The 72089-nt window shown below is 39.1% G+C and overlaps 4 protein-coding genes and 2 pseudogenes across 4 annotated transcripts; 4 read left to right on the forward strand and 2 right to left on the reverse strand.

Moving 5' to 3' along the window:
• The first annotated feature begins 6103 nt into the window (after positions 1-6103).
• LOC149099419 (RING finger protein 151-like) lies at positions 6104-8140 on the forward strand. Its single transcript, XM_089276832.1, has 3 exons — positions 6104-6357; positions 7118-7186; positions 7657-8140. Exons 1-3 carry the CDS (start codon positions 6104-6106, stop codon positions 8138-8140), a joined length of 807 nt encoding a protein of 268 aa, XP_089132958.1.
• Positions 8141-24400: 16260 nt separating this feature from the next.
• Positions 24401-29631, reverse strand: LOC149099420 (uncharacterized). Its single transcript, XM_089277712.1, has 2 exons — positions 29073-29631; positions 24401-28421 (listed from the first exon to the last, which is right to left on the reverse strand). Exons 1-2 carry the CDS (start codon positions 29413-29415, stop codon positions 28330-28332), a joined length of 435 nt encoding a protein of 144 aa, XP_089133838.1. The 5' UTR covers positions 29416-29631; the 3' UTR covers positions 24401-28329.
• LOC149099421 (uncharacterized) lies at positions 26818-40715 on the reverse strand (annotated as a pseudogene).
• On the forward strand, positions 40543-41472 carry LOC149099422 (uncharacterized). Its single transcript, XM_089277711.1, has one exon. It carries the CDS (start codon positions 40600-40602, stop codon positions 41470-41472), a length of 873 nt encoding a protein of 290 aa, XP_089133837.1. The 5' UTR covers positions 40543-40599.
• A 1085-nt stretch (positions 41473-42557) lies between these two features.
• LOC149099423 (uncharacterized) lies at positions 42558-43415 on the forward strand. The gene is made up of 3 exons (XM_089276833.1): positions 42558-42782; positions 43027-43066; positions 43222-43415. The coding sequence occupies exons 1-3, from the start codon at positions 42565-42567 to the stop codon at positions 43405-43407; spliced, it is 444 nt and encodes a 147-aa protein (XP_089132959.1). The 5' UTR covers positions 42558-42564; the 3' UTR covers positions 43408-43415.
• A 28176-nt stretch (positions 43416-71591) lies between these two features.
• Positions 71592-72089, forward strand: part of LOC110047782 (uncharacterized) — a 1703-nt pseudogene continuing 1205 nt past the window's right edge.

The raw sequence follows: 72089 nt of genomic DNA on the forward strand, positions 1-72089 counted from the left end.
AGCAGCAGCATCGGCTGCGGAGGACAGAACAGCCTGGAGGCAGAGAGCTTACGGCCCAATTCTCCACTTGGAGAACGGATAAATGATGATGATGATGAATATTGTTTTGAAGTCACCGTTGTCCTAATGTTTCTTTCTTTTTTCCAAAGACAAAGCGCAAACCAGCTAAAAAAAAATGTACAGGGCTATGCTCTTCTACTCAATTGAAGACGACATGCAAGAATTCGGGCGCTTTTGAACAAAAAAATCATTTTTCACCCGAAAAAGCCACTTGCGTCAGTCTTGCACCAAGCCATTCAATTATTTAATTTCGCGGCAAAGGTCGAAAATTTGATTTTGCTCATATTCCTATGGTACATAGGCTAGGGCATGACAAAAACTACTGGATAGTTTTTTAGACAAAATATCCTTTTATTTTAAAGAAATATGCAAATTACCAAACTCCCGTTAAAATCGTCATTTGAAGCACCATTTTATTAGACAAGTTTGAGAGCCTCGCATGCAAAACCACATCATTCTTCCATTTTTAAAATACTCAAATATTTTTGTGCAATGTTTAAATGTGTACTGGGATGATTTTAGGGAATGCTGCATTGTCTTTTTGGGTGCAAAATAATTAGATTTCGAACACATGTATTTCATTTACTTGAAAGTACTTTGTAAAATAATTGATTTTCACCATGTGCGAAACCTTCAAATGGATTAAGCTTCTGGTCGTTGAATCGCAGAAGGATGGTCTACAGATTCCTGTAAAAATTTCTTAGGGCAAGTAATTGTGAGCGACGTGAGAGCTTTTCAAAGTATGTTAAAAATGCAGATATTTGACCATCCGTCATCAAATTTTAATTGACGGGTAAGACATATATTTTAGCACACGCCACAAGTCTTGAGCTATATTAAGTTGAAATAGACACAGGCCTGATTATTTCGAAATGTTCTAACCTTATTTGCTGTAAAAGATAGGTCCAAAAGCCAATTTGACTTGTTTCTGTCACCATTCGTCACACGTAAAGCAGAAGTTTGTTTTTGTTTACACAACGTCCGATTACCATCGCCAACTGTCAACTTATTTAATGGTTTAATACCATGAATCTATGACCCTCTGTCGACATATGATCACCACTGCATGTAAGTCAAAAATGGCTGAGTAATTTGTAGATACTTGCTTGCTTTGCACTACACCAAAATGTTAGGTTTGATCATCGTTTGATCTATTGCTGCTTGAATCCTTGCTTGCAGCGGTTCCTTGTTTGTTGGTCATGCAATGCTGTCATCCCATTTAAGAGGGTAGGGGTAGGACAATTTCTATCCTAATACATAAGGCTTCGTAAGGCTTGGAACCATAAGAAGCACACAATCTTGTTCAGTGGGAAGAGATTAAATTAAGAAATGAGAAGAATGAATAGTTAACCATTGCCGTGTTGTCATCTTTTACTAGACCACTGCTACCTACATGCCCTGCATAATACTGTAACATGAAACTCATACCAAGGTCTTTTCATGCTGTGCAATTATTTTTGGTTTACATATAATACAGTGGGCTAGCCTCAGGGAAATGGGAGGTGGTCAAGTTATAAATTTCTTAGTGAACATGGAGTCAATTCGTTGACTCCATGTTCACTAAGAAATTTATAACCCGATAGTGAAAAAATATTTGAGGTACACCAACCTCTATTAAGCTGCCAAACCCTATTAAGCAGCCACCTCCCATTTCCCGCTTGAAAGCACACCGCCTTTGTAAACACAAGGTTGTATTTACCATCAAAACCATCTTTAATTTCCGTGTCAGAGCCTTCTGGCCCAAAAACTACAGCTTTGACTCCTTTCCTGTTCAGGCTGGACACCTCGTCTCTCATCAAGGAAATCAAAGGAAAAATAACAAGACAAACTGTCTCAACAACTTCTCTTTCACCATGTTCAAAAAAGTCCAACACAAACGGCCTAATGTGGAATGTTAAACTCTCTCCAGATCCAGTCAGTGATCACGACAACTAATGTATCCTTCAACTACTACGTTGATTCACTCTGATTTCTTCAAAACCAAGCTTCTTGAACAGAACACCTTGTTTCAGCTTATCTGTGTTGTGTGTAGCTTGTGAAGAGCCCAGGTGCAAAACAAGTCATGAAGATCTTCCCTCAAAACAAACATTGCGACTCTATTTGCCAACCAATGAGCATGTGACCTCTAAAGTTTTAAAAAAGGCAGTCGAGCATCAGAAAAATCCACAAATACCAAACATACTCACTGACAGTTGTTTGGTGAAGGACAAATTACCTAGCAACAATCCTCATACAAACTCGAGCCTGCTGAGTTATCAGTGGTTTAATTAATTGTAATAATGCTTGTTTTGTAATCCACATAATGTCACTTAGTACAGTGGGTAGTGGACAAGTCAACATTTAAAAGAGACTGTGATTGACTCCAGTTGGATGTTGATTTTTGTTTTTACCTTTTTTTTCGTTGTTTTTAGTGATACAATAAATGCTCTGTTTTTATATCATTTTGCTCACTATATGCGGATTTACCATACCATAACCGTACTTCAACACTTCCGTGTCTAAGATCCATACAAAGTCTGCATCCAGAGCAAACTTGTGCTGCTCATCGATTTTACGATTTTTGATGTTCTCATTTTTGGTGGCTGAGTCTTCTTAAACGTACATCTTTTAATTTAGATCTTTAAAACAGCTTATTTTAATTAAAGATGGACACCAATTTAAAAGTAAGCCGCAAGCATACCTCATTTGCATAATGTTTACAGCCCGGTGATCGAGCAAAACATTTTCCATAACTCATGTTAACTCGTGTTGCACATGCACAATTCACGAGTTAAAAATGACAGACAGGGAACAGATAAAAAAGAGCAGGGAAAGGTTTATCCGGCTGGGGAACGCATCTAAAACAAAGAGAAAAGATTCAAACGAGAACTTTATGAAAACCAGTCTCACTAGCATGAAACACAAGGCACATCTACCCTAAGCTCTGGGAAGCTACCTGAGAAGAAGTAGAATGGATGTAGGATGTAGATCACCTAATGTGTGAAGGACAACCTTTTGTTGGTGGAATGATATACAGCCAAATCACGGAGATATGGAAGAAATAAGGTGTGAGGATGGATTTCCATGTGACAGCAACAAACATCCAGAAGTGGATTGTCATGGTGTACCACCAGAAAAAGATCAAGGGGGCAAAGATCAATGAAAATGCACTTCATCTGGATATGTGCCACTCCAACGAAATGGCAGAAACATTTTATTTAAGCGAGGACATGACAGAGATGGCTGCCCATGCAACAATGATCATTGCCCAGTGTACTCAGGAAGCAACACAACCAACACTACCTCTAGGTTAAACAGTAACACCTTCTGAGACAAGCACCCAATCTCAAGCTGATCTGCAGCCTGTGACCACTCCTGGAGCAACACAACCAACACCACCTCTGGGTGAAACCCCAACATCTTTCGAGACAAGCACCCAATCTCAAGCCGATCTACAATCAGTGACCCAGCTGGAGGACAGAACTCCGTCTGATACATCAGAGACGTAGTCGACTAGGTCGCTATCTGAGAAGGAGAAAACCGTGATTTACAATGTCTTGGCTGATATAATTTCTTCTAACACCAAGGTCATGCTACCGGAGACCCGAGCAGGAATGACAGATTCCGTGTCATCAACAAAGCTTCTGTTGGTTCTGGGGATGGATTGGAAGGTGGCCCACTGTGTCCGTCATTGTCAGTCCATCATACCCAGAAGCCTCCCGGAAGCCATGCAGGAAAAAGAACTGATTCAGGCTTGGCAAGAGACAAATTTGATTGTCTCATCGGACACCGTCTCCTCCCATCAAAGATGGAGTAAAGATGACAATGCCATCCTAGCAGCGTGTTTTAAGGACGTTAATAAATATCCAATGAAGGGTCAACTGAAATCTAAAATGGAAGAGTCCCAACAACTTAAAGAAGTGGTTCAAAGAAACGAGTTTGAAAAGGTTTACCAATAGGTAAAAAACACTTTTAAAGGAGGTCACTCCAAAAACATGTATTTTTTCCATCACCAATAAAAAGTTCACATTGAGTTGAGTTACTCACCGTTGCTTTAGTTTCTGAAGTGGATGCGATCCTAATGAAAAAAAATGAAAAGTTTAACACCGGGGGCCACCATTTTGAAAGGATCTTCAAGGCCAGACCACATATCCGTGACGTCATTCCGTCCGACAATGTGTTTGTTCCTTTGAGCTTTAGTATGGCTGCGCTTGAAGCTAGAACATGCTAGTGATTCTGGGGATGACAATAATAAAGTTGAATGGAACAATTGGTTGGAAAATGTTCTGTGGTGTACTTGTGAGAGATGTGCAACCCTGCCGATGCAAAGAGAATGTGTTTTTTGCCGAGAACAGCTGGAGTAGGTTGTAAATTTCATTTCATATTTGCTACATGTAGTCACTACCGCTGACCAATATATAGGTATTTTTATTTTCTCGAGCGTACGGATTTCTAGGTTCGTACTGCGATTGTAGGAATGTAAGCACAATAACTTGTAAGTATGGCTTTTGCTTGGTTCTTTTACTTGTATTTCTATATTGTACACAACGTTGTAAGCTAGCATATCGTTTTCTTGTTGCAGCGAATCTTTCACACCTTTCAAATGTTCAGATGTTTCAGTTGCATAAATCAAATGTGTGTTAACCTGAATGAATACGAGTTATTGACCTGGCCCAGCGTAGTTGGCCGCTACATCATTCGAAGTTATTGGTTTCAAGTTGAAAACCGTATGGAAGAGTCATTTATGAAAGAAACCCAGCTTGTCTGATCGCATATTGGAAATGCCTGCCAAAAAGAAATCGGCAAGCAAAATTACTCTGAAAAGCGTTGATTGTGGAGGATCGCACATGGTGTTAAATACTGCTGAGCAAGCGAAATCGTCAAATGCTCAAATGTTTCAAAGCAATGAGAGTGGTGGAATTGGGTATTTATGGCCATCATTAGCTGAAGGGAATGTGGATTGTGGTTTTGTTGACAAAAATCCTCAAGCTTCTAGTGGGATATCCAGGCCGACTAGGACGAAGGTGCTGAACTAGACGTTGAACGAAGAAGTGAATGCCAAGAAAGCCGTCCATGTGAAACATCAGAGAGCTGGACATATAGGAGAACTGTGGAAATGGCGAAATTATTTGCAAGTCCTGATGCGCAGGTGAACAAGGTAGAAGACGGCATTGCCAGGTATGAAGAAGCATTTCATAATTTTGTTAGCAGTCATGATAACTATCTTCTATATGAAGAAGACGAAGAGAGGAGTATTGATGATTGACAGTTATGACAATCAAAGAGACATGAAATTGCACTTAGATATTTTGGTAAATAATTGGAGAGCCAAAAGGAAAGGGGTGGGGAGTCCCCCATCTGAATCTGGACTTAGTGTGAGATCTGCTAAGAGTGAGAAGAGTTATGTCAGCAGTAGAAATAGTGTTAGAGATGAAGAGTGATCGAAGAAGCCAAGTTAGAAATGGAAACCCTGAAAAAAAGACAAGATCTCCAATGAGAATTAGAACAAGTCGAAAAAGGAAAAGCAGAGTTGACCAGGAAGATGGAGTTATTAAATGCCAAACCTAGAGTGAGACGGGCAGAAGTAGACTTACTCATAGAGCAAAGTGTAGAAGATGAAGGTGGGGATGGGATGAATCATTATCTTAAGGAACATTATGCCCAAAATGCTCTTAGTAAAGATCATTTGTTGCAACCAGATGTAAATAGTGTCACGCCCATCTCAGAATCGCAGCCTGTCAGTGGTCAAGAAGCAATCTCAACATCATTGACAGCACTTAGTTCTGCTCAGCCTCAACTTCCTTAGTTGTCAGTACCAAAACCTGCAACAACGCAGCCAGTAGTCACCTCTCCTCAACGCCTTGTGTAGTCTCAGTAGCTAGTACTAAGACAGGTTCAGAGGATTTGACTGCCGCGACATTGCCCCATACTGTTACATGCACCATGCCCATCAGCTGTGCCTCTCTTTTCACTTCGGAGGACCACACCTGAATATACTGCGATCTCTGAGCCATTGTACACTCTTGCTGGTCTGTCAGCAATAAGGAACCAGTCGACGCCAGGAATGTATACACAGCCTCGTAGTCCACAAACTACAGGTCTAAATGGAAAGACAGCTGAGTTTTGCTCAGTGACCACTCCACAGCAGGCCACATACCCTCTGGCAAGATACCCTTGTCCGTCACCTGTAGAGCACGGTAGTCTCCAATCACAGCAGTCCGATGCTTGGATAACCATCGCACAGGCCATTAAACAAGGCCCATCCTTACCGAAGGTGGAATTAATGAAATTTAGTGGGGATCCTTTGGAGTATGCAGAGTTTGTCACGAACTTTAGAGATAACATTGAAAGCCAAGTATATGATGAATCACAGAGACTTACGCACCTGCTTGCACAATCTACAGGAAAGGCTAGGGAGGCGATTAGAAGCTGTGTGAATTTGCCAGTGGGCTATAGGCATATAGCACGCCATCTGTAGCAAAATTACCTTTCCACATATTACGACATATTATGACATATTACTACTCATCATGTGTCGAAAAGATATGAAACAGGTCGAAATAGGTCGAAATAAGTAATGTGATATCATCATGTCATGTAATTCTATCTCGAAATAAGATGGTTGTCATGGCTATACCATGTAATGCGAAGCTCGTAATGAAGTATACCATGTAATGTGAAGCCAGTAGTGACATTCAAACCCCTGGTTACCGCCTGTCAAGGACACAAACTGTTCTCCTACACGAAGTCTATTTACCCCAGTTTCTCTCAGCTCAATATAGTTCCGCCATATTTTGATCGTTTCGCTCTTTGCCCAATCATCTTCTCATGGAAGTTGCCATTCAAGCTCACAATTCGCTCGATAGGATTATTGCCGCTATACATTTACAGTTGGTTCTTTAGATTCATTGCATTGTTTATTTAGTGTTATCTTGTTGTTGTCTGCAGCTCATCGATCTGTTCCTCTCTGACGTGCTTGATCGTTGCTGCCCTCAATCATACTCTGTTCGATCCATCTTTCTTGTCTATCTTTTTGCTCATTTTTGTTCGTAATTTTTAAGTCTTAATTGTCCGATAGAATCATGTCTGGATATTCTCCTGAATTGTTTGTGGAAAATGTGGACCAGGAGTTTCTTTGCAGTATCTGGTGAGTGAATTTATTTGTGCATATTTTGCAGCAATTTAAGAGTTCCAACCCTGGAACGGTTTCAAGGACGTTACCATCCTTTGACAGTCCCAGTCTTACTTGTAGAGACCTTTTTCGCTTGGGTGGATTGTTGTCCTATTACCGACCACGTGATATTCCCTAGAGATTTGTTCTTTTATCCATCTAAAAATTATTTGTTCATATACACACAGCTATTTGAAAAATTTGAAGGAAAAATTGTCAAGAGTATCATCACATGCTCTGAAATGGGGCAACAAACTGCCCAGTCCAAAAAGGTCTATTCCTATATATAAGTAATGCCATCAACTTTTCCATCAAAAATTGTGGAATTTTTTAGATGTATTTGTAGAATCAATTTTTAAGGCTGTGACAGCATCAATTTTTGTGGCTACTGCCAAATTTTTTGGAATAAATTGTGAAATTTGTTGTTGTTGTTGTTGTTGTTGTAGTTATAGTGTGTTCAACAAGCCAGTCTCTTGTCAAGATGGGCATTCCTTCTGCCACCACTGCATCACCCAGTGGCAGTCAAATAATAATCATTGTCCAGTCGACAGGAGAGTTTTAAGTGACACTTCGGTTAGAAATCTTGCAGTTGAAGGTGCTATTAGCAGGAGAGTAATAAAGTGTCCGTCAACAATCTCTCTTCCTGGTGGCTGCAGCTGGACTGGGCCAACAGCTGGTCTGGAGAATCACCTATATTGCGATATGAAGATCATGGAATGCAATTTTAAAGGTAGAGGATGCATTCTTCGTTCTTACCAACGTGAACTTGCCCAGCATCTGCTAATTTGCCCTGACAGGACAGAGAAGTGCCCTTCCTGTGGTGTGGATGTTCCACATAGTAATCAATCAGTTCATGATGAGCTTTGTGTTGGCAAATTGGTGCCATGTCCGAACAATTGTGGGATTTTCAGGTTGAAAGGTAGATTTTAGTTAATTATGTATTGTTATTGATGGGAGCTACTTGTGGTAGATACTCTTCATTTGCTCTTTATCTAATATATTTCCTGCTGCTAAATCATTTTTCTTTAGATGCAAGATGCTGTCCCACTTGGCTTTTGTGTGTTCAAAGTGCGACCCTGCCCCCTCTATGCTGTAGGATGTACTGAGGTGCACTCATTAGCAGATCCAGATTCCTCAAGTCACTTCAAGCTTCTCCTCGAAGCTCGTGTTTCTGGGGCATGTGGAGTAAGTCTTTGTAGCAATGATTTAGTAAATATCCATCAATAAACATACCATTTAACAAATATTTGTCATTACACGTCTTGTAAACCTGCTATATTCAAAGCCCTAGTAAGCTGTCACTCTCGGTGAAATGGAAGGTGGGTTTGTAAGAGTGGTTGTTCACTATTTTTCATCATCGGGCTAACTGTTTAGAACTGAATCATCATCAATGTGTGTTTGAGTGATTTTATTAGGCGTCCCTTTCTGTTAAGGACTCTTATTTATATATGTCTTTTCCAAAACAAACCTACGATAGACGTGCATTAAACTTTGGATGGCCATTTCATAGGGGTTTTGTTTGTAGTAGTTAGCGAAAATTATTTCTCGATAAATGGCAAGTTAATAAGGGGTTGCTGTTAAACAAGGGGTTACAACTCAACGGGTGGCCGCTTAACAGAGGTCCCCCCCAGGAAAAACTTTAAACAAACAGCTGTGACTAAGGACTGGTACATTGGTAGTTAACATTAAATTCTGTATATTGCTTTTATGTTTTAAATGGCAGTATTCTTTGTTCATGTAACTTATAAGAAGCAAGGAGAATATTCTTCTTTGGAATTCCTCCCCTTCCTCAGTCTTGCACCTTGTTTAAATGGCAATCATTTCTGGTTGTTTTGAAGACATTTGAAAATCATGGCTTAAGTGTACAAAAAAAAACCCTTTTCATAGCCTATGTGAATGCTTGGTCTGTAGACTAGTAGTCATAAGGCTTTTTGATGGATTTAACTTCCGCATTTGGTCCCTTAGATTCCTAGTCCAGGTCTAGATGGCATGTCTTTAGCTGGGTTTAGCCTGCAGAAAAAAGCTACCACTGTTACAAAGTTGAGTATAACGCTGTAAAAGCGCTTGGTTATACGTACTAAAAACACATTTCAAAGACATGCCTGAAACATGTAGATAAAGGAAATAGCGTTGTGAACCTAGACTTACAGACTTTGAATTTTTTATTCTGAACTCATGTTTGCGTATCCTTACTCTTTACTATTGTAGATTTCATACAGCCATGTCAAACAGACGCGAGTCAAATGTGAGGAGCAGGAGTGTGAGCGATGATGGTAATTGCCAGTCTATTTTACAAAATTTGCTTCCTTTTTGGCACTGATCACAATTCATGTATACCAACTACGATGCCTTTTCATCCATAATTATTTGATTAGTTAACTAATCGTTTCTTCTGTGGTCGTTTAGATGCATGAGAGAGGGAACATTTGTTGCGGCGACGCGAACGCGAGAATAGGACAGAAGATCGACGAGAGCACTTTCAAGTTCAAAGAGGTATTACACTGTAGAAAAATTAGTGTCGTTCTTGTTTATGACTTTCAAAGTTCAAAAATTGCTGTAATTGCCGAACATCTGAACTGATTGCGGATCATTATCTTCGTAGATCGCGAGGCAGAAACAGACGATAGAAGAGAAGAAGAAGAAGGACGAAGAGAGATCAGGATTTATGAAGGACAACTGGAAGGAGAATATAAGAAACCACCTGCGGTTGAGAAGAAGCGAGAGTTCCTAGCTCTTGGTGGCTGTCTTTCCTGACATTGTTGCGTCAAGAGAACAAAAGTTTCTTTACCATGCATGGAACAGAAAACACAGTTAAATAGTTAATGAGATGATGCTAAAAATATACTGATAGCACGGTAATTACTATTTGAAGCTTCTCACTTAGATTCATTTCTTTAGAGGACCCTCAAATTTGCAAGTTTTCTCAATAAAGTTTATGTCATGCCTCGTAAAAATACTCAGAAAATGAGGAAATGCAACTTCAGTTTTTTCTTTCGTAGTCAGTTTGAGAGCCAAAGTCTCCATTTAACAAATTCTGAAGTCAGTTTTCCATGCGTCTTTTCCATGCGTCTGATCATTAGTTAAGGCATAACACATGGATCCACTATTCGGCTCAGTGGATCTGTGTAAATCTCCCGCCAGTATTTTTTACCCATCAAATGTCAATTGAAACAAAATCAATTGTGACTATCTCGCGTGGACACGTCTTCCCGTGGTTCGCACGTGTCATTAGTCTCTGGTATAAATCATTTTTACAACTTTCTCGCATGGTATACCATGGAATATACCACTTATTCTTGGAATACACACTAACCTAAAGGTTCACGTGTATACCGAGAAAATACAACTGACTTGTAGGCTATTCCATGGTATACCATGCGAGAGCGTTGTATAACTAGTAAGATCAGAAAAATGGGATAGAAAGTCCTCATCTACGTGCCCCTGTGTATGATTCTCTGTGTACCTTTCAAAATTTTCAAAATTTTCCTTCAAATATATTTATTATCTTATTTCCCGTAATGCGCTGCTTTAGCTGCCGAGGAATGGGCCACAAGGCAAGGGCCTGTCCCTCGGCCAGGGTAAGACGAAGAAGAAGATCACCCGCAGATCACCACCCAGCACCAGCACCACCAGCACTGACCATTGTCCATCACCACCACCACCATTATACAAACAACACCTGCATTAATTTCTCCCAATTTCTTCTTTTACTGTTATTTTTAATCCTTATTTTGTTTTTAAATTTCATTTTATCTACTGATGCATAATAATTTTTCTGCATTTCTTTCATCTCGTCTTTCCAATCGAAATAACTTTGGAATTTTGTTTTATTATTTAACATAAAATAATTTTCGCCTATTTTTCACTGACTACCAGTATAATCTATTTCTCATTTTTTTTTGTACTTTTCAATATAAAATAACTTTCAATGATCCCCTATTTTCACAATTTTTTTTTATATTTCAACTTAACAATTTTTCGTGTTTCTTTTCGGTAAAAAATAAACTAGAAAAAATCAATTTCAATTTCCATTTTCTCTCTTTTTCAATAAATAACATTTCCCATTTTCTCTGTCTCAACAAATATTTTTCCTTTTTTTTCACGAAATTTGTTGTATTTCCCAATATAGAATGATTAGAGTAATAAATAATTGAATATTTTCAAATGCCATCTTTTTTCCAATATACAATGATTTTACATTTTTACTTTTTTCTTATTTACCGATGTGAAACAGTTCCTTTTTCAAGTTCCATTTCCATTAATAAATTATTTTCCAAAAACACTGTTGTGATTATTTTTTTTAAAGGGTGTAGTTTCCCTACTGTAAATTACGGTAATTTTAAAACATTTTTTCCAAATTTTGTTGGGTCACGCTTTCTTAACTTCCTTGGAAAAGTTAATATTATTTTATTTCTTTTTCACTGGCCTCTCTTTCTAAAAAGTACTCGGAAGTATAATTTTCCTATTGGCGATTTGTGACTAGTTCCGGCTTGTCCAGAAAGCATAACTATCACTGCAAAATTTCATGTTCTGTGCCTGTTACGTAAATTTGATATACCTTTCAGTCTAGTATATAAATATTGCCTATAAAGTTCAAACAAGATCTATATTCGATAGCATGGCTTTTCCTAGCGGGTCAACCAACGTAAGCGAGTGGAGCGCGATGGGTGATTAGCTAATGAGGGGCCTAATGAGAAGGATAGTAAAAAACGTCTGGAGACGTTTTTGAACAACTTGTCGATCAATCTCCTACCCAGGGTTTCTCTTTTTCACACCCCCTGGAGCAAGAGAGGGGCAGGAAGAAGAAAGACCCTAAGAACGAGGCTGCTTTTAGGAGATTTGTGTGTCTACTTATGTTATTATTATTTTTTAACCGGGATCAAAAAACAGTAAGACTCTCCGCTCCTCTTGACAGCTAAATCCATGGAACTTCCTCATTGAGAAGGTAGACTGCCTGCGAGAAGTTTAAGTTTCAAGTGAATGAGATGGAGCAGGGAAGCGAGGTTGCAGGCACGGAGAAAATAGTCTGCAGATTTGCCACCTTTGAAACCTGATCGATTGATGGTTCCGCCCAATTTGCAAATCGATAACATTTCGTGGCAAAGTTATTGTTGTGATATTGATCTGGTAACTGAACAATTCAAGTTTAGTTGAGTTCGTTGTTCGTTTTCAGTGAACATTTTAACTGTAAACCCTTGGAATGATGGAATGAGCCATGAGAAACACCAAAAAAGTGTCCCTAAAAAATAGACGATATCGACTTTTTGTGATCTCTTCGCTTCGTTCTCTAATTTACATAATATTAAATGAGGTACAACCGACTACCCGTATCTTCTAGAGACCTCTGGGGTGAAGGGGAAAACTTAAAATGGAGGGTCTCTGAGCAACTCTGCATCTGAACGGAATGTAGGCTGAAATTATTCAACATGTGGGCTGTAAACTCTACCAGTCCCTGCTCATCACCCACCTGCTTTAATCTTCGATCGACCCCACTGACCGTGCCTCTAAACAGGCTAATGAGAACACAAATTTATGAGCAACGATTAACGAGATTAGGCTCGATTACAAGCCGCTGTTCGGTAAAGAAGCACGTGATCCACGTATACCAGACACGAGAAAGCGGCAGAAATTGAGCCTACAACAAGATGGGGGATCCTGTAAAAAGAGCCAACAAATTTACAAAGCTCTTTGTAACCATGAAACAAGCAACACTGTTAAATCTGTCAACTGGTGTGGGCGGACACCCGTAATTGAATGACGAATCGGAGAGGTCCAAAAGATCTTTTCTATTTCCGCCAGATCAATTCGAATAGAGAACTATTTGTTTTGCTGATATTCCCCAGGCCCTGGATCTTGACAGATCATTTGGAATGACAGGTATTGCAGTTATAAACGTGTGCGTGTGCCACGAGGCAATTTGTCCTTTAGCATCACTTTACCGATACATCGAGGACCACTTAGGACCACTAAAAGAAAACGCTTTTTCACACTACTTGTTAGTTTGCCTGAAAGCTAATTAGAAATGAGTTCCCCAGCAAGTCCACAACTTAGCATCAGCAATGCAGAGGTATGTCTGAAATTTCCCCTTCCTGAGCCATGCGTTATTGCACTAGCAACTTTTGCAGACTTGTCTGGCCGGCTGGTAAATAATTGTAAATGACAAAGGCATTCTTTTGCTGTCTGTGCCTTTTACATCAGTCATAATTTCAAGACGTGATTCAGCAATCACAAACTCATTTCACAGTTTAACGCACCACACTGGAGTTGCACAAGTTTCTATTTCTAATTTGGTGTCCAAGCTTCTATTGACTAAAAGGGCAAAACGTCGGATTGACAAGAATGTTTGATGCAAGGGGAACTTGATCCTTTTGTAAGATTATGCAGAAATTGGGTTTGGCTGGTGACACTAGCCTCTCCAAGCTAAAAGATTGTTTTGAGACTAAAGTAATGGTTGTTGATTTGACTTCATGTCAACTCGTGCTATCAAAATCAAAGCTAACGAGAATTTGTGAATTGATCTGAACTTCCGCATGTTTTCGTGCATTTGACCTTCAATTCACGTATCATTGCTGTGAAGTTTAGCTGCGTTGACCAAATACGTTTAATTCTTATACAATTTTTAAACCTACATTCCTCACATTGCGAAATAAAGTTGCCTGTCGTTTTATCGCTCCGGTAGGAAGTTCAAAGTGTTAGTGATTAATTAAAGCAAACTCTTTGCACGCGAGAGATCACGATGACAGGGACTCTGTCTACAGCTGGGAAGAGTTCAGTGATTAGGATGGCCATCGGGAGGAATTGATCCCCCCATCACTCAATGAGGTTGGTATCGATTGATTAACTTCTCTTCTATCGGTCAGTGAACTAAAGATGTTGTTGTTTGGTCCAACTACTACCCAATCTTGAACCCCATATTTTGTTAGCTGAGCAATAGTCTAGTCAGATAAGAACGCTTAACTTGACCGAACCAATCAGCAAAAATAATAGCACTTTTTCCCTAACTAACCTCGCCTTGCACATAATTTTGGATATAATTTCATATGATCGGAATTGTAATCAGTTTTATTTGCATAGCTTAAGGTGGCTCAAAACAGTTTCTAGCACTTAGATTGCGATGGGTCATTTACAACTACTCTTTATCACTTGAAGTTACAATCATGTTATTAAAAAATGCATGATCATTGGTGAACACATTGTTATCATTTTCGGGACACAACAGGTTACCATAGCAACAGTATGACCTGCTAAAAATGCCATTAACTACAGCTTTAGAGGCTTATAATTCAAAAACATCATGGTGAATTTTTGTTTTCTATTAAATTTTAAGAAGTTAAATTAAATTAAATTTTTAATGATGCAACTTTTGGCAAAGTTTCAAAAAAGTTTTGTACATAAGGTTCCGAGTGACCTTAAATTTTGAGTTATTTATTTAAAATTTAAGCTTATTTAATCCCAATTTAATACGTATTGCTAATTGCTAGAGGGTTCACAATATCGTCAAGCCATGTTTGCATGTTTCAAAATGTTTTATGGTTTGATATAAAATTGAAGTAGTCTCAGTCAACGTACATATATTTGCTTTTAAGAGCTGACAATATATACGTGCTGCATGCATACCTGTTAGTCTTAAATTGTGTGAAAAATAATTTCTTGCCATGCAGGGATCTGGGGGAGTTTGGGAAGTCTTTGAGAGCCTACACGGCTACCTTACTGAAACACCCAGTCCAGGAATCCCCGTAAGTATACAAAAATATGTTGATCATTCAGCTAATTTTACATATGCATGAGAAAGGAATTTGTTTGGTCAAACAATGTCTATTTTTATTTTAGCAGCAGCATTCAGAACTATGTTGTTGTTAACAATTTGGAATATAAAGTTTTATTGTTCTCTGTTCAATCAGATATTGACTGTCATGGATGTGCAGGTTTATTGGAAAGGTTCACAACTCAATTGAGTCAGATCTTGAATCCCATCAGCATGTATATAAAATGTACAATGTAATTTAACAAGGTTTGTCTTACCAACCGTGATTGCCTAATTAGAAGAACCATCCACAAGGATACTGCATGATTTGACAAAATAAATGGCAGTCAGTTTACAGGGAACAAACAGTGAACTTCTTCACAAGACAATAAGACAATTGATATGAAGTGAAATGTAGTTCATTTAGTAGTAGTTCCATTAAATGAAGTTCAGCCAATTATTGTTTGATTCACAGGAAGATTCTAATGATGATGAAGAGAGACAGGAAGAGGAGGAAAGTGACCGGGTTGTTGACATGTAATTTAATTAATTGTCAATAAGCATTTAATTTAAAGTGAAGTGGTGTCAATGACCGTTTCCTAAATGTAATTTGCAACTGCAACGCACTTGTTTATGGCTAACACGATCAGGGTGGCAAAGTAGGGGTCTAGTTATCCATCCATCCCAACCCATACTGTTGGGTTGTCTAATCCTAACCCTAACTCCAATCTGCAAGGTGCTCTTTTGCATGTACAATTAACTCTTGAAATTGATCACATGATAAGTTGTTGTGCCAGTTTGCAAAGCGGATGTTTTGGCAACTCAGGTAGTTTAGTTAATTGTACCATCCACTGTCTCCAAAATCATTTTCAACCTTAGTAGTACCAAAAATTATTATTCATGCTCACTTTCTTGATAGAAATCTTGACCTCATTATCTAATTGTTTAATAGAAATATGTATTAGCATGAGGTGTTGAAGTAATGATGGCCCAAGCAAAGAGAATTTTCATTTTGAACATCAAAGTAAGCAACAGAGTTATCAATAAGGGCTGTACCCCGTAGCACCGGTTACGGCTGAACATGTTGGATGGGTCCTTGATGTTATGGTTGAACTTTGCTGTTGTAGGTTCGATTCATCCATAAAGTAACAAATTTGTGACAGGTGTGGAGATCAAGGCTACAGTTGAATGAAAACTTAATGACAGCCATGAGCAAGTTGTTTTCTTTTTTTAAGTCTTGGTACTTTCTAAATGAAATAGAAAACATGTTCTCCATGATTCCATTGATTTATAGAACCACTCGTGAAAATTTTGAAGAACTTGAAAAATGTTAGAAACACTCGGCTAATGGCTCCTGTTCCAACATTTCTAGTTCTCCCAAACGTTCACTCATGCTTCCATAACTTGATAGAAAAATTGTACTGCTTAATTTGTATTGCTTAATTGTATAGTGGTGATAAAATAGTGTATGACTTAGCAATTTTAATGTTTTTAAATTGAGTCATTGTTTAATTAATTATCATTTCTTTGTTAATTTCATTCATTTTAAGAACAAAGTCAATACTTAATGTGGTTTTATAGAGATCTCTTGTCATGAGTTGATTTTGTTTTGGACAGGTTCTTTCCTTTACCAGAAATTTGGCTGGTTTGGTAAGGCAAAATTTTCAGGGTATTCCAATTTCAGCTCAGGGACAATCAAATGAATCAGCTGTCCTAGCTTTAAGCACTGGGAGCAACCCAAAGGGGCAGGTTTACAATTTCAATGTGGTGCTACTGGATCCCAGTGATGATTCAATTCCCAGGGGTACTGTCAGGCAAGATCTTCTTAACACTGGCAGGATTGTCCAGATATCTTTGGGTAGGAGAACACAAGAAGCAGGAGCACTGAGAGCCCTGAATGGTGCCCTCCCTTTCCTACACTGTACAAAACAGGTTTTATTAATTCTGAACCTATTAATGTTTTCTAACAACAGTTTCATATAACAGAAAAATGCATCAGCCACATTGATAACATTTGATGATAACTGTGGTAACCTGGCAGTATGTATATTGGTTTTAAAAATAAGATTAGTCCAGCCAAGACAAGAAGATCAGAATCCAATTAAAGACGGGCTCCAATGGACAAATTCTATGGAAACTATTTAAAACAATCACCTTGTTTTCAGCAATTTTTTTTCAGCTCTGTAGTATTGGTCTGCAGTACAAAATAAATTGAAATGCTTTTAATCATGGGTAATATCACTGTGCCTTTTGCCTGGAGAGTACTGCTTTGTAATTCTCGCGACTGATAAAAGCTCGAGAAATGTGTTGATCCCTGCTGTCCAGCCATCTTCAGGGTTTTCTGCCAGGGAATGGAAGAAAGTGTGTGGCCAGGGTACACTGTACCTGCGCTTAATAGAGAGCAGCCCTAGTGATCATGAGGTACTCTTTCATATTCACATTTAAATATATTTTTTATAACTTTACCAAATAACCTCACAGGTGTCTTGCTGAAAAATGTCCTTACATAGTGTTCAACACAGACCTAATACATCTTGCTTGAATGCTTGAATGTTTAAGAAACAAATAAGTGCAAATGAAGAGATGTTTCTATAAAAAAAATATAGGCACAAGTAATCATGACACCTTTGTGTGGAATTAACCTAACTGTAGACAGTAAACTTGAACAAATAAACTAAATCCCTTACTGCTCTTATTCCTCTGATTTCTTTATTTATATACAATAATTTTTTTTAGAAAACAAAGTTTTGTTTTTTCTCTACAGGATCGGCCACCTAGACCATCGGCATCACGAGGAGGTGGGTGTGAATTTGTTATATCAATTGAATAATGTATGTAAATCAGTATTAAAATTCTGATGCTGCAATGTCAAGTAAAATAACTATGGCTACTCAGATGGCAGGGTTTAAATGGTTCAATTGCACTTACTTCACAAAATCTTTTGTATTAAATTTATGATATCTTCTTTTTTAAAGGACGGAAATCAAGCCGAGGCTTATTGTTTAGGCAAGGCTATCTTCCTCGAGGTAATTGAATTTTCTGTTGCATTCAAGCCAACATTTAAACCAATGCAATATTAAATATCACACCCATACTTTTCTGGAAGTTTACTTGAAAATTCCCTGAAGGTTGACCCATGACATTTTCTCTCTTGGCACTCAAGTTAGGGGAGCACCTGCAGGGGCCTAATAGTCTCACCACTTTATGTTGTCTGAGGGATCCAGTTCTTCCTCATCAGTATCTGCATAGTCGGAGATCTCATCGAGGTCTGCCTCTATGTCTAAATGCCCAGGATCAACTTGCTGTTGTTCTTCGTCGGAGTCATCGCTCACTTTGAAACTACTCTCTGAAGATCACTGGACTCTTACTGGAAGACTCTTCTAACTTCAGTCTCTTCTCTTTTGTTGGTTGGCGAATGATTCTCTTCTTGAACTTAGCGGGCGAGCGAATGGGGGGTTGCAGCTTGATGGTTTTTTAGGAAGTACTCTTGTCTTCTTGAATTTAGGTTGGCCACACACCACTTTAGATGGTGCAGGTCGCTTGGTATTGGTGGAAGCCAACTTGCTAAAAGTTTTGGCAGCCTCTTTTGCAGCTTGTTTATCTACAATCTTGTGGTGTTGACGAATATGCTGTCTCTTCCTGGTTACCACCATGTTGCAGCTGTCGATGCCAATGTGGCATTGACAGCTGCAACATGGTGGTAACCAGGAAGAGTTCGGATTGAAGGTTTTACCATCTTTGCCAGTCAGCGTGAGCAACGATCAAAGCAATATCTTTTTGAGATAGATCTTCACCATGCTTCACCTCTATGTGGCATGCCAAATGTGTACCTAAATATGGACAATGAGGACACTGGCATTCTTGGTTATGGCTTTTTTCAGAAGCATATGCACTTTGTACCAAGTTGGATTCTTCTGATATCTCCACTTCATGAGCCACTTAACGCTAATATTCATAGCTCAGTGATAAGTGTATACTATTCAGATCACAATGCCATAAGAATAACTTTCCTTTATTAAATCCATTTTGAAATCACTGGCTATCCTTGCAATCTGATTGGCTCTCAGTGGCACAATTTATTCACTAATCGCACTATTTTTTCCTCTAAATCGCATCTTTTTCTCAGCCAATGAGAATGGGACAGTAAAACAAAACAACCAATCAGATTTCAAGATCAGTTTGAAGTAATCAATAAAATTTCAGGAAAATGAAAGACGAAAAGCCATTGTGTGGAGAATTTTGCAACTACTATTCCCAAAACTGTCGTTATAGTAGTTTTTTCCAAAAAAATTGACAAATTTAATTAATTAGAGTTTCTGAATGACGATTATGAGCTCCTTCAGGCTTATGACCTACTTTAATGGAAGTTTCTAGCTTTCAGGTCCATTTTTACGAATATTTTGACGATTTTTCTTCAACATCTGCTCAAGATCCATGATACCGAGTCCAGTAAAACATAAACAAACAAAAACCACACAACAACAAATTCAGAGCCATCTCAAGAAGGTAGAGGTTTCCAGGTTTCTGGTAGTTTCAAACGAAGCAACAAAAGAGTTCAACTCTGTCATTGTGAAGAAACATAGTCAAAATACGCCACTCTACAAAATAGTGAATGAACGAATGTCTTACAAAACTGGTGCCAGTCCCACCATCTTGGAAATATCTTAAAAGTTAAGACAAAAGGCACCTCAAGAACTTGACAAGTTCTTGAGTATTGAGTCCTGCACCAAGGTCACAAAAAGAAATGGAAATGATAACGAGCTGGAATCCCTTAAAATCATGCCATTGAACGGTATTTAAAAGAAAAAATGTACCATCCACTGGGCATTGTGCACTCGAGGGAGTTTCACAACTCAAAACAAATCGATCACAGAATTACACAGGATATGCACCTTCAAATTCCTTCTCCAAAGACAATGAAAAGTCTGTCTCAACCACAGAAGAAAGGAAGGCCTTCCATAATTGATTCAGGCGACGAGAACTGAACTTTTGCACCTGAAGTAGACTATTTTCATTCTGACTTCAGAACTGCTTGTTTCTTTGTCATGCTCGAATGAGTTTTTGTCACATGACATTGTTTTGTATACTAAATGAGATGCAAAGGCATTTCCGGTTCCGCTTTTTTAACAAACCGGCCACTGGAACAATACAACAAACATCTAGAATTTAAGGCGATAAAATTGTCCGATTTCAAAATGGATGTAATAAAGTGGCAATTGAACTTCGTGTCGTGCAACTTTGTTCTGTTCACGCGTATGATTTCAGACCAAATTGCACTCCACTCAGTTCAACTACCATTAATTAAACCTTTCTGTGTTCTATTTCGTAAACATAACAAAAGAACACCAGAAAGAAACACTGTACTTCATTTCTTACCTATCCAAACTTACTGTCAATTGCAATGCATTGCAAACACAAATGTACAGTAACTGCATAGCCAACTCAACCAGGAACAGAAACAAAACAACTCTAAAATACAGAAGACTCCTTTAAAATGTTCCCCATACTATAACAACTCTAGACTACCAGCAGTTCCTCTTTTTTGGCAAAATTTATAGTGCCAATAAAAGTAAAAGACAAAAAAATTAAATGCCGTGCAGAACTCCACAAGTGAGGCACACAGCTTAATCATTTTCTCTTTGCTGATTTACATTATATTTTCACCCACATGATGGACCGAAAAACAAACTTCTCATAGTCTAACACAAGTTTCCCTGAAATTGAAAATACTACCCACCACCAGGCATAGCTAAGAGTTTACTCAGTTAGACATACATTGTATGTCTTTCCTTAAAGGTACTAACTAAACTACAGTACATGTTAATAGTCACTGTGCCTTTCAATAACATGCGGACTCTACAATTCAAAGCTCAACCGACAAATGCGTTTTTCACTACTATCAATGAAATGTTCGGTGGTGCCTCCCAGCTTCCAATCACTGCCGAGCTTACAGCAATCAAATCCCTGAGCACAGTTCAGACAACGGAACAGTGCTTGGCAGTAGTCAGAAGCCGGGAGGCGCCACCAAACATTTGATTGGTGGTAGCAAAAAACGCATTTTTTGGTTGAGCTCTGAATGTTAGAGTCCGCATGCTATTGAAAGACGCAGTAATAAGTTAGGTTCTTGTATATTCAAACCCCAATTTTGTATTAACTGTCACTTCTGAAGATGTATGCAGAACCATACGAAATGTCAAGTAAAAGATAACTTCAAGCGTTGTGTTTATATCTGATGTTTGTCACTACTGTTTGAGTGTTAATTTTGATCTCATTTCTATATTTGGGAAACAATGCATACACACATAAGTAAACTTTATTTTAATTCCAATTTAAATAGTTGATAAACTAGCAGATCCAAGAAAATTATGTAAAAGTAACCTTCATAGAGGATCGAGCAGAGTAATTTACATCAAGTTATGAGGTTATGCAATAATGAATAAATAGACTGTGAGGCAGTGGGTGTGTAGGATCACAGGAAGTGAGGCCCTTTGCACGATCCGGTCACAGGGTAGAGAATTAATTACACAAGTTACACAGTGGAATTTCCAAGATAAAGGAACTTGCACCAGTCTACCCGAATTTCCTTTGTTTTGAAAGTCCCACTGAGTAACTTGCATCCCAGCGTAATTAATTCTGTACCATGTGACCGGATCGTACAAAGGGCCTATTTTATACCTGTGAAAATTCTCGTAGCTCGCAAAGCATCGTTCTTGCACCATTCAATCATTTTTTCCACATCATCGAGGACACCAACAGACCAACTGCTGGGGTAGTTTTTTTTCATTGTAATCACCTTTTCTGCAATGGAACACCAAATACCTTGCTCTCTATTGCTCCAGATAACTCGCCAGTACATGTAACTGAAATTGAGGACAATTGCCCGCTATCACCTGTCCCGCTCAAGCAGGAAACCCTGGTAGAAGCACTCATTGACAATGACACTTCAAAGGAACAAGAAACGACCAATGTGAGCTTAACCTGATCCGAAAATGAAGATGACATCTCTTAGGTAAAAGTCATGCAGAATCTACCCTGAATTTAGCGCAGAGAGGGGCCGAAAATGACAACGTCACTGAGGGTGAAATTCACACGGAATCTACCCTGAATTTAGCACAGATAGGGAACAAGCACAAAACCCCGTATTCAATCAAATTCAGTGAGCTACCTGAGGCAGTCAGAAAGTTTTTGGCCTCCGTGAAGAGATTCTTTACCCAGAAAGTCAACTTTGAAAGAGAGAAAGCACCGGTGACCCTTTCCACTTACGAGAAGGCCCAAGAGAGAATGCTTTGTAACTATCTTTGTTTCTTTTTTAATTTTGGCCTTAATTTTCATGTTTGTGTCTAAGTGATGATAACTGATATTTGGTTGAGGCTAGATATCTATTTAACATACAACCCCTCCTTTTTTATCTTCTTTGCAGGCTTTCTGGGTTACCTTAGAACTACTTTAGCCTGTGATGTAGAGCTTTTACCACATTGCTTTTGAAAATTCACTTGATTGAAGGTTACGTTGAATTTTTGAGGGTGAGAGAAATTCTTTACAGGCTTTCGTATTAAGTTTTGACACCTTTCTGGAAACGCCTAAGTGAACTCTGGCCGCGGACTGAAAACCACATCAATTAGTTTGGTAGAAAAACCTGAGCCTGTAATAGTCGTGTGTAAAGAAACTGCTGGAAATGGCAAATATTGGAGGATTTTCGCTATGCATGTAAACATCACAGATAAATTACGCTACAATTGTGAACCATATCTTTTGCATCTGAGGTATTGTTTTAAAGTAACTTCTCACCATAAATTAATGGACTTTTAACATTATGATGAGTGCCAACTTGTGTTGATTACTCACAGATAGCTAGTGTATACATTGCTGGACTCACCCTCGGTGTAAAAACCTGTGAAACTCACAAAGAATGGAACACAAAGGAAAACAAAAGAGCAGAAAACATCAAACAACAACCTAATCCTACCACAAGATAACAAAACCAAACAAAAGCTTCACAGGTTTTTTCACAGGGGTAAACCCCATTGCTGACAGTGATGGTTAAAATATTGTTGTGGCCATTTACAAGCAAATCTGGTCCAAAACTTATCAAAGAAAGAATAATAGTATGGTCAGCAATGTGTTATCTTTTTACCAATCTGCTGTTGAAACTTGCTTCATGCTAATAACCTTAATTCTGTTTTGAACGATGTCTTTATCGAATTAAAGAGTAATTATAAATGGCTAGCTGCTCATAAGTTGACTCTATATGTTAAGAAGTCAATAACAGTTGTTTTTATTATTAGTAGTATTACTCCATACTTTCTCTGAAAAAAAGAAATCCCAACAAATTGGAAAATTCTAATATCACTGATTTATTGCTTGGTTGGTGAAAGGTTTTCTTTCAAGCTTGAAAATTTTAACCAAGACTCTTGCCTCCGATGAATTTCTGCTACATGTCCATTCCTTTCCTTTACATCTATTTATTTACTTATTGATTTTTGGCTGTTCCAATCCTCAATTAACCTGTTCTGTTTCCTCGCAGGAAGAATGAAATTGTAGCTCTGCCACAGTTTCAAATCACATTAGCTCACTTCTCTACCAAATCAAATTTGTGCACAGAGAGCATGCTCCTGATTTCAAAGGGGTCTCCATTATCCATCAGTTAAGAATTCAAGCCCGAATTCTCCAGAAAGAAGGTGGCTTTCAAAGGCCGTCCACAATGGAGGATCTTTCTGCTGTCTCTACAGGTTCCAGTAAACTCAGTAAATAAATAAATAAATAAATAAATAAACAACTTTATATACTGAGGGTGACACATTACAGTTGACAACTGGTAAACTTCTGGCCCTCCCCTAAAATAGATAAAACTAATTTACAAAACAATATCAAAAAGGGTAAAGACAGTAAATGTAATATTGAAAGGGCAAAACATTTATGAAATGGGAAAGCTATCTAAGGCAGCATAACCTTCCTTATAATAAGTTTGTTTGAAGGCATTAATACTGGTGCTAGATCTTAAACTAATAGGTAGAGAGTTCTAAAGTTTTGCAGCCGTAACAAGAAGAGTTTTTCCACCTTCTGTGTCACATTTATATCTAGAACAACGTATAGTTTTATCACCATAGCGTGAGATTCTGGTTGACATGTTGCTGACATCCACTAATTTATTTCCTAAGTACTCTGGGCATTGTCCATTTAAACATTTGTAGCATAAGCATAATTTATTTACCTTGATCTCACCACAAAAGGGCAGCCAGTTTTGTGTTCCTGCCCCACTAATGGTGGTCTGAGATATTTACCTGAAATTTCTACTGATTGACATGGATGAAAAACTCCATCCATAAACATTTGTTTACATCCGGCACTGTTGATTCCATTTTCAAGCTGGTTAGTTTGGCAATTTATTCCAATCTTTAATTGTTAGAAATTTGTACAGAGGATGTTCAGCACCCAAAAGTATTGACTTATTGTTTAGTTTGATGATTGACCAGACATTCAGGTCAAAGCCACTGATCTTTTTCAGCCAGAGGAAGAGCTCTATCGACTTTTGTTGTCCTACATCAAGGATTATCGGCTGCATTTGGTTAGAGTCAAGCCAAAGCAATCTACCGCTGCTAAGGTTTAACCTGGTGTGACCAAGTTACCAAATGATACCCTCACAACTTTTGTAAGTTAGATTTCAAACTCTGGACTTTTGGGTGAGGAAATTGAGTTAAATACTCTACTTTGGCCTAGCCAAGGATCCTCCCTAACCATAACCCTAATAAGGTTCCGGCAGTGTAGATTTCTCCCCTCCTAACCCAACTTTTTCAAATGCCTGCCAAAGTGTCCCATGTGATGTCAGTGACGTCATACTTGGTATGACGTCGCAATGGACCTTGTAGATGATGCTGTGAAAATTTTAAGTCATTTGAGTAAATCTTGAAGAATTTATTTGTTTGGAAATTTGGAGGGGGCAATGTCACAAGAGTGGGAGAATCGACGAAACAAATCGAAAAAATGCCCAAAATTTGGGCATTAGGCCTTAGATATGGATAGAAGACACTCCATGGATTGACCCGCTGAAAACCCTCCATGAACATCTAAGATTTTTCGACTTTAGAAAAATATGCAGTAAGGGAGCATATTTTGCACTAGGGTTGCGATTAAGACAAAAATTGAGGTGACTTTGAAACTTCACTTTTATTTTCTCATGAGTGCAGAGGCATTAACTCTATGAAACTTAGCACTCTAGTAGACTATTAACAGATAACTATTTCTGGAAAGTACGAGCTTCATTGCTTTAATAATAAATTAATTATGAATTTTTTTCTAGCCCTCGGCCCATTACCTCAAACAAGGGGGCAGATGGAGGTGACCTTTATCAAATGATTTGAGCTCAGAAATTTAATTTTTAAATTTCTTTTGATCATCATGTACTCTCTTTGGCCTTTCTTTTGGTGTTTTTAGATTTTCTTTACTCTCAATAACCTAGGAGATACTGGCATTTAAAGTTAGGATTTGGGGGACAATGTAATTAAAATGTTGACGTTATATTAGAGAACAAAAATGCCACATAGATGAATGAATGTTGCTACTTTATATGGCTATATTTTTTATTATTATCATTATTAATACAACCTGAACTACAATAGGACAATTAAAGGAGATACAAAAGATAATACAGAAGGTAATGATGTGTGTTACAAAAAAATACAAAAAAAGAATTAAACTATTACAAAGTGCAACATTTTGACTAGGTATGTTGCAAAAAAAGAAACAATTACTAAATTAGGAATTAAATTAATCATTAACTTAACTAAGTAAGTAAAATGAAAAAACTCAAATAAAGTCTTTCCACTTTTTCTTGAAATTGTCAGAGGTTTTATTTTTAACTGCTATTTGTTGTGAAGTATTTAATTTGTTCTTAAGTAAAGAAGGAAAGCCATCAAAGGGGACATCATCGCTGTCTTGGATAGTGCAAAAGATATAATACTTGGCCACCAAGGTGACATAGTTTAAAATGTCTTTTGATTCTGTGTTGTTATCATGCTCCTCTCACAAGAGGTCTTCAACCGCTCACACCTCATAGAAGCCTATCTGGACTTTCTCAAGGTAGGTTTTGTGCACCACCAATTCTCCTTTCATTACTTTTTATCCTTTTAAAAGCACATGCACCGCAAAATTTCCAGCAACAATGGACTTCCAGTGAACAATGAACAAGGTAGAAAACGTGCTTAACTTACCAATTCCTTTGATGATGTCACATTCGGTGGGTCACGCTACAACCACATTTAGCCTGTAAAATGGTGAAACTTCGTCCACCAAAAACTCCAGGACACTTTAGACAGTCCAAACTAGGCTTGGAACAAACTTGTCTTTCTAATGTAACCAAGAATACCTTGTCACAATTACTTGCAATGACGTCAAATTGAAACAGCATGAATTGTCAAAAGGGACGTGACTCGATAGGGCCGATAGCTATGTAAATCAGCAGTGTTGCAGTCGAAAATTAGTTTCCATAGCACATCTGAACAGAGGAGAACAGAAGATCCTCATGAGCATGCCAGCAAAACGAGATCTCACAGCATATTTACACCCTCAAAGCTTTACTGGCACTGGGTGAGTTGCTGAATTGCTTTTGAATGCGTAGGCCTGTGCAAAATAGTGAACAGATAAATTGCCCAATCCCTGATCCAGTCTGGAAAAGGCCCAGTTGCAAAGTTCAACTGTCCCACGGGTCATGCAAAGGGTAAGCAGTCAAAATCAAATACATGTAATTCAATTAGTAGGAAATCGCTCAAGCCTAGCCTGGCCATTTTAATAGCTCGGATTTAAGCAGGGGATAACAGAGGGCAATCCCGTTTGTTCCGTTATTTTTTCCGTCCTCTTTATTTCATGATTTATTTCATACCTTGCGTGTAATTAGTTTTTTCTTCCTTCTTTCATAGTTTGCAAAATGAAAATTCAGATCAGCCTGCAGGCCCGCAGCTCAACACGGAAGAAGGGAATGGAGTAAATGCTGGCCAGACCAGGTGAATTGCTAGTAATCAAGGACACTTTTCTCTCCTTTTTTTTGTTTTGCTATATCTGCATGTGTAATTAATTATTTTATCATTTCTTTGACAGTTCGAAAAATGTGTCGGTCCAGCAGCCTGCGCATGTTAGCGCCCAATGAAATGTTGGCCAATTGCTAGTTGCGATTTCAGGCCCATAACAAATTTCTCTTCTATTATTTTCTTATGTAAGTGTGTGTAATTAATCAACTCGCCATTTCTTCAACAGTCCACAGAGTGACCCTGTCTATGCAAGCAAGTACATTTGTAGGGTAGTGATATGTCTGTGATAAAACGAAAGCTTCCAAGAGCTGAAAGCCCGGCTGAGTGTATGTCATAAGACAAATGAAGAAGCCCAAGCCGAGAAAGGTAGAAAAAACCTTTCCCTCGTGTTCCTGAATGCCCATCACGTTTTATTGCAGTGTAATACATGGCTTAGGCTTCTTTATTTGTTCAATATATACCTTTTTTTAAAATTTGTTTAATATATATCGTTTTTTCAAGCTTCCCTTTTAAATTGTTTCACTATTTGATTTCACCACGTTTTCATTGCAGCAACAATGCTGGGTCAGGCAGCCACCAAGAAAAATCGCTGCACAGGCGAAAGAGTGCCACGCCCCAAAGAATGTGCTGAAAGGATTTCATCTTGAAGGAAGCAGAGCAAGAAAAAGGCAGGTTAGTCAATAACCAGAAAAGAACAGACAAAAACAAAACAACCAATCGTTTTACATTTCTATTGTCAAAGCATCTACTGAATTTTCTTTGGTTCAAAATCAGCAAATGTGATCACGCCAAAACAACGAAAGATCTCTGGAGTTTAAGACAGATTCTGCTGAAAGTTTGAGCAATAACTGCAAAAATTATTGACCAAAAATCAACTCACAGCACAGCAACGTTTTCAATACTGTTTAAGAAGTGTCACTGCAATTAAAAAAGTGGTCTTCCCGGGGTCGTATGAAAAATTACACTACCTAAGTATGTCTGAATTTTACCATTTACCTTATTGTGACTGATCTCACCTAATCGACTAAGATGCGAAAATCATACATCATGTTAGCCTAATGCAATAGTAGTAATAGTGGCAATTTCTGCGAAGATCTAGGAACTAATTGCAAAAATGAGGTATTAAAATGCTAGCAAAAATTTAATAGATGAGGACTCAAGATGACTCGGACAAAAATGACTCGGACAATGGTGAACACAAGGATGATGGGACACCAGTGGAAGACAGTCCCGAATTTCATTGCCACATCGATGGCATGCATCAGGGTTCAGGGACAGATTTTGTCGCTCCCTACTTCCCGACGGCTTTGGCTGTCTCCAAGGAATTTTCCCTGGCTTTCAACTTCAACCTGCACTTATTGGACCATCTGCATTTTCCCTGCGAACTGGTGGCTAGGACAGAAATGGCCATGATCCCCTCTGGAGAAACCGCCAGCCAGGCAGTGACCTTCAAAAGCAGCGAGAAAGCCATCATTTACTGCAAGAACGTTTGAGGCAGGGCTGGCTGGTTGGCTCTGAAAGCCGACGTCCGAGCAAGAGACCTTGACTGTCCCACCCAGAGCTACAGAAAGAGTAGTTGTTCAAACAGGAAGGCAAGAGCTTGGAAAAAGTGCTAGCCAGTGGCATACCCGAGCTAGATTTGGCCTTAGACCAAATGCGCCTTGACAGGTAAGACACACTAACTAAATGAACCAACAATAATGAGAAAAAAGCAAAAACCGACGCTCTGTTTTTGGCCTATTTTCAGAGTTTTTCCTCACACTCTTTGGGTCCTTGATTTTCGCACCTTTATTAACTCGCACACAAAATTTGTTCCATTAACTGGTCAAATTAATCAATTGGTATAATTCATCTGCTAGTGAGGTACAAAGACGGAACTTATTTCATACTGAACTGAACATTGATGAAAGTGTGGTAGGATAAAGGCTTTATACAGCTTAACCACAGTGGTTTTGGAGATCAGTTTTCTAATTCTTATCATGACATTTAACTGATTATTGACCTTTTTGCAAAACCAAGATATGTGTTTAAAGTACTCTCATTTGAAAAAACATCGCTTTTTTTGTCGTCAGTTTTTGCTTGGTCGTGCAAAACTAACCCCAAGTTTTCCCCCTCCCCTGTATTGACAGGTTTGAGAACGTCATGGTATGGCACCCCCCTGAGTGGTCGCCGGCCAGTATGCAATTCACACATGCCTTTCCAAGACGCCTGATTGAGGCAGACCACGGCGTTTTCTTGCCAGGCAACATCATCTTGACAGCCAAAGCCACCAATTTGTCCATCTGCGGCATGTCAGCCATGGATGTGGCCTCTCTACTAAGCTGACAGTCTATCACTGGTGTAGGTCTGAGCCTAGCTCGACTCTTAAATCTCCGGTGAGCTAAAGGTGACCTGACGTTAATCTTATCTTCTGTGACGTTCATCAGGACACTGATCTTCATGCGTCTCTTGTTGGTTTTTTGTTCCCCAGGTATGCCGCGGTCAGTTTCCACAGCTCTGATAGCTATCTCCCGGACTACCTGGTCCGTGGGATGCTGGATTTTGACATAAATTTCCTGACCATCCAAGCGGCGGAGAGCAATATGCCAGATACGCTGTCCCGCTGCCTGAAGAAGCCTTGGGCTTGTCTGTCTGAAGGGCAAGGAGAAAAGGAGAAGACGATTTCACAGCCAGTGCTGTGACCCTGTCGGCGGACCTGCTTAGAAGCATCGGACACCAAGCAATGCTGAAGGAGCAGACAGAGGTGACTGCCGTCACAGAACAGCGCGACAGGGCACTGACCAGGATATTGTTGAGTTTGGAGCCAGAGACGTGCACTGAGGTGGAAGTCATGTCAGGAACAAAGGAATCGCCTGCCACCGCCAGCACAGCGGTCTCTAGCTACGCCACGCTCAAACGCAAGCAGAAGGGTTCCTCGTCGGCCGAAAGTCGTATCGTGAAGAAGAGCACAACCAAGATGCCAGAGACAGTGGCCTCTGATGAGGGTGAATGGCTCAGCTGCTTTTAAACAAACAAACAAATACTTCATTTATCACTCTCAAGGCAAAGTGAATAAATAATGCGAAGATTTGATTTCTGTAGTCAGTCTCAGTCAGTCTCAAGAAAACTTAAACCATCCCTAAACGTGCAAACGGACTTGATCCGCGCAAAGGTATTATTAAAATGTCATTAACGCCGAAGTAGGCACCCAACATAGTATACGGATCAATGTGACTCTTTCTCATCAAATCCAATATCTTATCACTCTGCTAGCCTGAATATATTTATCACTCCGCTTAGCCTAAATATCACTCCGCTTAGCCTAAATAATAAATAAATTGTTTACCTCAGCTCAACTGTTCAGCAAATGCCAACATCTCAAGTCACCGCTGGCTGACTTCAAAAAGGGCGGGCTCACTTCCAAGCACCCCCAACTTCCACACCTTCAGACCCCAATTGCAAACCTTGCCATTTTATGGACAAACTCCAGACTGACTCCAGTGTGAACTTGTTTTCTCCAAAAGGAATCGCAGTTTGTTACTCTCATCCATTCAAACCTACTCTCTACAAGGCTTCAAAGTTGGGCTTTTGCGCCACTTCCCAGCCCGTCTCAGATGTGCAACACGTGGAGAGGGCATTTATCAGCATTTGACAGATGTCCACCCAAAGAAACAATAGCAGCTACCTTGTCCAAAAGTGATGCCCTGCAAGAGATCAGGGACAGGAACACTTAAGGAATGTATGAAAAAGTGAAAACCATCTTCAAGAAATATACCAAGTAGTGTGCAAATGGTGTCGCAAACTTATACTGCTGTTGTGTTTTTTTAAAAAAGAAAAAACACAAAAAAAGTTGAAATAATAATATAGTTCAGCAAAGCTAAACTTGTGTAAAAAGCAATGTACATAGAATTGTATCAAAAAATCCAAAGTAGTTTTATTTATTGTACATAACATTGTATATAGAATTGTAAATATTTTATTTGTACATAGAATTGTAAATATTGTAAATAGTTCCTCGCGACAATGAGTCGGGCTGGTGACCCGATGATACCCTCTGGGGACTGGGCAGTTTGTCAGGGATCAAACATGAGCTGGGGTAGCCAACCCCTGGGGAGCGCCCTACAAACACCCTCAGTCTCCAGGTAGCACTCTTGTCGTTTGATACAGCAAGGGGGGACCGGGAAACCATCCTTAAATTTTTTCCTCTCTCAGTAGTGTTACCCTGTCCCGGTTGAGAGGCTGCAGTTTTTATCTAGGGGATATAAAACAGGATGTTTTTATGAATTTTCAAGCACATGCGTAAGTAACACACCTGTAATATATGTCCCTCAAGGATACAAAAGTTTCCTTCTTTAAGGATGTTGGCAGAATTATCTAAGGCAAATGAGCGGAGTACCCATCACTTTGGAAAATACATAATTAAATATCTCTTGTGACCTTATGGCGGTCTCCAATTTTTGAAAACCTGCAACCTGCCTGGTGTGGTTGCGGACTAAAGAACAAAATGAAATAAGACTTCATTTAACCATCGTTCAATTTTTTATTTTTCAAAGTTCTATATGTACCTTGAAGATTGTGCCTTTGAAAATTGCACTTGACTGACAGCTGCCCATCACACTCAAAATTGTTGTTTAGCTAACCAAAAGAAAGATCAACCATTGGACTATAATGTGTTTAATTTCCAAGTTGTTTTATTAAAAACAAAACTTTTTTACAATTTTTCAAAGTTGTCTATGTACATTGAGAGCATGCCTTGCAGACCAATCCAACTCTCCAGTACCTTAATTTTTACATACAATTCTTGGTTGGCGCTGGTTGTCTTGTGGTGTGGTCATCTGGCAACTGAGTTAGTCTATCAAAAAGTTCACCACCTTCTTCAGGTGCAGTGGGTGCAATTTGGTTCTTTTCCCAGCCTCAGCCAAGGTTTCTTTTGTTTTTTGCTGTTGTAGTTGTTGCTGTTGCTGTTGTATTCATAAGTCAGTGGAAACCGATGGCAGGGAGTTCGAGGCCTGCTCGGAACATGTTTTTTAAGATTTTTTTTCTTTTTCTTTTTTTTTCTTTTTAAGAGTTTCTATTCTTTACCACTTGCTAAATTTCGGAAAAAAAGCAATTGTGTTGGAAAATATTTTTTGTTGCCATTTTTAAAGATTTCATTTGCACTAAAGGTATAAATGGAAGTAATTTCGGACCTACGTCAGAGGTAAAATTACACATCACTTAAGACACTGTAACTTAGTTAATCTTGAGGGTTTAGATATGAAACTTTGCACAACTGTAGACTAATAATGAGGATATAATGAAGATATATAGTTTGGTTTTTATTGATTGAAAGATAATTTTTTTTATGATTATTTTTCTGCAGATAAAAATTTTTTTGGCTTGAGGGGGGCAAATCCCGCCAACAACTGTTACCTTTTCAACCTCTGGTTTTAATATTTTCATAAGCTTTATACAGCATTAGAAGTCTCAATGCGACGATTTTAATGCTGTATTTACTTTCCCCTAACCCATCAACAGTTTAGCAAAAACTCATAAAAAGGGGTGGAGACCAAATTTTATTCATCTTTAAAAATTCAGATTTTAATATTAAAAAGTGAAGATTGGGGAAAAGGCATAATATTCTATTTGCCATTGATTAGTTATTCAAAAAAATCCAAAAAAGTATTTTCTGCACAAGGTGTCTGTTTTTACTAAGCTATATCATTAAAAATGGTCTTGATTTCCTTAAAGTTTATGCTGACTCAGCATCAAATTTTTCAGACTTTGGGACTAAAGTTACAATGTCCTTAATCTAGACGTTTTTATCTTTCTTATCGTGAGAACTGTGTTTAAATTAGCCTTAATCTGAATAATTTACGAGGTTTTAAAGTTGGGTTATATTTCAGTGCACACAACATGAAGTTCATATTATACAAGTCTTCAGTGGGTGAATACTTGCTTTTTTGAGCTCTGTTATTTTTACTATTTTGCACCCTTGAATCACTGCAGAGAGGCAATACAGCTGTCAAAAGAGTTACAAAAGGTACTTGGACAACTTTATGTAACATCTTTTTACCACAATAAACAGTTGCTTCTACGCAGGCTTCCGTCAAAGTTTAAGGGTGCACTTTCTGACCACTATGTTGTTGAAGGACCTCATTCTTAGAACTTGAGGACCTTTATTGATGTATTTATGTTACATTATGATTCTTAATGCTGTAAGGAACCACTCAGTGTTAGTTTTGTTGAAATTGGTCCTTTGTTAATTAATTATGATGTCATTTGTGTTAAAAATTCAATTGCGTATAATTCTGCAAGGTTATAATTATATGACAAACAATTGATATATATATCAGAAGGCCATCACATAGAGCACATTGTGTGCGAATTGGAGCCAAATCGATTAAAACTTGCAAAATTATAAACGGTTAAAGTTTTATACAAAATGGCAGACACAAGTTTCTCAGTAACATGCCCTCAGCGGTTTTTAAAACAAAAATGAGGAAAAACTTTAACTTCCTCTAACTCTTAGAGGATATTGTGCCAGTGTTTCAAATTAACAGGCATTATAGAATGGACCAAGGCTTTCTGCTCAGGGTGTTCCTTTCACTCTGCACTAAAATGTCTGAGGGTATCATTTGTTCAAAAACTGGTCATACAAGTGTAAATAACTTTGGGTGAAAATTATGAATTGGCTTGAAATTTAAAGGTCTAGTTGATGTACCTAAGGGCTTTGTTTAGGTTGAACCTCTGAAAACGGTTACATTTTCTCTTAGATAGTGCAAGGTAAAGTTTTGCCTTCTTTTCGCGTAAAAGTTTTTCTGTTCAAGTAGTATGTTTGCTGTTTTGGTTTAGCGTGGGGTTAACTTTACAATCTTTCTGCAATGGAGAGAGAACTATTATCTGTTATTAGACTTCTCAAGCGTTCAGCAGAGGGACAGGAAGAAGCATTAGATGGGTCTCAATGATGGGTTTAACTACAACGTTCCAAAACCATTCAACCCCAATAAATGCTCCAAAAAGAACCTGAAAGATCACCTGATACAAACGTCATTCTTTGCTGCCATGGCCAGCAGGCTTGGCCTGGAAGGGTGTGAGGAAGTAGCTTGCATGGCCATGAGACACATGCTGTTTACATACTCCTACCTATACGAAAAACTTCCCAACCTGGAAGAGCCACTTAATGGCAGAGATCTTTCCGAAGAGATGCTGCACTTTGTGAGAGATTTATGCAGAACCACAGACATGCTGAAACTCGAAGGCAGGAGAAGAAGGCACCTGCAGTGAGACAACAGAAAGTCACAGGCCAGAAAGTAAAGACACGAAGAGAGCGACGAAGAGACTGACAACAACATGGAAGAAGCCTACAACCCGGCCAAGGACTCAGACGCTGGAGAAACTTTATCCAAAGATAGGGGCTCTGCAGCTTAACACCCCGGTACTTCGAAGTAGCTGCCTCCCGCCATAAAGAGTAAGCCCACTACCTCTCCCTTAACATCGACATCATCACCAGCCACCGAGACTACCTTACCATGTGCATCGCCATAGCTCTCTGGAAAATGCTCTCACCATCAAAAGAAACAGAGCCCAATACCCAAGTAAAACTTTCCGCAGTAATGACCTACGGCAGCACCTCAATGTACACGTCAAAAGAGGTGGCATGTGAGCAGATTCAGTTGAAAGGATAATGAAAATAGTGCGAGCTGGTAAACAATTAGTACTAAATGTTATGCGCCACCTATGCAACCCAACAATGCACGGGATGTAGAGGGACTCAAGAGAGTATCAGTGGTTGATAAGGATGGCTAAGCGATACACCAGGTTGGGTGAGTTGCAAGAGTCTCGTCCCACCCCCTCCCCCAATCCTAGAGCTTGAATTGCCCAGAGAGGAGCTAGAAATCTACCACAAACCAAATGTGATCAGCAGCTAATCACCACCCCAGTTTTTTGAATTCCTTTCCAGGCCAACAGCAGGGGACAAGAAAGAAACCATTTGTCACCAGCATGCGGCCCTGATGCGAAATCTATTGGTAGCTATACATCCAGAAGGCAATGACATCTTATGCCTGCTTGATCAAGAGGGTGATGCAGTCTGGAAGCTGTGGGTAAAGCCCAACCTCGTGGAAAAGATGAAACCGGGGACAATAATTTCATATCTAGCATCTTATTAAAAGTTCCTCACCTTCGTCAGAAACAAGCGCTTCAGCAATTCATCCAAAATATATCAAGGATTTTGAAACAGTCAAGGCTGACCTTAAGGGGTGGAGATCAACTGTAGACAGCCAATCTTATGCTGTGAAAACAAAGGGTTCGTAGATAAAAGTGGTGGACTTCTCGCCCTTCAGGACCTGGCGCAGATCAAGTCCAACAAGATGCACAATGACTCCATGAGACTTATTATCCAAGCAGGTCAGGGAAAGAAATTGAACGTGAAGGAATTCGTACTGGCACAAGACTCCCTGTTGACCAAGTTCTCCTTGGACACAGGCACTCGTCCTGGCCCACTCAACAACTCAACCATGCGAAAAGTCATAACACAATAGCCTTTCAATGTCTCAAGCAAGAGTCAAACCAGCTATTCGAACAAAGTTTCTGATTGGCTCAATGACTTTGATGAGCTCTCCGCCAGGTCTTTGTCAACCTGGAGGACCGAGTGGGACGACAAGGACACTCAGAGGTTGGAGAAAGCATTCTCGAAGTATAACAAACTGCCTTCCACAGCAACCCCCTCAATTATAGACAATGACCTGCAGCTTAGCACGATCAGGCAGCGAGAGGGGTTGATGCCAGTGTACAACAAAGTAAAAAATCTCTTCAAAAAGAAGGAGTACATCTTTATCTCCTGTTTAAGTCTGCCTCTACAGAGGCATTCATTGTGTTTCTAAAAGAAAAGTTGAAATTACCAATACCAGTAGCTATGGTGATTCGAGCATCTTCAGTTAACTTGTCGATAAGCTATATTCAGAATGCAGGGTAGGTGCCAATTGACAGCAAAGCAGACAACAAGCAACTGTGGGCAAAATGCAAATAAAGGGGGTATCCATGGCAACCTCCTACGGGTCACCTCCAAAGATAAGGGAACTCAGATGTAAGACAGATGTAAGTGCTTGGAGAAAAAAGGACCTGATGAGAGGACGCAGCCATGGGGGCCGACCTTCCAAACCAAGAATCTCCCAAGTACATAACTGCAGGGAGGCACCCCCTCCAAGCAAGGCAAATGCTAACAGCGGGAGAGCAATGGGCAACAGCAAGCAATTAATGCTCCCTGTTGAAAAAGAAAGCAGGCACAAAAACAACAAACCACCACCTGAAAAAAGCAGGGTACCAAGCAACAAGCAAATATGCTAATGGGAGCAAGAGGCAAAAATTCTCAGATGCAACTAATTTAAACGATACACACCAAAATTATTCCACTAGCAATTTGGCTGCGTGAGTTATAAGATGTGGTGGGGTTCTAATATATTGTTTGTAAGCATCACTTTTCCACTGGCCTAAGACCTGGACAAGGTGATCTGGAACACCGGCCCTTGCTGCAGAAGTGGCTGTCCCATTTTGAAAACTGTGGCTGGAAAAATCATCAGGGAGACCAGCAGAAAGGAGAATGGCTCTTAACCTGTCTGTGACCAGTGAGCGAGTTAGTGGAAGACCATTTTCTAAAAACTTGAAGGCAAGATGGATCGAGAGGACCGTCCACAGAAACATCGCACACAGACAAATGGACACTCGGGTTGAAGGCTGATAAGCTGGGGACTGAACTTGGCAGACCACAAAAACCAAAATAAGCCAAAAGACAGGCAGCCCAAAACATAACATTGCCAAAAGAATTGAGATCGAGGGTAGAGTAAATTATGCAAAGAATGTTACTGGAAAATGGTAGGCAAGGCCTGGAAGGTAGGGTACCCTGAGAACCCTTGATTCCCCTAAGAACTTGTTGAAGCCGAAGGCAGTTCTCTAAGGGGTCAATGAACCCTTGATCGACATGAAGAGACCACACCGCAGATAGGTACACTTTAATAGAAGAGTGTCACAGGGAATTACCTAGGTACATAGCAGAAAGGCAGAGCGTCCATTCCGAGGCTGGGCATGGAGAACAATAGGGGCTGAGATGTCCAATCATGATGTAGAAACTTACAAAGTTTTCCTGGGCACAAGAATAGGTGCAGCGCATCAAAGAAGCAAGACCTTGGCACATGAACGAAAGGCAGCAAGCTTCTAAATGACTATTGAAAGCTGGGCTAAGAGCTGAGGACGGATGAGGATTGGAAACTTCTTGGCATGTGGCGTTTGAGAATAAAAGGCCTGAAAATTGAAATTGGAAATCGGCATCTCTCAAAATAGCAGTCCACTGTCTAAACCCGCACTTAGTCATCCCTTTCTTTAGGAAATCTTCCTCTTCTGTTGTGTATTTCAAAACATGATGAATGTTCTTCAGAGAGTGCAAGATTCTCTTAGGCAGGACATCTTTTTTGGGGGAGGAGCTGATATTTTGTACTGTTTCAACAGAAGGCCCAGCGTTGCAAGTTGAATCTTCGAGTGTTGCGTGGATGTCCGCGTCCACTTCTGTACCTTGAAGTTTTTGTAGGCACTCTTAACCTTTCAAAGCAACTTCTCAGGATCGTTGCGTTTGATAGTGAACTTTAGCAACAGCAGAGCTGTTTTTGGCCTTTGGACAAAATCCTCTTTTCCTTGCTAGTGAGCTCATTGAGGCTTTGCATTTCAGCCATTTGGCGATAACACTTGGGAAGGATGTACTTTCCAAGTGCATCAAACACCAGTTTGCTCATGATCTCACCTAATTTACCATGTTGGCCCCTATTTCTGTTGACAAGAATGAAATCACACAGGGGTTTAAGCAAAGGTCTAACATACGAGATGTAGCCATCAAGCACTTGCATGTTTGCATTGGACACAATCAAAGAATCAAATCCATACTTTCCAGCAGTCTTGAACATTTTCTGATCAATGAATCCACCCTTTTCCTTAGCTGTAGCAATCAAGTCCACCGTCACTATTGATAAGTCATGGGACGCAACCCCTTTGCTTTGATGAACAGATACATGGCTACAAATTTCGTGGCAAATGTCAAGTCCGAGGGTTAACTTGAGTGGGACTTGATTTGCAAATCTTCATGGTATCATGGTATGGAAACAAAACAGTCCTAAATTTGGTAATAAATGACCAATTTGGCAACAAACTGTTCCATTCACAGATGGGAATTTGGAACAACGCAGTCCTAAACTATCAATTTGGGAACAATTATTTCCATTCCCAGACGAAAATTTGGAACAGAACAGCGCTAACTTATTGAATTGGGAACAAATTGTTCCATATACAGAAAGAAACTCAGAACAAAACTGCTAATTTACCAATTTGGGACCAATGTGTTCCATTTACAGATAGGAACAAATAGGAACTTGGACCAAAACAGTCCTGAATGACCAATTTGCAAACAATGTGATCCATTTCTGGAAAGGAACTTCGAACAAAACAGTCCTAATTTACCAAATTGAGAACAATGTGTTCCATTTACAGTTGGGAACTTGGAACGAAATGTTCCTCTTTTACACTAGAGTGAATGTTTTCTTCCTACCTTGTAAAAAAAGCTGGTCCTCTTATACTCCCTAGGAACTTGAGAACGAGGAACAGTTGATACTAGAGGAACGTTCCCTTTAAAATGTAGGAACAGCCAACAAAACTTAAAATCAGTGAAAGAAACTAGGCAAAGACTAAAGAAAAACTCAAAAAATCGTAAATCAAGCACTTAGGTGAAATGGAAACAATCTTTAACATCTGGTGAAGTTTGTTGCACTCAAAGACAGCAAAACACGCCATGATAATTTTTAGGAAATTTTGAGGGAAGAAATGAAGGCAACAGGAGCCACGCAGGCACTATTCCCATCAGCAGTCTGAAAACAATCGTATGCCCTGGACCAGAAAGACTTGCTGAGAGAAATGCAGAACTTTCTCTGGGAAGTGAAACGTTTTTTCACCTGTCAGGTCAACCTGGAGAGACAAGCGAAACCATTGACAATGTCCACATACCAGAAAGCCCAGGAAAGGATATTGTGGGAGTTATTTTTCAAGTTCAGAGAGAATTCTTTTAACGACTTGATTATTATTGTCTATTTATGTTCAAACTTGTCCCTTTTCATGCCCTCAGGTTTCCTAGGATTTTAACAACTCGCCTCCACGTGGAATTGCAACCAAACGTTTTCCTGCATGTGGCTCTGTTGGAATCGTATCTGGACTTTCTGAAGGTGACGTAATGGATTTTTTTGACGTTTGCACGTGTACTGGGTTGAATTGAGTGGCCATGTTGGACGTTGTGGACATTTCAAATCTTTTTGGCTTGCTTATCCACGTTCCTAGTTCTAAAACAATTTTGTAAACTACCATAATTTCATCTATCATCTATTGCAAATATTTGTGGAATCAGTCCATACCATAAAATCCAACAACCATTACAGCCTAAAATTTGCAGGGCAGTAGTTGTGTTTCAGGGTATATCAAGTTATGTTATGTATGAATTCATCTCCTTGACTGCAGAATTTGTTTTCATGAAACTGGTTCAGAATGTCAATTCTAAAAAGTGATTTACGACGTGTGTTATTATTGTTATTCACTGTTTAGTATGGAAAGCCATAACTTTCTTATGTGGTTGTTTATCATTATTTGGTGTGGTTTCTTCATTATGTGTTGTAGTTACTTCATTATGTTGTGTGGTTCCTTCATTACGTGTTGTAGTTGCTTCATTATGTTTTGTGGTTTCTTCATTATGTCTTGTAATGTGGTCCTGATGTGATGTGTTTTTATCATGTGGTGTAATAACTTCATTACGTGGTGTGGTTTTATCATGATGTATTGAGGTTCTTAAGTTATGTTTTGTGCACTTGTCATGATGTAATGTGGTTACGCTTTTATGTTGTCTGGTATCTTCGCTATGTGGTTTGATCATTACGTGATGTGGTTTCATCTTTGTCTTCTTGACCTCACTTCTGATACCAAGCTCTAGTAACCAGGCCTTACTCGCTATCATGAACTGGTTAAACCGGTTTTTAGATGGGTCCCAGTTCTTTCTCTTCCCCGGTGTTAAAGACAACAAAATAGCGGGAACAGAAAATTCCGATTAGCTCGTGGAAGAAAAAAACATTATGGAGTATTCTGAAGGACCTTAAACTCGAGTCTCTTATTCCGAAATTTGCTTCCGAAAAAATTGAGCCTGAAAATGTGGCAGAGTTGTCCAATGAGGTGCTTTCACGTCTTGGCCTTACTACAATCGGCAATCGCCATCGTCTCCGTGCGCTTTGTGCTAACGCTGAAAAACAACATCAGTCTGCGGCTGCAGCTGCTCTTAGTGAACGCATGGCTCTTTTCAGCAGACGAAGTGGCAGTAGTAGAAGGGGTGGCCGTGGTGGGAAAAGAAAACTTCTTCAAGAAGGACTTCGACAGTAAGTTTCGTTTGTTTAGCCAGCCGCCATCAATCTAGGATTCCGTCGTCGGCAGAAAAGCAAGTGCTATTCCATGCTGGAATCTGCATGAAGAAAATCAAACTAGACTTAGAAGATAACGAGCAAGATGTGTTAGAAAAGGTAACGTGTGGTGACAAGGGTGAGGATGGCGAGGTCACAGGTTTCCCACAATTGAAGGAGTCGGGAGGATTCGAAATAATGTACTGTGTCTTGGGTGTCAAAGAACTGAAGCCTTTGAACTGTTCTTGGGCTGCCAAAGATCTAAAGGCAAATGTGGGGTCACAATCCAAGTTGTACTTGCGGCCGATACAGAAGAATTTGTCGACAGTCAGCATCCTTCCACAGAACAAATCCCAAGTCAAAGAAAAGTGCATTATCTGTAGTAAGGAGGTATTAATGAAAGACCTTAGGTTTCACGTTATGATGTGCAAGACCAGAGAAGGTCTCCTAAGCTCTGAATCTGAGGATGATGACACCCTGAGTATTTCTGTGTTTGCATCAGAGCCACAAAAAATCCAAGAAAGCAGCACCTTTGTGGCCTCTGTGGAAGAAAAGCAGGCAGACATTGACCCAGACATCATTGATCCTAGCCTCACCCCAAGCATCCCAGAGCCTTCAACCTTGGGGCAGCCCGAGAATGCAGATTTCAGCTCAAGGACTTCAACAGTTCCACTGGCCGAGCCAGTACTTACAGTTGATGAAATTGTGGACAAAGTGGTAGCATACTGTTTGCAACAAAACCTAAGCAACCCAGTTGAAATTTTGAGATGTCTCCAGAAAGAGATTGTTACTGGGCAACCCCTTGAATTGACAGATGTCACACAGTGTAGCAGTGGGGAGACTAATTTCATATTAGTCAACAGAGACAAGTTACTTGATACAGCTTTTGATGAGTTGAAGTTCCATAAGAATTACCGTGTAACACTGGAAGTTCAGTTTTATGATGAGGTTAGTTTTATCTGTTGTTCAATGGATATTCAATTTGTCCTTAATCTCAAAGAGAGCTGTTGTGGTATCATAACAAAAACTTTAATCAATGCTATATTCACTATCCTTTCTTCAAAGTTTTAGTTGATAGTTACATATGATATAGGTTAAAAGTTTGCCCCCAAGTCTCTGAAAAAATTATAAACAACAAGATATTTTTGTATTATATTCTAGTCAGCTACAGATTTTGGGGGTCCCAGAAAAGAGCTTTTTAGAATGGCCCTATCCGAAATAAAGAAGAAGTACTTTGATCAAGGAATCCATGAGCATTTAGCAGAAGACTACTTCATGGTTGGGCTAATCATGGGTAAGGAACCTTATCTTGATAAACTTTTTTTTGCAATGCAAGTTGATAATTTCCCTATGAAATGTTGCTACACAAATAGTTTGCTCCTTCATGGCATCTTATGGCATCTTATGCAATCAGAATTTTATTTTATTTTATTTTTGTTCCAACTTGGAAATGACTCCTTAAATAAAAATGTTTTTATGACAAAGAGGCTACAGCAATCTCAGTAACCACATGTAGGCAGCTTTTTTGTTAACAACAAACAAACATCAAGTCAGGTTTAAGCAAAGTTCTTACATAATTAAGGAATGATGTAGAGCCATAGTCTCTAAAGTTTTCACAGTCAATTAGGATGTAACTTAAAACGCCAAACATGATTATTTCTAACCTCCTCTTTATCACGGCTTTTAATTTTTGCTGGTCCAGGTTTGAGTGGTCCAAAATGGAAAAATACCACAGTTCTTAGATGAAGAGATGCTTAACAACATTTTTCAGAAACCTGGCAGTAGTTTGTGTCCAGCAATTCTCAACATCCAGAGAGGGCTTAAAGAAACAGGCATATACCAGGTAAGAGACAGTTTTCCTAATATAAAATGTTTTTATTATGATAATTTGGAATACATGTTAGGTGGTCTTCACAGCATATTGGGACAATGTTACTGTTATTGGAAACCAAAATGATCATTGTTTCTTACAGACCAGTTTAATTAGGTTAAAAAAGCTGTTATTGTCACTGCTGATTAGCTGGTCAGTTGGTGGTTAAGCCAGGAGATTTTATATTACCAGCAGGAAGATGGCATGTAAACCTAGGTTAAAATAAAACCACAAGTGCACTTGCTCAACTCTTGCATGCATTGCTTCCTCTTTTCTGTTAGGTGTGTGAGGCCATGCCAATATGTCTTCATCTGTTTAGGCCAAGTGAAGCCAGAGTGTTAAGTATGAAAATGCTCACAACCTTATTGAAGCCCTGTTTCAGTGAAACTGGTTCCAATAAAAGGCAGTTTGAGAATGAGGTGTATGCAGCATTCACCAAGTACTTGAGAGAAGCAGCCAGTAAGTTGTCTCTGTTCTGTATTTTGTACTTTGAAATCATATTTTATCAACAGCACTAAATGAATGAAATAAAAGTTACCAGTTCATAAGTGATTGTGTTCAACCCTGGCTGAGTAAAAGAGCTTTGACATGACTGTCAAAAAATTCTTGGTGGGTAAAGAACCTCCAGCCTCTACTTTAGCATTAAATGACCAAAACAAATTGTTTGGCATTGCAAAGAAAATTGGCTCTTAATATAATTTTAGGGCCATAAAATGAACATTTATATCAAAATTTACATATTATTTTCTTGATAGACTGCTAGATTTCATTTTTTCGGATAATTTATTGTACTATGTTAGATTGACTGCTGTTTATATGTACACCATTTGAATAGCAATACCATTAGTGGGCAGGTCATCACTCTTCAGAGAGTTCCAGAGTTCTATATTTGTGATGATTCAATTCCTGTTTTGGTTTTCATACTTTCGCTGAATAGTAGTGCAGGCTAGGTGTTTGAGCTGCATCCTTCACTTAACTTCACAGAAGTGTCAAACTCATTTGTTCCCACAGCCCACACATGCAGTAATACCTTATATCTACCCCATGCGAGTATAGACATGCCTCTTCCGGAAACTGATACTTTGTTTGGGCTGTATGACTATGCATTTGTTAATGCATTCTTTGGTCATGTGTAAGTCGTTTACACATGTAGAGATGCCTGTAAGTTTGGAAGTTATCGTTTGATGTTACCTGTAGTTTCTTGACTTCTCATCAGAAAATATGTAAAATTGCAGTAGATTTTACATAGTTTGTTTTAAAGAACACTTGAATTTTTAAAAAGGTGTCAAAGAGTCTTACTTTAGGAGTAAAGCCTGGTTGTTATATACCACCAACCTACCAGCAACATAGTTGCCAGTACTGCCAGGGATACAATTCCAGTATGATGAGCTGATTCCATTGTATATTGCCAGAAATTCTTGCAAAGATGATGAGGTTCTACTTCGCAGGTAGACTAGCAGTTAAGACTTGAAGAGTTTCCAGCAGCTATGTTGCAGTTGGGTTAGTGGGTTATGTTTTGGCAAGCAGTCATTAGAACATTGCAGTTGAGTTCAGTAATTTTTGAAATTGTTATTGCTAACATAACCAATTTGGTATATTCATGCTCAATGATTTCACTCATTGAAAAACTCATTTTGTTCAAGTTAATGTGAAAGGTATGAATTTTGACAAGCATAAATGTTATCATAGTGCCACTGTTAAGTTAAATACACTGTTAGTAAAGTACCCGTCATTGTTGTTGTTCTGTTTGACTTCCTGGAACTGCCACTGTATAATACTTGATTATTTCAACTGATTTCAAGTAATGCTCAACTCCATAATTTTCGGTCAGGGGGGTTGAAGGCAGATGACCAGCCAAAATACTTTTACATTCATCAGAAAGTAGCAATGACAGAGAAGAAAGAATGGGCCTGCCTTCAGACTCATCCCCAATGTCAGCGTCTATAATACCATCTACCCCATAATTATCTATGGCTGATCCCACCAGTTCAATGCCCAATGGATTTTGTAACTGGCCTGATACCCACATACAGATTGGTGAGGATCTTGTAGTGCGCATCCTGTGGCGTGACCATGCCCGACTCCAGACTTTTAACTTCTCAATGATTAATGGCAAATAAATTTCGTGAAGAGCAGCCAGGTGAATCTCAAGAATTCCTTCGTCTTCCATGAAGTAAAATAGTCTGTAATATAGTCCTAAAACACTTTCAAAAACATCCCACCATAGGCGATCAATTCTCTGATTGTGTGTACTTTTTCCAACTATAGCACTCCCTCTATTGACTCCTCTTCTGGAAATCATGTACTTGGCAATATCAACATTTTCCATGCCCTTGTCAGTTCTTATCCTGCTCGGCAGGCCAAATTCATCTACTGCATCCAAACAACACTTCAGGATTGTTTCAGCTTGGTTGTTATCCATGCATGAAAGCATGACCGGTAAGCGGCTAAAACCATCAATGCCCCCTATTACTACCAGATGCCAACGTACGAGCTTATGATTTGTATCTACATGCCATAAGTGATTGGGACCCTGAACATTATAGGTCCTTTGACGTAGACGGCCTCTCTTCCTGTTTTCGACTCGCTCATGATCGACTCTATGAATGCTGTCACGGAGCCTCATTCTCTGAACCTTTACTCCCCGATCTGCCAATATTTGCTTTAGCAGTCCCTCTCCACAAGAAGGGTATTCCTAGTTATTTCTTCTACAACTTCATCAAGCTCACCTTCTGTTATTTCTATGAATTGCAACTGACTGAGGCCGTAACGACCCATCCTACGATAAACGGTACTTTCTGAAACAGAAAGTAACGACACAATGTCCTTGATATTAAAGCCATCCTCCAGGTACCCCTCTAAAACTGACTTAGAAATTAAGTACTCAGGAGTGCCACACACTTATGTTCCTGGTTTCCTTGGTGGTGGATTGCTACTGTAGTTTAAACACTCTAACCTTAAATTCATCATTGCGTTGCGATCGTTCACACCTAAAAGTTCCATTTCTTCAGAAGATAGCTTACATATTTGATCCACAGTTACCTTTTCACGCTGGAAGTTCTCAATAAGATGCGCAAGGTGCATATTATCAAGTATAGTTGACAAAGTGTCGTTGCTTGTTTCCGCCATTTTGTTGTCTTTAACACCGGGGAAGAGAAAGAACTGGGACCCATCTAAAAACCGGTTTAACCAGTTCATGATAGCAAGTAAGGCCTGGTTACTAGAGCTTGGATCGGAAATGAGGTCAAGAAGACATAAAGACGAAACCACATCACGTAATGATCAAACCACATAGCGAAGATACCAGACAACATAACAGCGTAACCACATTACATCATGACAAGTGCACAAAACATAACTTAAGAACCTCAATACATCACGATAAAACCACACCACGTAATGAAGTTATTACACCACGTCATGATAAAAACACATCACATCAGGACCACATTACAAGACATAATGAAGAAACCACAAAACATAATGAAGCAACTACAACACATAATGAAGGAACCACACAACATAATGAAGAAACCACACCAAATAATGATAAACAACCACATAAGAAAGTTATGGCTTTCCATAGTTTAGTTTTATTTTGTGAATCTTGTGTCTGAAAGCAACATGATAAATAGTGTAATGTTTTTTTTCATTTTTGCAGGACCACAGGGAATTGTCACCAGCAACCATATCAAATCACTGCTGTTCGCTATTGTATGCGGTCAAATTCCTTCACTGGAAGAGCACTCCAGAGTAACTGGATATTACGGTGATCAAACAGCTGAGAACTCAGGCCACTTTTTTCCAGCATCAAAGGCAATTTAGAATGTCCCCAGACGAAAGAAGAGCTGATGGTTCTTAACCGTTGACTTGACTGGTAAGCACAAGTAATATTATTTTACTGCTTTGCAATGGGTAACAATCCATCTTCTTATGAAAAATAAAGTTTCAACATGTCATCTCTTGCACAAAGTACACCCAAAACAAATGGCTAGTGAATGTAGTATTTATATCCATATAAACCAATGAAACTAAGACAATGCTGTGACCAAATTTCTAAATTGTAAGCCACAAACATCTAAACCATTGTTGTAGACATATTTGGAGAGGGTTTCTCTTTGCGGAGAACAGGTCATGCAGTTGGCTCAAACAGATACCCATTAGCGTACATTTTGGCATGAGAGGTTAATATTAGAGATAACCCTGCTAGGCAGTCAATGTGGCATTTTTAAGCCTGCCATCTTTGTCACCCCTTGGCAAGTTAACATGGCAGACAGTTGATGAATGAAAGTTTTCATTTACATTTCCAATGACATCATTCCAACTTCAGGATATTTGAAAGCGTGTTTGTACTACGTGCACATTTTGATTGGGGTAATATTCTCAGTTAACTTTTAAACATCAGTTATCCTTCTTTATGTTTAAAAAGCCTTCGAAGCTTCATCACTAGGTGAATCAGAGAAAAAGCGAATGTTGTCTAAAAACATTGTTTTGGTCTAATAAAAATGAACTTCAATCTGTTCCTTGAATAGAGTTACCTTACATGTGACCAAAATCTACCCAGGCGGAAACCCTGTGCAGTGCGAAAGTTCTTTTAAATATCAGTTACTACTTATACAGACACGCAACGATCTGTCAACCCGACTTAATTCAGTCATAAAAATCCAAATGTATTTTCTCAAATCTAGCATACTGGTAGTTGACTGTATTATAATTTAAGCCGGGTGTAAACATTGTGGATTTTCATCAGAAGGTTACACACGAATCTAGTGAACTGAAAATTAACCAACGCTTAGATTTTGTTTAAAAAAGTTTTAATTCCTCGCCATTTAAGGTTAATTTTCATTGGAATCCCTATTTCATTGTTACTCAGGGAACAGGAGTTGAAATGATATTTTGTGCGTGGGTAAACACTACGTTCCAACGTACGTCCTACATGTTTCAACATAAACAAAAGCTCAGAGACCTTTAAGAATTTAGAAAGAGTTTGTTTTATAGCTGCTCAAGCTAGTCCACTGATTTAGCAATGCTTGTCGGCTTTTCAATTTACCTTTTTTCCATGAACATTGAGTCATGTGTTTCAAATACAAGTTTGTACTGGCTTGTTGTTTTGCAAAATACACACAAATGCGTGTATGAATGACAAAGGTTCCTCCTCCAATTAAAATACACACTTAGGGGTGAAATTACTCACAAATGTGTGTAACTACCAGATCAGTAAATTTTACACGTGTAATTACTCCTACCTTACACACACTGTCCACAAATACTGCACGCAGACTACACACATTTCACATGCATGTAGGTGCTGCAATCCCTTCGACCAGTACTGTACATCTGTGAGTGACAAATTTGCATTTTTCAACACCTAATGATAGTCCTTTCAATGCTTTGTGCATCTACAACTAAAAACTATGGATATGTGCAGGCTAATGGATACAACATTTTGCAGTAAGCAGATTGTCAACGCTTGCAGTGTGCACAGAGATTATTTTGAGCTGGCTCTCAATAAGAGGGATAAAGCACATGAGTGCTGTGACCTGGTGATTTTGGCCATGTGTTGTCATCCCTCAAGGCTGGGGTGTTGAGGTTCATACCCTGAAGATTCAAAGAAACTGGCAGGAATTTCATCCCAATCAGGTCAAAGACAGAAATGTCCTCTTGATGAAGGTTTCACCAGAGGTGACACTTTACCTCCACAACTATAAAACTGCAAAGTTCTTTGGCCATCAGAGCTGACTTTGAATGTAAAACAAAGCAGCAGAATGACTTAATTAACACTTTTGAATATTTTGATTGGTCTTCTATCTTCTTATTGATCATGGGGACAGACCAGCTCTAGTTGTATTGTTTTGGTGGGATTACACAATAGTTGTTGGGCAATCTGATATCGTCACTTCTCCATGTCGAGGGTGTGAGGATTTTTCTTCTTGGTGCCTATTTTTGTTACCGAGTGAAGGCCAACGCTTGAAATTTGCCAAGAGCTGTGATTATGATACTATGATATTATGATACTTCCTGAGATGTTGTACTAAAAAGAAACTAATCCACGTCACACCATTTCTTCTGACCACAGGCAGATCATGAACTGTGCAAAATACTGCTGGACTTAATGAACAATCACCATCCACAATTGGTTGGCAAGCAAAGTGGTGACATCTTGCTTCTGTCAAGGACATTATCTTCAAGCTGTAATGCAGTAACTTATTGTCTTTCCATTTGGGGTGATTAGCAGGACAAATTCACCCCAGATTCTAGTATCACAATCAAACCCTAACCATAACCCTAACTAGATTCCTGCAGAGTAGATATGCCCTCCTAATCCAACTTTTTCAAATGGTCACCAAACTGTTCCATGTTACGTCAGCAACGTCATACTAGATATGACGTCACAGTGGGCCTTATAGATCACGCTGTGTAAATTTGAAGTCATTTGATTAAATCCTGTAGAATTTATGTGTTTGAAAATTTGGAGGGGGCAATGACACACAAAAGTAGTTAAGGGGGTTGGTATGGGGTACAAAGAGATGCTGCCTAATTAGCATATGTCAATCAAAAGACCATCTAATTAGCATAGGTGATGGGTTACCTAGCTTGTAGAGAAACTGTTCTTTAGCTGCCTTTTTCATCTGTCTCTTCTCCTCTAATTCCATCATTATCTGGAGATTTTCATCTGCTAACTCTTCGTCTCTCCACTGAAAAAACGTGAAGGTGACTTTCTGTCCACAGGAGAAGGGTCTTTGTTGATTGTCCCAAGAATTGGACACTCTTAGATTGCTTGGCTTGTCGCATTTGCACGGCAGTGTGTAACACTTGTAAATAGGTGATAATTTGATTGCAATGGCATTGCAGTAATCAACTAGCTTATCTTCGATGCAAAACACAGGGCAATTCTTTACACTGCACTTGAAACAAGCTTTTCCTGTTTTCTTGGAAGACGTCTTAACCCATCAGTGATGTGAATAGGACAATTAGCCAGTTTGCACACATGTTGTCGCAGTTCTTGGACAGAAGTAGGATTCATAGGTATCATTTGATTATTCATATTTTTGCTCTTTGCTCCTTTCATGGTTGCATGCTGCTTCTTCGAATCCATATTACCAGTTGTTGCATGACAATCGTGAATAACTCCTGTAGAACTCTTATACTTTGAATATCACAACAGCATTTGGTATGATTGGTCTCCCCGCTATACTAACAACAGACAACATACCTACCTATGGCTTGACATTCAGCCAAATTGACATACGATTGTGTCCTGCTCAAGAAGGTGAAGTCCCTATTACAATTCCGTGCAAGGTGTTGTGTGAAAATGCTGATCGGTACATTGAACATGCAAGGCAAGGAGGAATCCCAGAGGTGCCAGACGGAAAAGGCAAGGCTCTTGATAAACTTTGCGAGGCCCTATCAAAGTTTCCTACTCACTAGATTCTTGGCAAAGAAGTGGCAAGACTGAGTGAATTAGATTCCAAGTCGAAAGTAAACTTACACATTGTGGGTAAGTTTCTCAAGGCACTCACTGATGATGATGGCCAGTGTGTGGTTAACGCAAGTCATGAAAAGGACTTAAAAATGATTGCAGTGAACTGATCAGTCATAACAACCATTAAGGTTGGTTGAAAAGGACTTGGCATCAGTAAGTGGCACCTCTACAGTTTAATGTGGGTCCATCATTATATCTCTTAATATAGGCGCATTGAGCTATGGCGAACTTTTTGCCATAACTTTTTCGGTTTTAACGCCATGGCTAAGAAACTTTGGCATGAGCTACAGCTGATGGGAACTAATTGGATTTTACTAATGGAAAATATAGTTTACGAAATTAGGTCCCAGTTGGACCCCAAGTTTCAAAGAAAATCGCATGTAGTGAAAAATTTTGCTGTTAATTTTTGGTGCCAAAATTGCAAGGTAAGTACCCGAAATTCTGAAAATTTTTGTGGCATCTAGAATTTTGCTGATATTTTTGACAGAAATTTCTGGCATGTGTTAAAACCCAGAAGATGCATTCTGGACAAATTTCTGAGAGGACTTCTCAAGATGATTATCTGCCTTGCATTCACTGTCTGGGCTTTATAAAGAGAAAGGATCTTTGGAGGCAACATACAGGCAAAGTGATGCAAATGAAATTAGTCCCTTGTTCATCGAATTTTCGAAAGATGTTTCTTGGGGTTCTAAGCGAAAAAAATCACAATCTTTCTCGAAAATTTCAGATGGTGAAATCTGAGGTAGCAAATTTTCAAGGTAACCAAATTAAAATTTGAGATAGCGAAATTCGAAGCAGCAAATTTTTGTGACATGAACCGCAATGAATGACATTGCCATACAAGGGTGTGTAAATGACTAAACTCATATCGAAAATAGATTCAATGATCCGGCAGTTTAATTGGCTATTTCCGATGAAAAAAAGCAATTGCATCACACAACGAAAAAAGCGATTACCTCACAATAAAATTCCTCAAACACAGACTAATAAACCTTGTTTTAGCACCTTTAATTTTCAAGCCTGCATATCGATCGGTAAGACTGGGCGCCAATTTCACAAGTAGGTCAAGTCTGTTGAAGTTACAATGTTTACAGAAGCCTACTTTCCCAAAACAGTGTAGAAATGAGACAGAACTTTTACAGACAAAATTTTTATTTTATGAAACATTACATTTTGTTTTGGAACCAAAACTCAAAAGCTCTCAAATGTCCTTTGTGTGTTTTTAGCCCAAGCAGTGCATCTCTTGATCAGCTTGAGTTGAATCATACAAAATAGTCTCTGGATGTCTTCCCTTGTAAACTGAATCCTTGCTGGGTTTAAAGGCAATAAGCTTATTTCAAGCATTTTCTGCTTCCATATTGACCGTAAGCATCGACCTAGTGGTTCGTATTTATGTAGAGCCACGTGCCATATCACTTGAACACCATGTTGACAGATGTTGACAGACTTGGAAAACTTACAAACCCACAGTGGTTTGGCTTGCGGCACAGATGTTGCCTCCATAGCTATGTCATGTAAAGGGAAAGTGTGGCGTTCGCAAGAAAAGAGTACTTATAACATGCGCTGAAGCCAAAGTAAGTTGTTTGTTTTGCTGTCTGCCTGGGAAAAGGTAGACTTGCCACAAGGCAACCTTGTGAGTTTTAGGGTAGAATAGCTCAGCAAGCGAAGGAACTGCGAGGTTTTAGGCTGCATAGTGGCCGTGCAAGGGTCGCTAAGCGGCCAAGTGAGTAACAATTGTCCTTGGTCTGGCGGGTTATTAATAAACAAGATGATGGACTTTCCTTAGAGTCTAGGCAAAAAGCTGAGAAAAATGTAGGAAGATTGAGACACACAGTTTGGGGAGAAAGGGGTTGGGGTTGTAACAATTTCGAAATAGTCAAACAATGTAATAGGGTTTCCTCAATTAAAACAAGAGTAAATAAAATGGTTTTCAATTGAGCATCGAAATTAATTCTCCTTTCAGCAATTTAAATATCTCAGCTGGGTGGAGATCTTGCTTGTAAAGAAGTTCAATTTGGGTTTGCGTATAATTGGAAACTTTTGGCATAATTACCACAACCGAGTCTCAACGGGAATGATTGTGTAATGCATGTTAGCACTATTGAACACTAGCAGTTGCTATGGTAATACAAAAACAAGTTCACGTGGAGTCTGGGTCACAAAAACATGGCGTGGGTCGGCGAGTGGCCTTTGTGGCCTACAAATGTAAGCCAAGAAACAATAGAAGAATAATTGTGCAAGAGTTACGATGCTTTTAACATAAAGTAAACAGTAAAGGAAACCTTTGAAGCATATCATTTATCGAACAGAGCGATTTTTCACCCGAAAATTCGAGGTCAATTCTTGTTCCAAGTGAATTGTCATTTGAAAATTTGCATAGTTGGAAACAATAGGCATTGCGAGTTATCGTGACTTTTCGTCCTCACAAGTTTGACGTCATTGTGCAATGTGTCATGGACATTTCCAAGTTTCATGTAAAAGATGGGTGAAATTCGGGTCAGTACACCATCTTTAGCATCCCATATTGGCTACTCATTGAAGAAATGCATCGGAATTGTTTGTGGAAAAGCACTCCAGGAGAAAGACAGGTCTCCTTGAAGATGTTGAGCATTTTGAGAAGCTAATGGAAGCTGAGTGGAATTACCATATCAGCCATCACTCCATGACAACACTGAATGACGGGAGGTATAATCAACCAGACCTTGTCCTTGTTATAAGTGACTTTCAAACGTTAAAGGAGTACATTACCTTAAAGATCATTTTGCTCAGTTCAGAGTTGCAATCTGCAAGTAGACCAGATGTATGCACCTGGCGAGAACTGAGTGAAATGGTGCTGAACGGACTGATACTCTTCAACAAACGAAGAGGGGGAGAAGCCGCAAAACTTCAAGTTGAAACCTACACCAATCGCCCTGATTGGCAGAAAAGCACAAGTCAAGGTGTTGTTGCATCCTTAAGTGGCATAGAACAGCAGCTATTTAAGAGGTAAAAAATAAAAATACTCAAGACACAACAAGTTGATGATAACTAACAACAATGAGTAATCAAGGGTAATCACTGAGTAATCAACTCATCAGTCGTTGAGGACCATTGAGTATAGCTGAAATATACGTAAGTATACCCATGACTAGTTGAAAATGGAAAAAAATTGTGGCTTACTGGTTACTCATCCATGCCATGGATTACTCGGCTATTCAGTTATCAAAAGGTTCATACTCATGCTATCACTTAGTTGCATGTACAATAGAATCTCAATTTCACAATGACAGGGAGTCTGGATCAGAAGAAGATAGTGAAAATGATAGTGACGCTGACCTACCAAGTCGGAGTCCGAGTGTCCCAGTGTTAGGCTTTGTCATTTGCTGAAAGACTGGAGTTATGCTGAGAAACTCTTTACAACAAATTTTATATACCTACTGATATTTAGTGTTGTTGCTTCTTTTACAGCATTTTTTGCTCTTCGAACAGGAAGGAACAAGTAGCTCAAAGGGATCACCATCAGGATTAACTGGTATGATTATTTTCATTTCTCATTAGATTTATTGTCACACGCTGACATTTGGGGTTCATGGTATTTTCCCCTGTTCTTCCAACTTTGATGCAAATTAGTCCTCAGAATTTAAGAGTAAGGGTTGTGTTTAATGGCTGTAAGCGTCATGACCTTTATTACATAGTTTAAGTTAGTATTAACAGGCCAGATAACACTGGGGAATATGTCCCCTGTTACGTAATTAGGTGGGCCCTCTACTAATTTAAATGTCATCGCCCAATGACGTAATTCTCTGAGCTGAAACAAGGTCAGCATGACCTTGAAATTTTATTTTTAGAACCCAGTTGGTAGTTCTCAAGTGATTTGAATGTGCCACCTTCCCCTTTGGTTGTTTGGCACTCTACCAACTGAATTTATTATCTTATATCTTTTAATAGCTAAGACAAAAAAGACTGCACGAGATAAAGAAGCTGTACCAAAGGAGAACAGTGGTATGTAGCTAAAACTAATGTGTTGTTCTCAATACACATATCAGCCTTTTGTTGTTTCGCAAAGAAATTCTCATTTCCTATGACCATACAAGTACTTCCAACTGAATTTAATATCTTATAATCTTTTTTACCACTAAGACCACAAAGACCACACAAGATAAAGAAGCCGTAACAAAAGAGAACAGTGGTACGTAGCTAAAACTGCTGTTTTGCTTTAAATATACACATAAACATTTTGTTCTTTGGCCAAGAATTCTCAGTTCCCACAACCATCCTCGCTGTATAGTTTCTACAGCTCCGTCCTTTTTGCCCTAGGACCACAACAACCAGTTAGCAATTATAATTCTTTTTATTTTCTAAGTGTCTTAACTGTAAACACGGAAATTGTTAAAAAGGATTTTCTTCTGAAATCTGCAAGTTAACTGTCATTACTGTATTGTTAAGATGCAGGTAATGTGAAAAGAAATCATCCTCTTTTTGTTGCAGTACTAGTGTAAGCACAAGTGTGAAACTGAATCTATTCTTACACTGAGGTCCTACTGCTGCCTCAGCAAAGAGAAAGGGTTATAATGCCTGGACAAAGGAAAAAAGATGCAGTTTTCAAGTACATTGGAGCCTTCATCACAAACAAGAAACTACCAGGAAAACGTGACCGTGAGAACTGTATGAAAGTGAGGGAGTTCTGGTCAATAGAGATTAGACAGCTGAGAAAAACTGTGTGAAGAATATTATCTCACAAGCAAAAGCATTCAAAGAAAAAAAACACCTAGATTTAATCGGAACTACTGTTTCCAGTAATTTACATTTGGCTGGGTTGGGCCACATTTTGATATTCTTAATGATTTAGGTCTGGATCTGTAAGTGTACAATAAGAGGCATTGCTTCTTTGTCATCACTGGTTACCTTTAGTTTTGACACAAGTTATATTTGTTCATGTTTGATTGGACTGAGTTCCTTTTATAGTTACTCTCCGAGTTTTTCATTAAACCTAGATTTCCGTATTACTTGAGAAGCCAGAAGCATCTATACCACTATTCGTACGCTAGTACCCCGAAAAGTAAGACAGATGCTTGTGTGAGTTGCGATTGGCCATTTGATGAAAGTAAGATAGCCCCTGAGTTGTGAAAAGAAAATTCCAGTGTTGACACGCCTGACTCTCGCCATGGAGAGGGAGAGAGTCATCGAACGAACTGTACAAATGTAGAACCAGTTGATATTAGCACTGACAGAGGTACTAGTGGAATTCCGTCAACACCACCCCAGAATATTGACAAAGAGACAATTGAACCAACAGTGGAAGAATATTCCAATCAGGAGTCAATTTATAATGAAACTTTCGAAATGGAAAAGAACGATCCAAAAAGTATTCAGAAGAAACTGTTTTTGCAACAGGTGGTCTACGGGAACCAGTAATTAACTCACCAGCAGATATTTATAAACACTTTCCACAAAGAGTAATCTTTGAGGACGAACTTCAGGAAAGACTTATTGATACAAAAAGTTCAAGTTCAGAAGAAATTGGCAGTAGAGAAAACACTATCGACTCTGACGACCAATTTAGTGAAGACAACGCTGCCCATTCGTTCTACAAAAACCAGAAAGCAGGTACCAGTAATCCTAGTAAAACTGCTAAGAGAATGTTTAGTCAAGAAACACCAGAAGAAGAAGCAGCTGAGTTATCACATTCATACCAACAAACACTAAACAACTTGGCACAAAAGATGCTCACCAAATATGTACGCATTGACAACTTCCATGGCCGAGATAATGAAGATATAGAGTGTTGGTTTGAAAAGCTGGAACTGTTATTAACAACCAAGGGAATCGAAATGACAGCTCCATTGGCTATAGCCCAAATTATTACTAACTTGAGCGAGCCAGCAGAAACCTTCCTTTTTGAGTTGACAACTGAGGAAAGAGAGAGCTTTGAAAAGTTTAAGTGTGCGCTTATGAAACGTTATGCCACCAAGGACCCTACATGGGCTAAGCGCCGATGCTTTACTTTATGACATCAAGGACCCAGTGAACTGCTGTCTAATTATGTAAATGACATTCATGAACTCTTTGGTGGACTGCACGTAGCGGAAGTGGAAAAAGTGACAAACTTCGTAGAAGGATTATTACGATTAGTGAGAGTTGAAGTTCTCAAGAAAAACCCTGCTAGAGGCAGAAGAATATGCCAGAACTTTGGATTCAATTAACAAGTGCATAAGGCAAACCAGTGAAAATGGTCAAATGGAGAGATTGATAAACGTGCTAATGATTAATGGACAGGTAACAGCTGTGGCAATAGGTACCAGATCTCAACCAGTGGATCAACAGATACAATCAATAAACACAAAGTTGGATGTGTTGGCTAGCAAATTAGAAAGGTGTTGCCCCCAAGGAAGCTAACTTGGAAAAGTTGGCCACTTATGTCGAGCCAGAAAGAGAAAATCAGCAAGGGGTCACAAGGTTGATAAGAGAATCAACAGACAATTCACACCAGAAAATTCAACAACAGGTCCAGGACTTAGATACTTGAATCAATGGCCTTGCCCAACATGGACCACCCAACAGGTATGAATCTCAACAGCCAAGACAGCGAACCCGTGACCGAAAACCTATTTGTTTTGAAACAAACAAAGCTGTCCATATAGGCGCATTCGCCCAATACAAAATGCACTTCCAGCCCCTGGGCCCTAATGCCAAATGGAACAACAGAAAAATTCATACAATCCTGGATACCAGTCAGGGCAAAGAGAGTTACCATCTCATCAACAGGAACACTTGGCTGCCTTTGAAGGTGTTGCATATGAGGAGGAAACTATGTACACTACCTGGAAGACTACGATGTGGGAGAACTGTATTATTACAATATGAATTCCTGACTACTAGAGGAATCTGAAAAATTGGAAGGCACTTTTTAGAATTCCACGTCAAGGAGGAACCTGATCTACCTGGAGTGACTCGTACTACTGACCATCAAGATGTTTTGTGTCTGACTTATGATGACTCCCATGGTAGAGATGAGGAGGGTAACCCACCTTCAGACTTAAAACATCGCGCAGTTAAAAATGCCACCACTGCCACAGTTCCAAGACAAAGGACACAAGGATGAGTTTGACTGGCCATCACCTCTACCAATCACTGACATTGCCCTAACTAAGGGTGAATTGAACAGTGTGCCTCCGCCAACACCAAGCTTTGACCTTGCAGTAATTGAAAGTGATTTGGATATTGTGCCATCTCCGTCAACCACTGACATGGCAGTAATTTACAGTGAATTTGCCACTGTTCTGCCTCTGCAGCCAATAGATGATTGTATACCAAATACAGGCTATTTAGATTTGATAATACCACCAGCTCTAGAGTTCCAGGATGATTACAAGCCACCTTTTCTGGTAAAGAAGGAGCCACAGTCAAACAGCGCAACCCGAGATGTCATCAGCACAACAAAGAAGGTTGCTTTGGAAGTACTGTTACTGCCACCTCCTGAGTTTTGGGATGACTACGACCTGCCTTCCCTGGAGGAGGATAGGTCGCAGTAAGCCAGCCAAGTAATTGCCACAGGTACAGGAGATGGTCTGCCACAAGCAACTGCTGACTGTCAAGTCGACTTACACATAGTAGAAGTCTCGCTAGTACCAGATATGGTTGACGCCTTAGAGGCCGACATTAAAGAGGCAAAAGCACAGCAACATCCACAAGTGATGCCTACCCAAGCTGACAAAGTTCACACTACAGCCCAGTTAGGAGAAACTCTACCCACAAGCTTTGCAGCCCAGCGCGTGAAAAGTCCTAGAGGAGATGAGCCCAACATAGCTACGGCCACTGAGTCGCCTCGCAAGCCACATGAACTTACAGTGCCTATACAAGATTGCTTGTGGACACTGGAGCTAGTATGTTTGTAATTGACTACAATCACCTACAGGAGTTATACAACGGTATACCGCCTATAAAGCACACTAGTTCTTCCAGAGCTATTCAGACAGTAAGCGGTAAACAGTCACCAATCATCTGCACAATCACAGTAACTCTGAGTGTTGCTGGTGGAGCTTACCCATGCGAACTGAGGGTTATTAAGGGCCTCAATTATAAAGCAGTGCTGGGACGAAGTTTCCTTCGTGCCCATGGAGTTGTCATAAACCTACAAACTGGTATGTTGGGATTGGAGGACCATCCTCCCAACACGTGTATGGAGGAATAGCAGTCCATTCATGCATTTTCGACTTATGTGATCCTGCCCAGAGGTGAAGCAGTGATACCTGCCCAAGTTCATGGAACTGTCCCTCCAGGAACCATAGGCTTAGTCAAGTCTGCCCCTTGTTTAACCAAGAGATATCACCTTCAAGGGACCACGACCCTGGTCAAAATATCACAGGTCAACACAATTCCCTTCCGGTTGATTAATCCTACGACCAAGCCTGTTACCTTGTACAAGGGCACAACCTTGGGGAAACAGCAGAAACTGGTGAGGACCTTAATGTTCAACCTATTGGCGAGGAAACAGAGTCACAAAGGTCCTGCAATCAACAACAAGCTTCAATACCAGTTGACCTCACTAATTCCAATCTCACGCTATACCAGCAGACTCAGATCCAGGCCCTTCTCAATGAGTTCCGGGACATCTTTGCTCTCAGCCCTAGCAAGCTTGGTCGCACGAACCTGGTTCAGCATGGTATTGACACAGAGGGGCATGCACCAATCAGACTACACCCATAAAGAGCTCCAAAAGTTCAAAAGGAGACCACAGAGAAGCACATAGATGACATGTTGAAATGCAATGTTATTCAACCCTCAGTATCACCCTGGGTCAGCCCAGTAGTACTAGTTAGTAAGCCACATGGATCCACAAGATTTTGCTGTGACTTTCAGAAATTAAACCTAGTCACAAAGAAGGATTCATACCCATTGCCATTGATTTCCAAGAGTTTGAAAGCCCTTAATGGTACCCAGTACTCCTCCACAATGGATTTGGTGTCCAGTCATTGGCGAGTGGAACTTGATCCCCGGGCAAGTGAGAAGACTGTTTTCACCAGTCATGCAGGTTTATATGAGTTCATTACAATGCTGTTTGGTCTTTGTAATGCCCCGAGTGCGTTCCAGCACATACCCAGACTTCATGCAGCCGTTCCTCCTGAGCACTGATGCAAGCAATGATGCCCTTGGTATGGTTCTGGGACAGAAGCAAAATGGTCACAAAGTTGTAATAGCTTATGGAGGCTCCAAGCTCAATCCTGCAGAAAGAAATTACAGCGTCACAGAAAGGGAAGCCCTAGCAGTAGTCACTGGTATCAAGCAATTCCAACATTACTTGCACAGATGCAAGTTTACTGTACTCCCAGATCACAATGCTGCATGCTGGCTGATGAACATAAGAGAGCCGACTGGTCGACTAGGAAGATAGACGTTAGTATTACAGCAGTATGACTTTGAGATAGTTCACCGTGCGGGAAAGAATAATGGCAATCCAGATGGCTTGTCCCGTCATCCGTATCAGGCCAAGTTAGCGGCTCTTGACTGCACCGGAGTCCAGACTGACAAAATTCGCGAGTTAGTCATGCCCACTCCCCTAAGGCACGAGATCCTGATTGGAGGACACGATCACCAAAACCATTGAATGTGTCATGCAAAATCTCAATTTTTTGATGAAAGAGGAGATATCGAACAGGAAAGCAGCCCATCTAAATGAGCTTGTAGCATTGAAGAGATTCAGGCCTTGATTCGGTTTCTGAGGATGAGTTTTAGTCATTCTCCACTCTCAACATGAATTTTGGGAGTGTTTTTAATGATAATTAGCTTAAAATATATCAGAACTGGGAAGATTTATGAGATTGTTGAATCAAATAGTGATATATTATATTCATATATTTGTTACAAAAGGTCATATGTAACAGAAAACAGCTGCATTTTATTAAATACATTAACATTTCTTGTGTATTTTAAGGCTGACATTTACTTAATTTGGACACCCAAAATGCACCAGATTGTATCCTAGAGCACTTAAATTTTCAAAAATTTCCGGGGGCATGCCCCTGTACCCCCCTAGCTGTTCACACCTCCGGCGCTCACTGGGAGTGCTACGCGCTCCAGTTGTCTCCACCTGCTTTGCTTTCATCAACTTCAACTTCATTTCAAAAGGAAAACCTTGAGCAATGATATATTATGAGTAAGTACATACCAGTGGTGATCAGCAGTTGACATCCCTTTGTAACATTATTATTCATGCTACAATATACTCGCTGTACGTTTTCAAACAGACACAAAAGAACACCAGATATCAATTGAGTCGATGTTCTGATGCACCACTGCCCTCAACTTGTAGCATACCAAATTATAGAAACCTATTGTGGATAACCTGTTTAATGATTTTGGGTTTTAAACGGGCAATAGTGGTGCAAAATGAAATTAAAACCCAAAGACATGGCCTAATACATTATGGTAACTGGGCCTTCCTGTCTCCAGTGGTCACTTCCAGTGAAGCATTACTATCTTATAGGACCCAACAAGAGCTGGCTGCTCAAACAGTGACAAAAGCAGAGTTTTGGAGCTCCCAAACACATGAGTTTGAGGCTATTAAAAAAATTATCCCTGTTGTTCAAGCTAAAGGTATTTACAGTTGCACCATTTGTCATGTGTCTAGATTACATGTAGTTCTCTCAATGTAACAGTAGTTTATTAACATATATTGGTATATCTTTCAGGACTCAATGTGATAGAAGTGGAACATGACTTTGTGCCAAAAATAAAAAACTGGCTTTAACAGCAGAGCATACAAAATTCTTTTAAAACTTGGCATGGTAAGAAATTAATTACCTGATAATTCAATTCATATTGCAACATTAAGAACACATTTGTACTTATTATTACTGGCACTAGGAACATATTTTGAGTGGATTTGAAAACAAGACAATACATGGTGTTTCATGGCATTTCAATTTCTTTAGAACTAAAATCATAAGCCTTGTCTTCCAGTGAATCATCAGTAATCTTACTTTATGTCATCTAATTTCTTGTTGCTTTTTAGGAATGGAGTGGCAAAGGCCATGAAAGAAATAAGTAGTGGTACACAGAAATAAGAGGGTGAAAAGTGGTATTCAGAGCTATCAGACAAGTGTACATACTCCAATCTTTTTTTTCCTAGTTAACAAACTAGTATATTTAGGTACAACCACAGAGGGTTAGTCAGGTATATCGAGTTGCATCACTGTTATTGAATTTGCCTATATTTTTAAAGGCCAGTGTTAAACAGCACTTCTGCTACTCCATGAAGAATTGCACCAGTCCAGATGAGGAGGAGACTGCTCACAGAAGTTGATTACTATCAGGTACGGCACTGTCTACTACATGATCAGGTATGAAAAGGACAAGAAAACTGACATCAATTATTGAAATGTAAGCAAGGATTTCTCTCAGTAACAACTAATCCTAGTGTTTAATTGAATTTTTAAAAATCTGAAATGTAACCACTCATTATTGTGGAACAACCATGGTAGATGGGATCACAAGTGAAAAGCGCAAGAAACCTGGATACCAGTACAGCAAGACCAAAATTACAAAAAGCAAGAGCAATACCTGCTCTGCACAAATTTATTTTAGAATCAAAGGTGTACAAGGTTTGCTGAGGACTACTATCTGGTATATTAGCAGCCATAGGTATTTCTCCTGTGCTTGGTAGTAAGCCTTTAGCTCATTATGCCAAAGAACATGAACAATGAGCAAATAATTTCCAAGAAAGGTTTTGACAAATCACCACAAAGCTACTTTAACACTGAACCATTTCTATAATTGCAGTGTAGTGACACTTACTGGATGGAGTCTTTCAACAATTGCATTCTCATCTACTGCCCAAAGAGAATTCACTTTGCTGACCACACTTTCAACATGTGCATTTCTCTGGCAGTAATGGATTGGGTAAGTCACAGACAGGTGGATTGGGAAGGTGCTTTCCTTTAATAATCTGCATACATACCAGGGAAGCAACCTTAATCAGTTTGTTGGAGGATGTTCGCCGACCGAATCACAGAACGAGTCACAAAAATCTTCGCCCCAAAACATTTCTATTCAGGGAGGCTGTCTGGAGTAGATTATTCCAGCTGAACTACTGCGCATTGTGAAGCAAGATGGATGACTAACATGCAAGACCTGTTCCAAAAAAGCTATTTTTTTGAAAGAGCCACATACCTGCATTGCACTGTGCGGGGAAAAGTCCTGTAGGGTCCTACTTACCTGGTGTGACATTGCACCCTCCTGTTGACAATGCCAACATGCAAGGTACCTGCATTGCATTGTACTCACTTGGCACGACACTGTACTCTATGGGTCAAAAACCAAAGGCTCCTCTAGGAGCCACCAAGTTAACTAAAAATCATGATCAACAGCCTGCCATGAAGAGTTACTCTGCTTGTTTATTACATTTTCAAACTTTGTAATGTAAGCCATTACTTTTCACTGAAATTTGAATGACTGGCTCTATCCCTATAAGGAACCTTTATTTCAAGGATACAGCAAATGAACTTTGCTTTACGGTACTGTATAACAATTTTCATCTAACCTGGATTACATTTGTCTGTTTCCCAAAACAATGTCATTAAGTCACATTGAATGTGGAGTGAATGTGGACCGAATGTGGAGCACGAGATATAATTTGAGTCACAGCGAATGTGGAGCGCGACATATAATTTGAATCAATTGAAAACTCTTTACTCAGATGATTACACCCTCATTAGAGAAGCTGTTTTTTAACGTCCTTTTGACAAGATGTCCTAACGTTTATTTTAATTCAAATAGGTTAACATTCAAAACTAACCTATTCATTTCATGATCTGCTAAATCCCCAGATGTTGAAGAACACAGTCATCTTTAAATTAAGGCAGTGGAAACTGTTTTAGGGAGTGGGGGAGACGGTGGAGAGTGGCATTTGGCCTTCTTAGGCCAAATGCTTCAAAGTAAAAGGCTTCAAAGTAAAAGGCTTCAAAGTAAAATGAAGAATGACATGCTCGACGCTCTACTACACGTTCTCATTAATGGTCCTAAAGTGGGAAGAAAGGAATTTGAAGGAGTGATTTGATGCTTCTGTTAAAGCTTGGTTAGCTGCTAAACCATGCCGAAAGTGTCCTCCAAAGTTTGTCAGCAGACCATTGGTCGTCAGTTCAAGTGGTACAAGTGAGAATGTTGTAACGGTAACCATGCAGGATGCTGGTGTGCAGACAAATGATGACAGTGTCACTCAGCCAATTCACCTTACAATTGCAGACGAAGTAGATGCAACTTTAAAAGCATTGGAGCTACCAGCCGATGACGATGATGATCCAGATTATGGTTCCGACTTTGACTATTCTGATGAAATATAGTATAGTCTTTTCAGCTACATACATTAGTTGCTTGGATTTAGGATTGACTTTTAGTTTTCTTCAACTGTATTTGAGTTGAATGAAAGCAGTAAAACAGTACAGGGGGAGTTCATACATGAAAGTGTACAATCCCTGTAATGTTTGTTTCAGATATTATTATTTGATTCAGAAAAGCAAGTGTGGCTCACCACCTAACAAACGATATAAGCCAATGAGTTAGGTTTGATTATTCATACTGTTATGTATTTAGTAAATTGCCTGAGGCTGCAAACAGTTACAAAATTAGTTACCCTATTGTTTTTCATAAAATCACTTTGTGGTTGTCAATTTAGTAAATTCTCTCAGGCTGTGAACAATTACGATATTGTTTTTCATGAAGTCAATATGAGCTAGTATAGGTAAAAGCTCCATAAATTATTCACAATTTTTGTTTGCAAAATGAAGACATAGAATTATAAATTTTCACCTCAGAATGCTGGAAAATGCAATTCCGAGAGTCTAATTTAAAAACTTTTCCGGGGAGGCATGCCCCCGGACACCCCTAGAGGCTTGCGCCTTCAGCCCTTAGGGTTATAGGGGTGCCCACTTACTCTACCATGAGGGCGCTCCTACCTCAAAACTTAATGAAACCCCTGCTGGAAACAAGGTTTTCCATAGAGCCACCATTTTTAAAAACTCGGACATAGACAGCAGGATCAGTTGATACACAAATTACAAATTGGAAAGAACTTTCCAGGCCACTAGAACTAAATTATGGAACAGCATCCCTATTGAAACATACTCTCTAGGCCATAGTCTAATTACTATCACCATTATATATTTATATATTTCTTATTATTTCATCTATATATTTATTAATTTAATTTTTAAAAGAAAATCCATTTTGATTTTTTTCAATATTTTAATCTTTTTAATCTTTTTTACTTAACACACTTTTCAGCCATTTATTGTATAATTCATGTACCGTATATCCCAGTCCACATAAAAGTATATTTTTCTCTTTTTATAAGTGACTCTTTTTATTTTTAACCCCATATATTTAAATATCTTTTATCTTATGTATCACCCTTGCTACTACCACTAATATTACTACTACTAGTATTTATATTACTGCCAAGTCTAAAAGCACACCTACCAAAAAATACTGTAGTTATTTAGAACCATTCTTTATCTCACAAAACATTTTCCATGTGAAATTTCACGTCCATAAATATGAGCATTGCATCACTTTAGTGCAGCATCTTGAACAGGCTGTACACTTGTCGTGTAGCTGACTGCAACATTGTTTCAAAAGCCAATGGCAAGAAGTGATGGGTTTAGATCACGTCACAGAAGAACAGAGCAATGTACATGCCCTTATGAATCAACTATCAAATTTCCCTGATTGAGACTTGCTCAACAAAAATCCTCATCCCAGGTAGATTCACTAATTGTCAAAGGCTGAACCACTTGATAGAAAATTAGACAGCAATGTTAAAACTATTTGCAGATTTGTAAGGGAAACAAGGGAGAGAAAATGTTGCTGTTGTTCTGTTAGGGAAAGGGATGGTGTTTCAGCAAAACCAAGTTTGTAACACTGCAGAAGAAAAAAGCAAAAATGAGACTTCCACATCAAGATGTGAACTGACAGCCTCAACTTCCAAAAGAAGATTTACAAAGAGTTCCCGGTCAACTTCTCTGAGGGTTAAGTTACTTGCCTTCAGAAGAAAAAAGCTTGGCCGGGTGCACACTGGAACATAATTTGCCACCTGATCCTTAACAGGTAACACACCTATAGTTCTTTTTGAAGTGCAATGAACACAGAGAAACATTTGACAATGTCATCTTTACAGACCAATGCTCCCTTCACATGGGGAAGCATGCCAAGCTCAGTTTCAGACACAAAAGAGAACAGCCGCAGTTCAAGGGTCATTCCAAACATAGGTACAAAGTTAATATTTGGGCTTGGATTGCCAGGCACAGTGCCACAAGGATCCTTGTGTTTACCAGCAACATGGATGCCAAATTTACATTGAAGAAATTCCCATCATAACCAGGGTTTTCAAATTTAGCCCGCAACCAGCCCAAGTCACCGGCTACTTCAAGCATTTGCGCTGGGTACGTTTCGTATTCCAAATTTTATTTATACATGACTCTGTTTCACCAATGTAATAGCGATCTCATCTTTTTGAGGAATTAAACGTTAACAGATGAGGAAAAAATAACTAAACAGTGTTGCTATTACATGTATAGATACCTTTTGAACTTCAAAACAAGAGCATTTTTTGGCAGAAAGTCTGCTTGTGTGCACTGGCTGTCATTTGAACCTGCATGAATCGGCAGATTTCTTCTTATGTGCACAGTTTCCAAGATGAAGCAGAGGCAGCAAACAATGCTGTCTCTTCTTTCCACAGCCAAGAAGTCACGAAGACAAACAGATAACAATAATTTTAGGAATTAGAGTTAACATATATTACATGTTGTGCCAGCTCTGAAAGCAACAATAAAACAATCCTCTTAGGCTGAATTGACCACAGTATCTGTGGCTGTAGGCACTTACACATGGTGAAGGTGAAGGCAGTCTTCGTTGTGAAATGTTATTCCTGGTCTTGACTGCAGCAAATGTATGTTAATCGAAAGGTTGAAAGGAATCTTAACAATAAAACCCTTCAACGATGCAAGTTTTCAGAATTCCAGACAAACGAAAATGTGAATTTCAGTGAATTGATGTAGAAATGACACAAGACCGCTGACTTTGTTGTGATACTTCATGTAAGTACAAGGAAAGGTATCAACGAAAGTCGCCTCATGGAAATATTACGTCATTCCATTGATTCATCTTCATTTAAAGCTGGATGGAAAATGAGTGAGTGTTAGAACTGATTATCTTTAACTTGCACAACTGATTTGAAATACTATTATATTACAGTTCAGTATATTACACTTCAATTAGAGGTACAAGAAGTCAAATGATACTGTGAAGTAAGTACTGTACTCAGGGAAATGTAAAAGCATACTGGCGGTACAATTTTGTAAAACGTTGAAACCAACTAGTTTTGCAACGTTTTTCAACACCAATCCTTGTTAATAAGTGTACAGTGGCCTTCAACAAAATCAGTTATGGGTGCAAAAAATGCACCAGAATAAACTTCAAAGCATCCTGATTTTCAAAATTTTCCAGGGGCACCCCATTCCCCCAAGTAGAAGGCAGGTGCTCCTTTCCAACACCCTACCCAACAAGGCTGCCGTTAACATGACAAGATAGTGCTCCAGCTACTTTATAATTTCCTCCTGCTAGTTTTTTTCAATTTGAAAACCCTCCATACCCCAACCACTGTTCGTCTGAGCATCATTTCCTGACAACCGCAGATTTCAACAACACAACTTAAAACATACTAGTACGCTACCAAAAGAGTTCATGGAATATAAAAGGATTCACTGGTGGATGATGCCCCCACAAAGCCCTATCCTCAGTCCCATAGAGATATTATGGCATGAACTCAAACAAAACCAATAAAAAAGCCCACAACTAAACAGGATCTACTTGAAGGAATTACAAGGTTCTGGAGGGAGAGGATGATGGCAGAAAAGTGTCAAAGCTACATCACTCACCTGAAGGTTCTTTTGATAGTGATGCACTGTGAAGGCCATGGCTCAGGGCAATGACACAAAACAGTTCTTTTTAGGAACACAACAGCTCCTTTGGGAACAGCCACATTCAATGTAAGTCATGACCAACTTAATCCAATCTCTTGTCCCTTATAAAAAAAGATAAAACAGAAAAGCACTTTGCAGGATTTTCATTAGCAAAGGGTGACCTAGATGAACTGGAAAAAATTGATGACTTCAAAATCAACTGGCTTTCTGGAAGTTTCCCATGTATTAGGAGATGTTTCCAAGTTGATAAATATAGCTCTTTTGGAGAACATTCAGGGAAAAACCAAAGCCTTTTTGAAAATGAAAAGGATTTATTAAAGTTTTAATAGAGAAAGTTTACTCACTCAAAGACCAATGTCTTAGTTCCAGCCTTTAGAATAACTTTTGATTGCAAAATTTGCTACTCAAACATGCTTAGCAACAAACCACTGGTCAATTTTGGAAAACTCTGGAAACAAGTTTAGACCCAAAGAGTAAGACTTTGTGACAGCGCTAGCATTTTTCACCAACCTTTGGTATCTTGATCTCAGTGAAGTAACAATATATTTGTGATTTAAAAGCAGTGTTATTAATTTTTGGATAACAGTAGTTATTGCATGCTTAATCTCTTATATTTACTTATGGCACTGCCTATTTAGAACCTAAGTCCTTCACAGCATATGAAGCACCACATAATTTCACAAATTTGCAGCTTCCACATTCGAAACCCTCAAAAAGATAATTCAAGGTGGCTCTGAGAAATAAGGCTTAAATGAAGAATATCTTCAAGGTCAGCAGCAGATCTATGATGGGTTCCAAAGTACACAGGAGGCAGAAGGACATCAAAGACCATTAGGATTTGGAGTAATGATGTAGGATGAAGTCAAGGTTTGAAGAATAATCAATACCAACGTTGAATTGTTTTTAATCCATCACACAATTGAAGGGGTGCATGGAATAAGGACCTCAGTGACCTTTTGGTTATTGTCCAAGAATTATTAGTTCTTTTTAGACAATAATTAAAACCAGAGCAAACTGTGAAAATTGTCAGGGTTTTTTTTCTGCTGGCTACCCGTAAAAAAATCCCTAAAGTTACTAATGCTTCAATTATGATGAAATGTGATGTTAAAGAAAATACCTATGCTGGAAATTCAAAGAAAGAGGGGATTCTCAACAGCCAACATGTGGAAAGGAAAGTACTGTATGATAATTATATATGTTTTGGACAAACACAGTAAATGCAGAGTGCAGTTTAATAATTTCATTGATGCTTTTATTGCTCTTATCATTCATGTTCATTTAGTTGGGATTTTATTTGTTAAAATTATTGCTTTATCGCTGTTATTGCTAAGATTGCAATCTCTCTTTCAAGATTCACCTGAAAATGGCCTGTAACCTAAAAGGAGCTGGGATAACAGGCTACAGTGCATCAGAGGATGTGCCTAAGGTGCTCCATGACATCTTGGTTCTGCTGTACAGCTTGGTTCCCAAAAGACATTGTACAACATGAAGTTCCTGTGGTGCCACTACACTCCTGGTTTTGATTTGACTGGGTCATACTCCGCTATTGAAAGCTCAATGGCATTAAGTGTCTTCCAAGATCTTTTTATGTTATGCCTCAAGGTACTTACCAGTTCTCGCTTTAAGGTTTCTTTTCTCTTATGTGATGGAGCATACTCAAATTAAACAGTGTTGGAGCTTCTCCCTAGCAATCCAAACACACAGTTTGCTGCTGCCTTTTCATATACATATTATTATGGGATGCCTTCCAAGGCCCAATCCGCACATCCCTCACTTTTATGTTCTTCCTGATGTTGATACTGATCATTCAGCATGAAATTTCTTTCTATATACCTGTTTTAACTAGGAACATTGAACATGTTTGCACATTGTTTTCTGCTCTAAACATTTTGTAGTTGAAGAATATGATAGCTGCTCTTTACAGCTCAAGGCCACAAGGTGCAAGAGATTTTATTCAGGACAACCACCAGGTTGGTTGGCAAAATATTCAAAAGGTGATTGTAGAAGATCTTGAACAAGCAGAAAATGATTTGAGTCATAAGGTCCCAGGATTAAAGTATACACATCTCCAGAGATAACTGGACCCGTTTAAAGATAATGAAGGTGTGTTAAGGCTGATGTGGCTGTGGCTACCTCTCTAAATGTTATAAAATAACAAAAAAAAAGTGCCATGTGTAAATAGCAACCAGAAATAGCAATCAAAGGTTAATAAATGGAGTACACAGGCTCCTTTCCATTGCTTAGGTTGTGCAAAAAATCCGATTTTTTACAAGTGCAGAATCGTGTTCCTTCACTATCCTTCTATCATGTTTAAAGCAACTTTTATCCATTAGAACCGCTTTTTTCCATAAATTTGACAAATTCCTGACATCTTCCTGAATTTTTGTCCCTAGCAACACCTAAGCAACGGTTGTTTCCAGGTACTGAAAAAGGGTCAAAGAAAGAACAATTTCCCCTAGGGACTCCTCTCTTTTAAACTACAATTTGTAACACTCTATTAGCTAACCACTGACCCTATTAGGGACAGCACGGTTGAATACTCCAACCCAGCCGCCATTTTTTCTTGTATAATATTACACTGCTGTTTTTCACTCAGATACAAGTCTTTTTGTGAAATTTTTCTCCAAAAAATACCACAAGATTTTTCCAGGCCTTGTAAGCAAACGCTTAGAGGAAATCAATTCTCTCAGCCAAAGGAAAAGTCGCTGAAATCCTTAGAGTTGAAAGAGGATGATGATCAGATCGATCGTTCTGCTTCATCAAAGAAACTACAACTGAAGCAATTCAGTTCTGTAAACAATTCGCTTGTCATATCATCTCTGCCCCCTGAGTTTTGCTCAGATTTAAGCTTTGTGAATGGAAGTCATGGTAAGTAATAAAACACTATTACAACCACATAAAATGTCTTGGTCTCTTAATGGATACAATTTGACTATAGTATGAGATAACTTAGTATAAACTGTTCCAATCATTTGAGCGCTTCGGCCTTATCATTTCCAACTATTATCTCGATACAGGTACAGCATAAGCTTATATTCACCCAGTTAAAACATCGTCTGCTTACTTTTTGAAAATTGAAGCATTGGATAATTCCCTTTAACGTTTTCATAAACCGTTGGATGCTCCATTCAATCGTTTATCCGTTTGCTAGAAATCGTTAAGCTATCCCTTAAAAGCATTCAGAAAAAGCATTGAGAAAATTCAAGCTAGTCCTTTGAACACGTTCAGAAACTGCTAGAAATTTTCACTTGACCATTCAAAGCGTCGACCAAGTCATTCAAAGGTTCTGAAAAGTCGTTTCCTCTCCATTCATAAGGCGTTAATTTTTAGTCATTTAACAGAAAAGCGTTAATGTGTGTTTTCCCGTGGAAGGTCACATTTAAGGATTAGAGCAGTGACAGCAATGTGACACTCACAGGAAAATTTTTCAAAAAACCATTATGTGAATTAGCAAACTCCCATTCTTACAAAATTTCCATTAATGGAAATTTCTTAAGGTAAAAATATGAAAAATAATAACCACTAATGTAAATTCAGTCTTCTAAATGTTATTTTCTAAATTCCCATTAATGATAATACACTTGCTGAAACCGATAATGGGAAATTAAGTTCTTACAATTTAGGACTTACAATTTAGTTACAGAAACTGGATGACAACTCAACTGGCACTTGACAACTGAGGCAGTCAGTTAGATTAAGAAAAAAGGAATTATATTAATCTAGAAGTTCGCGGAGAAACAGCCACAAATTATTAGTGTTTCAATCATTATAATCCTCTCAGCCAGGCATCTCCCCTCCATTCACCATAAGACAGGCATAAAATGGGATCGCAAGAAACTGTATCTTGTGCTTGTCTCGAGTCACGATATGCCACATACAATTATTGTTGGACTGACCTTTCTGTGTCCTCCATGTAATACCAAATTTTGCAAGTCTTGGCCCTTTCTTGAATGGCCAACACCTTTGCCAACCAAGGGTCGGGGTTATCACCTTTAATCAAAATCATGTCTTGCACTTGAGGAAAGAAACGCACAAGCATGTCATTGCTTATTTTGCCAGTGTCTGTACTCAACGGAAGACAAAACGGCTTTACCGTCACAGGAACTGCAAGGGCAGTGAATGTGAAGATAAGAAAGTTCACTGCAGCGACACCGGATGATCTCCCCGCAATCCCAACTCCTTTTCATACCGAAAAGAACAAAAACAAAGATGCCAATTCACCTGAAAAATGACAATGTCTTCCTCTTTGATCATTGAGGCAACAAGCGACGGGACTGGAGCAAGTCACATGCACATGTCTTGTTTACCAAATTTGGACCTGACAACAAGACTGCTTTTCGCGCCCTTTTCGTTTCCCCACTCTTGGTCTATGAGCTTTGTTCGTGTTTATGCATTTGCTGTGACCTATCGCTGGATAAATTTGGATTTGGCTTAGCTATCCACACAGGAAGGAAGAAATTGAAAACAAATTATGGAAGATACTGGTTCGAGCATAGTCACGGAGTGGACGGTGGAAGATGTTTCGAAAAAGATTCAGCAGACATATAATGATGAAGTAGCGAAGAAATTTGAGGGTAAGTACAAAATTATTTATTCCTCATCCATCGTTCTTCTGGGTTTTTAGCAAACTAAGCTTATATTTTCAAGCAAACTTTTATTAAACTGGTCTTTTATGATTTGAAAAACTCGGCAATTCAAATAATAAAATGATGAGGAAATACGTATCAAAGAAGCTTTACAGGAGAAAGCTTGCACAGTTCAAGTTTAGCTTCTTTTGGCGAGGACTTGGTTTCTTTTGCATGTGTTATTTTGGTTTCTTTGTCATGGCTATTCCCTAAGAATTACCCCGGCCTCTTTTTAGTTCTTCCCCCAATTGATGCTTTCTTTTTGTTTCTCTCATAGAACAAAAAATAGACGGTAGGGCGCTGAAACTTCTAGCGAAAGGGTCGACAGACCAGCTTGCCACGTGTGGCCTCGAAACTGTGGACGATCAGTTGTGCCTCAAGGAGATGACATCACTGGTACAAGTGCCGGAAATAATCACCAGAGGAAAAAAACAAACGACCATCAAACAAGTGAAAGCAATGTCTGATCTTGATTAAAGAATCTACAAAGCAAAGTAAGCTAAAGTTATACAACTGTACAAAGAAATATTTATACATTGAGTGCAGTATACTAATGCTTGGGCGCTCAAAATTCTTTGTCTGGGTGAGTGCGACTATTTTCTGATATGCTAAAAATTCTTGAAAAGGTCTATTGTTCTCACCTTGTCTTACACCCAAAGGTATCCCTTTGTGCACTCTCTCATATTATTATCATTATTAAAGAGCATTATGCAAAACCTCGTGAAATCAAACTCCTGATGCTGTGTTCCTGGTTACTC

Source organism: Orbicella faveolata, unplaced genomic scaffold (genome assembly GCF_042242905.1).
Source record: "Orbicella faveolata isolate gen_17 unplaced genomic scaffold, um_ofav_v1 contig_46, whole genome shotgun sequence".
Classification (NCBI taxonomy): domain Eukaryota; kingdom Metazoa; phylum Cnidaria; class Anthozoa; order Scleractinia; family Merulinidae; genus Orbicella; species Orbicella faveolata.

Coding starts and splice junctions, on each gene's coding strand:
- LOC149099419 (XM_089276832.1), top strand. CDS start 6,104: ATGTATACACAGCCTCGTAGTCCACAAACTACAGGTCTAAATGGAAAG. Junction 6,358..7,117: donor GATCCTTTGGAGTATGCAGA/GTTTGTCACGAA, acceptor ATTGTCCGATAG/AATCATGTCTGGATATTCTC. Junction 7,187..7,656: donor GAGTTTCTTTGCAGTATCTG/GTGAGTGAATTT, acceptor TTGTTGTTGTAG/TTATAGTGTGTTCAACAAGC.
- LOC149099420 (XM_089277712.1), bottom strand. CDS start 29,415: ATGAAGATCAGTGTCCTGATGAACGTCACAGAAGATAAGATTAACGTC. Junction 28,422..29,072: donor GGGGAGGGGGAAAACTTGGG/GTTAGTTTTGCA, acceptor CTGCTTTTGAAG/GTCACTGCCTGGCTGGCGGT.
- LOC149099422 (XM_089277711.1), top strand. CDS start 40,600: ATGTACTGTGTCTTGGGTGTCAAAGAACTGAAGCCTTTGAACTGTTCT.
- LOC149099423 (XM_089276833.1), top strand. CDS start 42,565: ATGCCAATATGTCTTCATCTGTTTAGGCCAAGTGAAGCCAGAGTGTTA. Junction 42,783..43,026: donor GAAATCATATTTTATCAACA/GCACTAAATGAA, acceptor TTTTCTTGATAG/ACTGCTAGATTTCATTTTTT. Junction 43,067..43,221: donor CGGATAATTTATTGTACTAT/GTTAGATTGACT, acceptor AGTGCAGGCTAG/GTGTTTGAGCTGCATCCTTC.